The sequence below is a fragment of the Oryza brachyantha genome, chromosome 2 (genome assembly GCF_000231095.2).
Source record: "Oryza brachyantha chromosome 2, ObraRS2, whole genome shotgun sequence".
In the NCBI taxonomy this organism is placed as follows: Eukaryota; Viridiplantae; Streptophyta; class Magnoliopsida; order Poales; family Poaceae; genus Oryza; species Oryza brachyantha.
In genome coordinates this window covers 20,771,998-20,830,626 of record NC_023164.2, presented here as the reverse complement: position 1 = coordinate 20,830,626, position 58,629 = coordinate 20,771,998, and the positions used below count along the sequence as shown (strand labels likewise).

At 41.1% G+C, this 58,629-nt stretch overlaps 6 protein-coding genes across 9 annotated transcripts; 2 read left to right on the top strand and 4 right to left on the bottom strand.

Annotated features, from left to right (window-relative positions):
• Positions 1-304: 304 nt before the first annotated feature.
• Positions 305-2,681, bottom strand: LOC102712227 (protein HOTHEAD-like). Its single transcript, XM_040520503.1, has 4 exons — positions 2,573-2,681; positions 1,793-2,440; positions 656-1,631; positions 305-569 (listed from the first exon to the last, which is right to left on the bottom strand). The coding sequence occupies exons 1-4, from the start codon at positions 2,631-2,633 to the stop codon at positions 506-508; spliced, it is 1,749 nt and encodes a 582-aa protein (XP_040376437.1). The 5' UTR covers positions 2,634-2,681; the 3' UTR covers positions 305-505.
• Positions 2,682-3,656: 975 nt separating this feature from the next.
• On the bottom strand, positions 3,657-9,386 carry LOC102711946 (SPX domain-containing membrane protein OsI_08463). Its single transcript, XM_006647619.2, has 11 exons — positions 9,236-9,386; positions 8,998-9,100; positions 7,621-7,695; positions 6,526-6,646; positions 6,118-6,429; positions 5,896-6,000; positions 5,346-5,800; positions 4,880-5,184; positions 4,424-4,793; positions 4,205-4,338; positions 3,657-4,092 (listed from the first exon to the last, which is right to left on the bottom strand). The coding sequence occupies exons 3-11, from the start codon at positions 7,671-7,673 to the stop codon at positions 3,854-3,856; spliced, it is 2,094 nt and encodes a 697-aa protein (XP_006647682.1). The 5' UTR covers positions 7,674-7,695; positions 8,998-9,100; positions 9,236-9,386; the 3' UTR covers positions 3,657-3,853.
• Positions 9,387-20,512: 11,126 nt separating this feature from the next.
• LOC102711672 (zinc finger CCCH domain-containing protein 17) lies at positions 20,513-26,083 on the bottom strand. The gene is made up of 9 exons (XM_006647618.3): positions 25,346-26,083; positions 25,171-25,266; positions 24,991-25,080; positions 24,793-24,894; positions 24,545-24,691; positions 23,369-23,488; positions 23,113-23,172; positions 20,899-20,996; positions 20,513-20,817 (listed from the first exon to the last, which is right to left on the bottom strand). Exons 1-9 carry the CDS (start codon positions 25,790-25,792, stop codon positions 20,676-20,678), a joined length of 1,302 nt encoding a protein of 433 aa, XP_006647681.1. The 5' UTR covers positions 25,793-26,083; the 3' UTR covers positions 20,513-20,675.
• Positions 26,084-26,779: 696 nt separating this feature from the next.
• On the top strand, positions 26,780-31,149 carry LOC102711502. 4 transcript variants are annotated; one of them, XM_040520713.1, is made up of 6 exons: positions 26,780-27,185; positions 27,246-27,680; positions 27,772-27,810; positions 27,893-28,083; positions 28,725-28,810; positions 29,635-31,149. In XM_040520713.1, the coding sequence occupies exons 2-6, from the start codon at positions 27,478-27,480 to the stop codon at positions 29,686-29,688; spliced, it is 573 nt and encodes a 190-aa protein (XP_040376647.1). In that variant the 5' UTR covers positions 26,780-27,185; positions 27,246-27,477; the 3' UTR covers positions 29,689-31,149. The 4 variants fall into 4 exon arrangements, 2 of the variants coding, with proteins under 2 accessions (XP_040376647.1, XP_015688948.1); XM_015833462.2 differs by having other exon boundaries at positions 26,780-27,680; XR_005811102.1 differs by having other exon boundaries at positions 26,780-27,810; positions 27,993-28,810.
• Positions 31,150-31,174: 25 nt separating this feature from the next.
• LOC102711226 lies at positions 31,175-32,511 on the top strand. The gene is made up of 2 exons (XM_015833438.2): positions 31,175-31,874; positions 31,988-32,511. Exons 1-2 carry the CDS (start codon positions 31,365-31,367, stop codon positions 32,261-32,263), a joined length of 786 nt encoding a protein of 261 aa, XP_015688924.2. The 5' UTR covers positions 31,175-31,364; the 3' UTR covers positions 32,264-32,511.
• A 6,008-nt stretch (positions 32,512-38,519) lies between these two features.
• Positions 38,520-39,689, bottom strand: LOC102717043 (dehydration-responsive element-binding protein 1G). Its single transcript, XM_040521193.1, has one exon. It carries the CDS (start codon positions 39,644-39,646, stop codon positions 38,972-38,974), a length of 675 nt encoding a protein of 224 aa, XP_040377127.1. The 5' UTR covers positions 39,647-39,689; the 3' UTR covers positions 38,520-38,971.
• Positions 39,690-58,629: the final 18,940 nt, after the last annotated feature.

The window sequence follows — 58,629 nt, the reverse complement described above, 5'->3', positions numbered from 1 at the left end:
AAATCTAAAGTTGATATTGAAATTTTTTTTATTACGGTTTATTTTCTAGCTTTGACTTTTAGATCGTCATGAACACATATATAAAAATTATTTTTTATTTTTAAATATGTCGTTTAACATTTTCTACTAATAAGGCAAAAGATGAGCCCCAAGCTTACTTGGTGTCATATCTCGCATATTAAGAAGCACTCGGTGTGCATTTCGGTATGCATGCATGATGGCAAATCTGGTCGTAATTAAGGATGGGATGCACTCGTTAGTCTAAGACATAGAATTACCGGTTTTAAACACCTTAGTGGAACTACAGTAGATTTAGTGATAAACACCACATCTATAGATACCATAGCATCCACAATTGTGCAAATTGTGGTACTTGATAATGGAATTTCAACTATTACAGTCAGCATTTCCGATCTATAGCTATTAACTAGGATGATCACTAAAAGAATCCTGAGAGAAAATAGCAAATGAGCGGGCATTCGGGTATCATGTAGAGAAAGGGCAACTACTGTTCTCTTCCTGATCCTTCAGCTATCATCCTCTCCTTTTGGATTTTGACTCCCATGTACCTGTCAGATTGCAGACACGCAGACTGAATCGTGAAATGAACATTCCTTGCGCGAAATCAACCAGTAACAGCGAGAGAACACACTACCTGCCGAGCATCATGACGGTGGCCTGCGGGTTAGTCCCCGGCGAGGCGTTGAAAGTGGAGCCGTCGATGACACGCAGCGCCTCAATGCCGAGCACACGGTAGTCGCGGTCGACGACCCTGCCGACCTGGCAGCCGCCGTGGTAGTGCCAGATGGTCATGACGGTGTCCCGGCAAAACTGCTCCAGCGCCCTGGGGTCGCTGCCGCCGCGCACGCGCAGCAGGTTCGCCGGGAACTCGGCCGTGACGTTGATCGTCGCCGGGAAGGCGAAGTTCGGGTAGGCGAACCGCGAGAAGGCCCTGGAACGGATGACGCGCTCGATGGCCCCGATGCCCGCGACGCAGCGCCGGAGGTCGTCGGGGTGGCTGAAGTAGTTGAAGCTGACGGCGGGGTTGTCGTCGGGGTCCAGGTTGCGGAGCGCGAGGCGGCCCGTGGACTGCGGGCCGAGCACCTTCTCGAGGATGAAGCCGCCGCGGAGCGCCGCGTCGGGGACCTGGCTCATGGCCTCCACGGCGCGCGCGATGGCCTCGGGCGTGCGCTGCTTCGGTGGCACCGTCGCGAGCTGGCCCGTCTGCGGGGAGAACATGCCGAAGCTCCGCACCTGCGCGTCGTCGGCGCCCGAGGGGGAGCGGCTGTTCCAGTTGGACCCGCTCGCGCCCTCGATGTAGCTGCCGAACCTGGTGATGCCGACCACCTGGATGAGCGACAGCTCCACCAGCGACGGCGACGGCACGTAGATGGCGTTCATGGGGTTGTCCGACATGCCCTGCCCGACGCCGGGGTGGTCGAGGACGAGGTTGATGCCGAACTGGTTGAGGTGGTCGGCGGGGCCGACGCCGCTGAGCATCAGCAGCTGCGGGCTGCCCAGCGCCCCAGCCGACAGGATGATCTCGTTTCTCGCGCCCATGTTGAGGAGCGCCATGTGAGTTCCACCCCGCGAGTCGTGGTACACCACGCCACGCGCCACGGGCTTGGTCCCTGTAAAATTTCGCGCGTTTTCAGTGCGCGCCAATAGCGCGACGGCACCAAGCGCGTGTCAGTGCCACGACAACTAACTAACTTGACGTTGATAACAAACTTGACACTATCTTTCGAACAAGAAATGCGGTTTTGCTAAATTAAGCGTGACACAGTCTCACCTTTGCGAGAGAACAAGATCCTGGCTACTGTAGCCCGGAGAAACACGTCGATGCCGTCGGGGCGCGAGTACCGCAGCAAGTCCGCCGCCGTGTGCCGCCGGCCCTGCGCGTCGAAGATGGAGCCGCCGACCTTGGTCCCGAGGATGTGGTCGTACGTGAAGGCGTTGTCCGGCACGACGCCGATCTCGAGCAAGCCCCTCCGCAGCGCCGCCTGCCACGGGCCCAGCTCCGGCTGGAACGCCACCACGTCCTCCACCCACCTGTACGCGCTCACCACCTCCCTGGGGTCCCACCCGAGGGCCCTCACGTAGCCGGCGCCGGCGCGCGTGAAGAAGCCGGCGTTGATGCAGCTGCCGCCGCCCAGCACCCGCGGCCGCGCGTTGATCACGCCGTCCTCCGACACGAACCGCTGCGACGGGGACGCCGCCGACGTGTCCGCGAGCACGTCCGCGAAGTGCGCCATGTTGAGGACGCGCGCGTCGTCGTACGGCGACCCCCCGCGCTCGAGGAGGAGCACGCGGTACCGCTCCGACAGCGTCGCCGCCAGCGGGCACCCGGCCGTGCCCCCGCCGATGATGATGTAGTCATAGTACGCCACCGCCGGCGCCTCCACCGCCTCTCTCATGAACGTGTAGTTCGCACCTCGCGCTGTCACACACACACACACCATTACAAGAATCATTAACATCTCGCAATGTGATAGCGTGCGGTGCGTGGATGAAACTGCAACCTGAATGGAGACAGACCAAGAAATTGAAAAACAACAAGCAGACTGATCACCTTGTCGAGACAAGCATAGCAGTAGCTGTACAAACAGGGTCGTGACGACGAGAAATGCCATTGTCTGCGTCTGTGCTGACGAGATCAGGAAGCTATTGGACGTCGTGTGTTTGATGTGGACAGACTACAGAATCAGGTGTGTTTATATACTAGCGAGAGATCAATGTTTGCTAAAGAAACCGTTGTTGCATCTTGCATGGGTTGGTAATCTGGTACTCTGGTTTGGTACGGTTTGGCCCAAGTGGAACCGGCCTCCGGCATTCATGCTCCGCAGCCTTTGTGTCAGCTCAAGTGTTCGACAGATTCGGATATGATAATCACATCTGCTCCGTGCGTGTCTGCTATTTTGTAGGCAAACGGGAGGAGATGCAGGAAACGTATAGCCAAATTACGCCACACTCCTGTGTATGGCGTAAATTTGTAGAGCGTATTTGCAGTCAGAGTGCATTCCTGGAGATCATATAGGTTAAAAAAAGAGTAATTTTAATGTTCTTGAGTAGGCAAGGAGAGATATCAAAATTTTACTGCAAAATTTGGGAGATTTTCTCTGGTCCAATAAAAAATACCTCGAGGTACTGGTATCTGACGACACCAAATTGTTTCTGATAGTTGTATCTAACAATGCACATCCTGCTCAGCTAGATTTAATGGTAGGAAACGATTTAGTACCCTAGGATACCGGTTCTTCGAGATACTTTTTATTGGACCAGAGCAAATCTCAAAATTTGGTATCTCTTGATACCTAGGCATGTCGGAGTAAAATTGCTCTAAAAAACTGCTGACAAACACACTATAACATACTATAGGCACGTCAGAGTAAAACTGCTGACATACACCGCATTTTACGTGCATTAGGCTTCCATTTTAGTCAGATTTGTGAAGCCTGAGCACAAGCCATGAGTGCGAGGAAAGAAGTGACTAACCAAAACGGCAAAACCACCGACGATGAACTGATTACTTGACTTCACACTGATCCACACTAATTAATCTTTGGCTGGCCACAGCCTACACCCTTTTATGCTCTTGCCGTTGGTCTGTAACTTGCTGCTCAGGTGCATGCTGCAAGCAGGATCTTCGAGGAGGCTTTGGAGCATTTGATCAGTAGAGTTTATTGGACATACTCGTACAGTCTGTTAACTTTGTAACTACTACACTACATAACCTAACCTTCCACAATGACAACTAATAGCAACTAGCTGCACCGGCGCCCAGGCCTCCACTTCTCCAGTGGCCAGGAACCGTGTCAACTGCTTGTACATACAGACGGAGAGAAACAGTTCCTCAGTACAACGAGTTGTAGGTGCAGAATGTCGCGAAGATGGAAGCTACACAGATCACGAAGGACGGAAGCAGGGTTGCGTTCAGGAGGCTGTTCTGGCCAAGGTAGCCCGCTGCAGTGATCGTCATGTCCGCCGCGACGCGGGCCAACGTCCCGGCTTCCGTCGAGAGGAGCCCGCCGTTGTAGGTTCCGCGTGAGAGCCTCGACGACATCACCCGGGAAAGGAGGGACAGGTTGACTCCTGCATCGTATTTTCAGATGGTCACGGCTCGTGAGCGAGCTGGTGGTTTCGGAAATTCAGAGACACTTCAGTCTGTGTGTTGGTGTCAGCTGGGAGGACTACTGTCACTTACCTTCGAGCACCTCGGCGAAGACGAACGTGATGAGAGCCGACGAGACGTACTGTGGGACTGAGTAGTGAGAGGTGAAACGGAAGCTCATGGCTATGCCGATCAGGACCATGATTTCTGATGCCACCAAAATTTGCCTGAAAAAACTTAGTAAAATTATGTGAGAATTACTACAGTGGAGAATAAAAGAACAATGTGCTAGTGCTAGGATTTATGTCTTGCCTGTCTTGAAATAGGTTGGTAACATAGCTCCCAACGATGACATTTACAGGTAGAACTGTCAACCCAAGAACTGCTAGAAACATGGCCACGGTGCTTGTAGACCAGTTGAAGTAGAATGTAGTGACCACACTCGACTCGGACAATAGAATTTCCATGGCAAACTTGAGCATAAAGTAGATCAATAGCTGAACCTTCACAGATGGTGTTAACAATCTGTATGCTGCAGCAAGTGATGTTGCCGGTTTATGCGAGTCTTCAGGGTCTTCTTCATTGTCGTCATTATCATCTCCATTTTCATCCAGTCTCTCTTTGGCATCTATGAGAAAAGGCTGTGATAAACCATCTTCCAAATTACCGTTTCGTTGGTGACCTGTCATGAAAATCAATTAAATTAATTACTGTTCTCCGAGCATATCCCTTCAATCTGTTTTAAACTATGCAACTTAGAAATTTTACATGAATCAGACGACGGTGTGTCAACTGAATTCTCCCTAACAATGTGGTCCGGCTCTTGAAATGAAATCCACAACCAAAACAAGTAAATAATCCAAGCCAAACACATGATCCACCCGGGCAACGTGTTCTGGTCAAATGTAAGACCGTAGATCTTAAATTTTGTCTGCAGCAAACCGGCAAGAGCAGGACCACAGGCCATTCCAAGAGCACTAGCACTAACAAATCCTGCAGATGCCTGCAGCCTGGTTTTGAGAGGAACACAGTCGCTGATGTACCTACGGTTCACTGCTCTCGCAGAACCCAACCTGCACAGTGCACACCATCTATCAGTTTGATCACCAGAGCAGCTTTGTATTTCAGTTATTAAATGGGACACTACAAACAATACAAAGTTTCAGAAAACTAACAAAAGAAGCATAAGTGCAATAACACAGTACTAGATCAAAGTAAACAAAATATTTCATACCCGCAGAGAAGCCGGCCAACTATTAGAACAGCTAGGGAATTCACATCATATGCCAAAGCATACAACAGGTTCCCCAAGAACAGCATAATGCTGCTGAACACGAGGGGTCTGAAATAAGACCTATTTGACCAGGCACTGAAGTAAACTGAAGAGAACACTTGCGCAACTGCCATCGATCCGATGATCACGCCGCAGACGGTAGCTGCTGCTCCGAGGCTAACTGAATAGTCATCTGCGGTTGGCACGATGATGTATGTGTTCACCATGTAAAGAAATGTGTTAGCTAGGTTCAGAAGCAGTGACATGAAATGGTAACTTTGGTCATCAACAAGATCTTCTGAGCCACTTTGCATATCTTCTGGAATGATAAGTGCATGTTGTCCTATGAATTGCAGCAAGTTTGTCGCATGTGTGAGTTTCTGTACCGAATGATTTATTTGTTCTATAATAGGGTCCTGCGGCATCAGAATGAAAGGTTAGTTCATTCCCTTTTACAGCATAGAGAAAATGTCTGATCTTATTTCAACAAGAAAATGCTAAGATAGGAGACCTTTAAGGTAATTGATGGATGATCATAGATGGATGGAAAGCTTCCTTGATGATCTTGGAGAAATGCAAGGTTGCGCGACAAAGCGCCAACTACAGCTACAATACCCTGCACCCACAAACTGCATCATAAGTACACGAGGTGTTAAACACATTTATAAAGAAGAAGAAGAGACCTCACATGCCACATCATGTTTTGTAAGGCAATGGCAATAAATCTAATTACCACTTGCTTGAAGATCTGCTGAAGCTGGGAACAGGGATGGTTTGCACGAGTGGAGACGTAATAGTCTGTGAACTTATAGCCAAAACGCTTATCGAATTTTTTGAGTATCTTCCGAATTCCGGTAGCATTCATATCAACAAATCTAAGGAGTTTCATAAGATCAAGTCCAACCTCCCTATAGGCCTCTCGTAGACCAGAAATTTGGAATGAATCTGATTGTTCCATAAGCACTGCACGCTCTTCTCCCAATTTCTCGATCCTGCTAGCAAGATGGCCTTGTTGTTGAAGAAGAAAGAGCACAATCTTTTCAATCTACATTAAAGAAGCTTGATGTTAAGTTTTGATTCAAGGGATACATCAACAACTCGTGCCTCCTCTTGTTTTGAGTCAAACTGAGGTCGGTTTTACCTGATCGTCAAGCATCCTTGAGAACTCTTTAAGAACCTGTTCACGATCTCTTCCACCATTCTGGGTTTGCTGAACATACTGCTTTACCTTTTTCTTCATCATTTTGTAATTAATGTAGTACCTACAATGGCAAAAAGAAAGAATTATCATAAAAATCTAAAAACCTCAGAAGTAACTGGTTCTTATATAGGATATCGTCCACCACTCAAACTGTGATATACTGAAACAATTTATTTAGATATTTATATCTTCAAAGAAAAGCACTAATTGAGCGATCAAACAATACCTAACTTATCTCCCCCCCCCCAAAGACACATATATAATTTGGGTGTTTTTATATTTGTTGAGATGATAACTAGAGCTACCATATTTTCTAGTGCAAAATTTTATATCTTTTGATTACATGTATCTTAGGGTATCAAAACTTTTTAGTATAAATTAGGATTTTTTTAAGGTATTCTCGAATGACTATGAGTCGTTCATTGCTTTGGATCCAATGTATCTGATTTTATTATACTACATCGCTAGTATATGTAGTAGAAATTGTATAAAGATAAAATTGGAACTAAAATATATAACTCTGCGATAAAATTGTGTGTCCTATGTCATTTTAAAATAAATAAATGGATAAATATATCTTACAAAAGTTTAGAACAACATAATTAATATACTTATAAAAAATACATAGTTAGATAACTACCACGGGTATTGTAACATTGCCCAAAAAATAAGTACCTAACTGGTACTTTCTCAATAAGCGTAAACTTTGTTGTAAAGAAAAATACCATAAATTTCTCATCTAATTTATTCATATCGGACCAATGCAGCCACATGGGAAAATGTTAGCTACTACCTCCGTCCCAGATTACAAGAGATTCTCACTATTCACTTATAATTTTTGATCATTCGTCTTATTTAAAAATTTAGTGAAAATCTAAAAATTCATAAGTAATACTTTTAATAATAAAAAATAAATAATACTTTTAATTATTTTGAATAAGACAAATAGTCAAACGTTACAAATAGAAAGTTAAAATTTCTTATAATTTAGGACAGAGGGAGGGAGTAACATTTAAGAGTTCTAAATCAACGTACTCTTTCCACTCCTCCAATTGGTCCGCCATCAGGCTCTTCCCGAAATTAACCATCTTGGCGTTTTACTGAGGGAACCTGAAAAAGCATGGAATCATTAACATGACGCTAGAGACTATATATAATCGATCAACTCGAGTAGTACAACATTTTTAAGGTTCAGTTCAGAACAAATAGATCCACTGCTGTTCAGAGTTCAGGAAGCTCAATTTCCTATTGAAGCAAAACGTGGCGAAAGCGACATAAAGTGACCACCTATAGATTTCAGCAATAGACCTAAATGCTTAAAGAAAGAAATTTAAAATAGTATATAACATGGTTAGTGCCAAGTGCAGATCAAGGCTAAACATGAATAAAGGAATAAAATCTCATAGTCCAACATGTCAGTGACTGTGGGTCCATGGAAAAAGACAGAACTTTAACCCGAGAACCAAAGATAATGTTAACATGTCAGCAAAAGCTTAAAAAATTCGAGACAGATCCAGACGAGAGGGCACGTAGCAAGTGAGACAGAATCATCTTGTCACACTTTCTGATAAATCTCTGACCTCCTTTTAGCGAGGCTCAACTTAGGATGAAGAACAACATAGATGGCTCAAGGGTCTTCCAAGAGCCAAGTAAGAATCTTAATGGTACTATGTGGCTTATTGCATTCCTTGAGCACAAGCTTCCCTAGCAACGAAATAAACACAAAAGTGTGCCAACTGCCAAGTGCAGCTGCAGCTAGCACTGTACTATGAAACTTCTTCTTCTTCTTCTTTTTGGGAAAGAAGACAGTACTAGGAAACTGAAGGTCTCTACTTTTGCCTCCTGATTTTTTGGACCCTGCAGTCACTAGTAAATTGGCAAGTACACTCGGAGAGTGAACCATCAGCTGAAACTTTATTAGTAGGGTGTTTCCCTTGTGAACAATCAATGTAAGTATGCTCATCAACCACTTAAGACATGATTGCATGTCCATGCAAGAACAAAGAAAAGAAAGAAGACAACCAGTACATGACTGCATGCTAGCGTTAGCCTTTAGGTGCACCACCACCTGAGGTCACAGACGATGGCATATCACCATTATTGGAATGCGCTCCCAAATGCAACCAACTCGTGTTTGTCATTTCCTCCCGGTTAACTCACCATCGCTAGTATGGAGAGACAGGGAAGGGCCGAAAAAGGCAGCGTAGGTTGGCATTGCCAATCAGAATGGAAGAAAATGGTAAAAACAAATGAAAGAAAAGGAAGCACAAAACTGAAACAACCTTAAAAGGCACACAATGATCGCGATCACAAGAGATCGAAGCAAAACGACTAAACGAGCCCCTAATCAAATCGTACTTTCGTCCTACACAAGCAGAGGCGGAGCAGAACAGATTGGCTACATATTTTTACCGCGGGTTCTTCGGCGACGACTTGGTTTCGTCCTCGCGGCGAGCCGATATATCTCCTCCGAGGTTAGATGACCATCAACAAATCAACCGAATTACTGATCCAGCTGCGGCGCCAGGGAATCATCATGCATGCAACCAAGAACACGAATCAGAGACCGGAAAAAAGAAGAGCCGGATACGCGGAAAATCATATGCGGATACGCCTGCATGCAGGCGAGGCGCGCGCGGAGATCGCTTACCAAGGGGATCCCCGTCGAGTGCAGAAGCTCGCAAACCCGGGGGAACGCAGCGACGCGTGACGGTGTGCGCGATTCGATCGGCAGGCACGGCGGCAACAACGGCTAATGGTATTGCGAGTTTGCGCGCGCCTGTGCGTGCGTGTGTGTGTGTGTGTTGGGCTCAGGGGGTTGGGTGATGATGAGGAGAGGAGGGGGAACTGGGGGAAGTATTTATAGCGGCGACGGGGTGCGGCGCTTTGTGTGAGGGAGAGAGGACGTGGAGGAGGGGGCCTCGTCGCCGGGGCTGTGGCCAGGAAGGCCATGGCTGCGTGTGTGTGGAGGTGGAGCCTGGGCCGCTGCTCTCGGTCGTTCGTGTCGCGGACGGCGACGTGGAGGGAGGGATTCGACGGGGACCGTGGCGGGGCTCCGTTGTGGCGTTGCGTGGCCAAAAACACGCCTCGCCAGCCACTCCCCTAGTTCTTGGCTGGCCTCTTCTTGTGTACTTCCTATGTCAAAAAAAAAAAACGAATTCTTCGTTTCTGTGTCCAACGTTCGACCATCCGTCTTATTTAAAAAAATTTTCAAAAAATTAAAAAAAATAGTCACATATAAAGTACTATTTATGATTTATCATCTAATAAAAACAAAAATATCAATCGCAAAAATAATTTGAATAAAACGAAGAATTAAAAATTAAAAATAAAAATTAAAAAATTAATTTATTTTAGGACGGAGGAAGCAGTCGACTCGTGTACTTGCATGCGTTGCTACCCCACATCCGGTGTTCGCCTTGGCTTTTGGGGTGGTTCGGTCGTGCCGATCGGGCTCGAGGGTTCAGAGTCTTGAAACAAAATCTCTGAAATTTTGGATCTGTTGTTGGATCCCGCTATGACGTGCCTCTGGCTAATTATTTGATTTTTCTTAAAATTATTTAAATTCAAAAAGAATAATAAAATATTTTCAACCTGCAAGATTTTTCACCCCGGCTCCATGGTTCCTATATATAAAGAGATTTGCTTCAGTCCAACAAAAGGTACCTCAAGGTATCAAATTATTTTTGATCATTGGATCTAAAGGTACACATTCTACTCAGTTAGATCCAATAGTGGGAAACTGGGAAACAATTTAGTACCTCGAGATACTGGTACTTCGAGATACTTTTTGTTGGGGGCTTTTTTATTATCCTTGAAAAGTATCTCAATATACCAAGAATTTTAGTATAAATTTTTAGCATCTTAAGGTTCAATGTATCTTGAGATAGAAGATGGTACCTGAGGTAATTTTTCAAGGAGCGTAAAAAAGCTCTTTTGTTGGACCGCAGTAAATCTCATATATAAAACACCAATTTTGCTACTAATTAGTCAATAGAGAATTATCCAAATCCCAATTGACTTATTGAAGCTATTCAATATTAATTCTAGGGCTTGTATGTTGGTTGCTTTCTCTTTTTTTTAAATAGATTATTACTCGACTTTTGCGTGTGCTTCATAAACCTCTCAACTCTGTTTTTTTTTAAAAAAAACTTCATGTATAGAAGTTTATCATCTCATCTTTATAGAATAGATTTTTTAATTTATAGTAATTAAATTTATCATTTATATAAAAGTCAGATTATATTTTATCTTTCATCGAAAGAACACATATGTTGTCCTCAACCATAGCTTACCAGGAAGCGCATGATTGGGAGAGAGAGAAATGTCGATTTATCGGAGCTACGCCAAAGATCATTAGGTTGGATTTTTAAGGTTGACTTGTTGGGGGAGGGGGAGGGTAGAGTATGGAGAAGATGGCTTTAGAGGCGATGAGCTGATTAAGGTAGTGGACTAGTGGCGATGCCACTGGAACCATAGCGATGGATGCATGAGGCCGGTGGGTACAGTCAGTGTATGAGGCAAGGGATGTTATGTGGTTACAAGACAGAACGGTAATAGTGAATCTGGCAGCTCAAGCCGCCGATGACAAGAGAGGAGAGGTGGGGCATGGAAATCCAACAGACTTGATGAAGAGAGGTGATGGTTGGCAAACCGGCAATGATGGCATGGGAAAAGGAAGATGGAACAAAGGAGCGGTATTCCGCAGACCTTGCCTCGATGTCAACGAGACCAAGGGAGGCTGTGTCGAGGGCAACATGAAGCGAGGCAAGGTGTGGATTTAAGAGCGATAGACAACAATAAGTTACTTAGTCTGTTTTTTATTTGACACTATTGATTTTTGGAGATACTTTTTAACTGTTCGTCTTATTCAAAATTTTTATCTAAATATGTAAGATTGCAGGTCATATTTAGAATTTTTATAATAATAAATCAAATTATAAGAAAATAAGTAATAATTATATAAATTTTTGAATAAGACGAATGATCAAATATAAAAATCAACGGTATCAAATAAAAAAATAAAAAATATAGAGAGTAGCATGTTAGATTTTTGTATGGGCAGAGTTCGATTCAGCCGGTTAGGCTAAACTTCACCTCGTTTTCCATTAGCACGCTTTCTAAACTACTAAATAATGTATTTCGTGCAAAAATTTTCTATATAGAAATTGTTCTAAAAAATTAAATAACTTCATTTTTCAAATTTTTAATAAGTAATACTTAATTAATCATGTGTTAATTACGTTTATCGTTTTTCGTGCTGCTAACCAACTTTTGCAATCGGCAGAATCGAAAGCAGCCAAGATAGGGCGCTGTTTTTTGTTGGCCTAAAATGCGGTATTCTCTACCTTCAAATTGAATGGAATTAAAAAAAGAATACCGATCGAATTCTCGAAAGAGCGGCAGGTTCACTAGAAATGATGACACTCGTATTCATTGACGTCATTTTATAAAACGGAGTATTCGTCGATAGTCAAATGCGTAATTTTTCAGAATTTGTTTGATCACTCTTTCTACTAGTATCAACCTCATCAATCCTGTAATAAAAAAAGCGGCCAAGGAGCGCTGGCAGTACACTTTCATGCACGAACTGTGTTCAGCCTGCTTCCAATTTCCATCGATCGTTTGTTCGTTTTCGACCAGTGATGATGTACCTTTCGGATAGAAATGCAAGGTAAAGTTTAGGTGTCAGACTGTCACTCGGTCAGTTCATACGGAATAAACCAGAGAATATTCAAGATACCAACTCAAAAAGTCTCGTCGGCTTTCGGTAATGGAGAATCCAAACGATCACATAGCGACCGCGACCTCTCCCATTTCTAATCGAGGTCACTGCTGGTCTTCACGCAAAAAGGTGTAGGTAGAGATTTGTCCGAAGAATCTCCAAAGGTGTGGTTAACGTGCTACGGTATGGTATTGGTTGATACAGCCAACCATTCTAAAATATCCTACAAAGGGTTTGCGCATTGCGGTTGATTGATTGCTGGAGTATATAAAAATCCACTGTGTTATAGACTATGTTTGGGGAGTTTAAGGCCCTGTTTCTTTCGGTTCGGGATTATTATAATCCAGATTATAGGGAGTAAGCTGAAAGAAACAGACAACTTATTGAAGTAGCTTATTATAATCTGGAGTCCAACTTATTATAATCTGATAAGCTCATTTAGGTGAGCTTTTTTCAGATTATTGGGTGAAAAATCAACCACCATGTCATGTCACTCCCTCTTTAGACTTGCAACCCAATAATCCAGACTTTAATAATCTAGAAAAGAAACAACTCATAGCTTATTCTACTACAGATTATAACAATCTAATTTATAGTAATCTGACTTAATAATCTAGATTATAATAATTTTAAGCTAAAAGAAACAGGGCCTAAGATTCTAAGAAGCAACTGACGAGAAACCAGCTTTTTAGAATCTGGAAAAGTGGGTTTCCCAGCTTCTGTTTCTAGTTTATTTTGCAAATTCTACGACTCCAAATTCTCAGAAGCTGAATATGGTTTAGAAATGCTTCACTTCTCTGTGAGAAGCTTCAATTGCCATAAGCTCTCCTAAACAGTCCAATTATCATGCATGCAGAGCGGCTCAAGGGTAAACTTATTATTGTCTCGCTTACAAAATAACACGTGATTTCACTTTGTGCTGCCAAAATAAATGGTCTGCACACGCTAGTTGGTACATGGAATACTTTTGCATTTCTTTTTTTATATAATATATAATAAGCAAGGACTTTTGCATATATATTTTTAAGATAATAAAGACTTCTGCATATGCTATGTCCATGTTAAATTGTTGATGGTTCAAAATCACCACGTGAATATCAACCCACTCTCTGCAGGGAGATAAATTAGAACAATGAAACAAAGTGGATTAGGTAGACAAGTTATAACAGTTTGTTCATAATTTATTTTTATAGTATGCTACATATGAGCATATGATTTTGTTTATCTTCAGTTTTAACTTTTAACTGCTCAATAACATAAATATAAAAATTTTATCCATAAATATTTTTTCAACAGTTTCGTCCAATTTCCTACTGCGTATAAGTGCACTCCGAGAAAGAATGGAAGGGCACCGGACCAGAGCACAGAAAATTATGTTCTTGAAATAACGGGGCCACTGCAACCAAGAAAGCCAATAAAGATAAACAAAATAACCACAATAATTACTTTTATACTTGAGTCCCGATATGGTGCTCTCTACTAGTAGTAAAAATAAATATGAATCATTAATCTATTTTTATCGAATAGTTCAGATCTATTTTTACTACCAGATCACTTGACGTAGTAGAAAACATAAAGGTGCATAATTATCCAATAAAATATGGGCTTGGAGGGTAAAATCATATATTTACATGTGTGCGAAAGAATACTCCATCGAGTACATACTAAATAGTAATATGATCTTACGATGGATAAAACATCTTATAATGAATTGATAAAATCATAAATACAAATATTACCCCAAATCATTAAGTTAGTAAAGTATATTAAAATAGCTCTGAGCCGATGGTCTAGATCAATTATACTGTTAGTATGTACTACCGGTAGAAAGTAGAGAAACCGTTTTTAGCACACGAGTATATGTACACCCATGTGCTTGCATGCTATCTAAATACTCATAAAAAAATATGAAAAAAATTAATAAGATATATTAATATGAGATATATCACTTCCACAAACATGTAAATTTAAATTTAACTTCTACTACTTGTAGAAAAAAAAACAAACAAAGAACTAAGTATATGCATATTCATATTCATAATTGTTATTGTTATTTTTGCTATAACTTATAGAAGTTGAATTTAAACTTGCATGTTAGTGGAATGATATAACTCATATCAAACTATATTGTCAAATTTTTTTTATATTTTTAATGACTAATTAGATGACATGCAATCAACGGATGTATATACATCTGTGTGCTAAAAAACTGCTTCCATAGAAAGCACCATAGTGTTTCTCTTTATACTTTTATTATTAGCAGCCCAAAACCCAAGGTTAAAAGTTACAAAAGAAAAGGCTACAGTTAATTATAAATTTTAAACTTTGGTCGTGATTTATAAATCAACGAGCAAAATTATGTTAATCGTTCGCTCTGACTTCGTCTTCTGTTCCTCGTCGGAAATATATCATTTGTTACTCATCTTATAATCCCAAAAGGCTATAAACGGCAAAGGCATCACAATTCAGAGACTCACAGTTCACACTACTTTTCTTCGGCTAGGTGTTGTTGATATAGATGAGGATGACACATTGACAGGGTCCACAAAGCAATTCACCCACTGCCACTAAAATATTTTTCAGTACTTGTCTGCACCTTCTGTCTTTGAAAATAGAAGACTTTCTTTTTGTTCTCACTTATTTTCTGGATGCGGCGAATCGACCTTGTTCTCTATCATCCAGCAATTTTTCGTATATGTGCCATATCATTAAAGAATATTAAATGGGTTTCATTACCATTCTTTGTATCTTGAGATAGCATATTTTGTATTATAAAAATTAGATACCTTCGTAAACTAGATACCTGGGTATCAAGATTTTGTAATTTTCATATCTCGAGATATTTTATTGAGAACCATAAAATTTCTCATGTTAAATTGCTAGAAAAGTTTCTCTCTCTATTTTAAAATATAATAGCTTCAACTATTTGAAATGTATCCAGAATATAACGTCTTCTCCAAAATTTGAAATTAACCCATTCATCTCAACCAATTATAAACACATCTCGTTTAATTCTCTAAATACTTTCTCATCATAACAAATGAGAATCCTCCTTAATTTAATTTCATCTCTATCCTTTATCCCTAAGAGAACTTTAGAAGTGCTCATTTTTGGACCACAGGAAAAACGTTATATCAAACGGATGGTTATGAAGAACTCATATAATATATTTAATCACAAATTAAGCACGCTATATCAAACTGATGGATATGAAGAACTCATATAATATTTTTAATCGACAAAGCTTATCCGCCAGATCGATATACCATTGTGTCGTGTTCGATGAGTAACACCATTGCTGATCTAGATAGGATTGATCTAAAATATTTTCATGTTAACTAACAACTAGCAGCTAAGTTGATATACACATGAACACAGGCTATCTAAGCTTTTCGACTGGGGTTATGCAGCTTCAAACCTAATATCCCTTTCATTTACTATAACCACACTTTGCTTCTCGGTTTATCTAGTTCAAATATGTTACCTGCTGCCTTTCCTACAATGTTGTGCGGCATGAATCATAATCAAGGATCCACATTAGGATTATATTATAAGATAAAGTTCATTTTTGTTCCTTGAATTATCTCGAGGTTCATTTTTCAGCCTGAACTACAAAACCATGTATTCTTCACCTTCAACTTTCAAAGCCAGACAAATAACACATAATGACATCTATTTTAGTGATCTTGTTTGAAATAGATATGTTTTTCTTAATTCCATACTCTTATTGTGTGTGTTTTGTTGGCATATATGTCACTTAGGTTTACAAACACATTTACTTGAATGATGCTTATGTCGTCGGAAAACAACTATCATATGGAGCAAAACCATTGTATAAGGTTTAGGGTGTTATTTTACTGATTTTAAAAGTTAAGGGTGAAGCACAATTGGTTTTATAGTTTATGATGAAAAATAGACTTTGAGAAAAGCTCAGGGAACAAATGGACCTTACCTTTTCATAAGACTAGTGCTTACTCTATAGTTTTATGACAAAGTACTCATATATTTTGTTTATAATTTTTAACGGTATATGTAGTTTTGTGAATTTTACTCTTTACATTTAGATTATTAAACTAACACCGGTAGAAAAGGAAATGTGATACATAACTACCCTAGATCCACTTAAAATTTTTCAAAACATAAGTTGTAATCTAGGTCCACTTAAAATTGTACAAAACATAAGTTGTAACCTGTAATCCTTACTCATAGGTTACAAAGCACTGTTAGTCTTAGGCTTCTTTAAAATACATTATTTTTAAAACACAGTTTCAAAGCTACCATTTGATTGGCACAAAGGGTATATGAAAAACTCAAGACATAGAAAGACTTCTTCCAAAATTCGTCCAAAATAACCTATTTTATAGAGGTATTAAAAGATCTAGTAAATATCAACCATTTATTTCAAAGGGCTATATAATACCATAGGATATTAATCCTCTAGAATTGTTGTGTTGTTCCTTTGTTTCGAAGGATCATAAGGCCATGATGCTTGGTGAAGTGGAGTAGTCCTAAATCGGCAGAAGAGAAAGGGTTAGGTAACTGAGCTGGGGCTTGTTGACTCAATGTAATGTCAACAGGATCAACACAATCGGATATCGTGAAGAGAGAAGATGACCCGTTTCTTAGTGGTGACAACGCTTAGAAAGAGAGATGATGTCTGTGAGATTTGTGAAGATATGATTATGTCGATAGAAACTAAATTTCGGACATGTCTACACATCAATGACATATTGATGCCAATGCCACAATTCGTGCAAAAATGTAGGAAACGTGTTAACTAGATAAATAAACGGATCGAATGAGCTAATACCCGCTAATAGATATGCAGGGGGAGATCCTGCAATCAAACATTGGGGATTGGTTACTTTTTTTCTTCCTCTAGCTCCCTTGTTCTTCTTCTTTCCCTCTTCTTCTCACTTCCCTCTGTCCTTATTCTCTATGGGGATCTATCATGTAGGAGGGTTGAAGACCCCATATACACTACGTTGGATCCACCTAGTAGATATGTACGGTGAACCAATACTAAAGCAGTTCTTAGAATTTTTATTGGAGCTACTATTTCACTAACAAGGTCTTAATTCTTTTTGGCTTTTGGATTATAGACTACCACGTACATTATTTCTAAGCTACTAAATATTATCTTCTTTGTTACTAACATTTTTCTCAGAAAACATTTTCAAATAAAATATTATTGTTTAATTTATTCAATTATACACCGATATAACATCTTACTTTTCTTCGTCATCCCTCAACACTAGAGATGGCAATGAAGAATTTCCTATCCGGTTTTACATCCCCATACCCTCGCCGCAAGCTAGAATTTATCCTAAATTGCAACAGGAAAGAATTTCTTCATACCCGTTCCCGGAATAGGGTATTAATCCACATGGATTCTCCGTCCCCGCTTAAACAACATAGTATTCATATCAAATCATATATGTAATTCATATTTTATATAAATAAATCGATATATATTTATTAATTCCCATGATAAAAGTACATGATTACTATTTGTTGAATAGAACCATGAATATAATTACATGGCACGAAAAAATAAACTTAAAACTTATATATTAATTGAGTCTCTAAATGAAATTGGGACGAGGATGGAGACCGGGACGGAGGATCATAGCCGTCCCCGTGAGACCCGACAAGAAAGTGTTTCTCCTATTTAATTTCCTGTAAAAACCAATTAAAAACATCTCAATTTCTTAATGGGAGAATTTCCCAAGAAAAAAAGGTAACGGCCCCGTTAACACCTCTACTCAACACACGCCAACCGTTCTAACGAAGTAACGAGTCCCTTTCACGCCAAGTGCTCCCAAGCTCGTGAGCGGATTGCCACGTACAAGTCTTCTCGTGGTATCGGACGCACTGTGCACATGGGCGCAACAGTAAAAACTCCAAAATGGGCGGTTACCTAGCTTTGGCTGCTGGCCTGCTTTTTTTTAACACAGTACCACGCAGACGCTTATAACGCACGTATACTCTTCTCTGAAAACACAAACCCTACTTCTAGGAGCACCTCCCACACACTCCCCCTGAGAACGTAAACCCTGCTCCTATAAGCACCTCCGAAGACCACCGGAGAATAACCTAAGAACGCACGCACGCAAACCCTACCCCTATGAGCACCTCCGAAGACCGCCGGCACATCGTCTCCCACTGAAAGCACAAAGCCGTTAGAATCCTGGAAAATTCCTCCAAAGAGAAGTCGAACCCAGAACCTCAAATGCTACTAAGACGTTATGTAACTACTGTACTACATGTCCTTTCGCGCTGCTGGCCTGCTGCTGCAGTGTAACAAGGCATGTACCAACGGATATTCTCTCGCCTTTCTGCACATCTCGCTGTCCTGGATCTGGAAGTGCTCGAAAGAATCATCGCAAAAGTTTTTAACGCGAGGAGCATTCGGCAGCTCAGGCCACATCCTGCTCCTATTGACACTAGGCCCAGAATCCCAGAAGTACGGTCCGTATCACGGATTCACGGTCACAGTTACGTGTGTGTGCTCGCTGAGACTCCTCCTCCTATTGCAATTGGGGGAATCAAAGGCGAGCATATCACACGTTACTCGATAAGATTGGCGATTCCTATCACGATCCACGCTTGTTTTTCTCGCGTCGACGAATTGGCACGGCCGCTAGCTTCTTTCTCCTCCGATGTGACGCACGCGCACGATATAATAAGGATATTAGGACAAACATAAAGTTGCATTGATTAGAAGGGAGTAAAGCATCCATCGTCAAAATATTGATCATTGCACACAGTGATCCGCCTTTTCTTTTTCCTGCTACGTTGTTGTGCCGTTCCTTTCCAAACTAGTTTCACCTCGCAAGATCTGTGAGCAGGGCTGAAGCAGATTCTAATGGGTGATGAAATCCTGGGCTTTTTTAGAATCAGCTGCATCTACTCCATGATTCAATGATAAGTTTATGGTGCCATAACCTGCAAATCACGGACGTTGATGCCATTATGTCAGCATCGCCTTGGCTCCTAGCGACGTGACCACCTCGCACGTGTGTATAGCACGGAGGGGTGATTGTTTACTTTTTGATGGAAAAAAAGTCAAATAACATATTTGTAAATAAAAATAGTTTATGAATAAAACTTTTATATATGTATTCTTATCGATCCAAAAGTCAATGCTAGAAAATAAATTTATGTAAAACACCTTAAATTAAAGACAAGTTTAATGCCAAAATTTTAAATTTTAATTTCTAAACTTAAAAAGAAGCAAAACGACGAGGGTGAAGACCGCACCGGAGGAATCGTTGGGTCACTTGGGTGCCTGGTTGTGGCACAGGCACAAAGCTGAGCTGGGCTGGGTAGCCAAGTTGCGGGTTGCCGTGTTGCTGACATGGTTCTCGGTTTAGTAAGAAATGGGCCGTCACAAGAGAACTCTATATTTAGTAGAGTAGCAGGAAATATATTTTTGTAAATCTTAAAAAAAGAAAATAAAAGACAAGCAAGATTAAGCCTGCTGATGAGGGCCTTCAAGGATGTTTGGAGGACAATGGATATCTTTCTTTTGGTTTATTCGATATCGCATTCTCTGCGGTAACATATGCCTTGAGTTGCAGCCCATGGTAGAGACTGCTACGTTTCTCGAGTTTATTGTAACCGGGGTTTTAAGTTTTTGAAGTTTTGGATTTAGGGGATTCTATAAGCATTCCTTCCTATTGTCGTCTTCCTTCATTCTCAACAAATTTCGTCCAAGCTCCAGCCCACAATATCGGAACTCAACCATCTATCTTACACCTGTGAAGATAGGTTTCAAAAGACATACAGCTTGGTTCAAAATTTGACCAAAGGCGTCCCTCATCCAAAACTTTGGTGTCAAATTTCTTCAAAAGAACTATGTCAGGTACATCCTAGTCATCAAAACACCACTGAAAAAAATTATTATGTTCTCCATAAAACACTCGGGGAAAATAATGCCGTGCATAGTCCTTAAGAGTGTGACAAACAATTGTATTGCTGTGAGGAAAAATCGAGTCTCTTAATACAAATGCAGCCGAACAAAACCTTTATATTGATACATCCCTCTGAACTACCAGCACACCGGAGCAGTGGATCAGATATGCTTGTTGGTTCCAGACTTCCAGTGCTTTACATATTACAAGAAATTATTCCCCTCACGTGAAACTCATTCCAGGACAGAAACTCTCGTCCATGGTGAGACTTAGCTTATACTCTAACTGCAAGGCGATCCAATTGAAACTCATTACCCTCGGAGAATAAATGTAGGACATACAAGAACAGAACTGGCCACCAACCACACCTCAAATCGTTATGGATGTGTTTTTTTTTCTTAAATCCCTCACCAAATAATGGGGGGAAACTAATCTAGAGTACACTATATTCATTTGGTTTGGGCTCCCTCAATAACCCATTGCCACACCTTCAGTTCACCAGTTCCATCCCCAGTAAAAAATAAACCACCAGGACCAACTTGTATTGCCCTTATTTCCTGTTTGGAGTATATTCTGCCCCTATCACTGAACCTACAAACCCAAATGAGTGCCCCTTCAGATAAACAATGGAAGTAAAATAATAAAACAATCTTAGCATGGTAACTTTCTTACGATGGCAGGTCAAATAGTCGGACAGTGTTGTCATTTAATGAACATAGTAGCACAGGTTTTGATTGTGCATCAGGCATGCCACTGAGGGCAAGTGCTCCCTACAGATAAAATATAACCATTAGAGCATTGGAATGAAGAAATTTGACAGAAATACATGGCATGTCTATTTTCAAAATTTGAGCAATGCAGATGTCACGCTAAATTAATAATTAGAAAGATTGATATTTCAGAGGCAAAAATATTTGCTACCAAGAAAAGAGGCATTCTAATGGAACTAGTACCGACAGAACAGAAGTGATTATTCTGAATTCAAAATGTGAGCACACCAGTATGGCATTAGTTTAGTCTATAGTACATGACTCATGTAACATGTCATTTTACCCATGTACAGATTCCCTAGTGCTTGTTAACTTCCATCTATAGCAATAAATATATTTCAGTATATCACCAGATTTACATGTATTACAAGGAAATCTACATAAGAAGCATACAGATTTACTAATGGACGATGCTTGCAAACACGTTGAGTTCCATATAACACTTAAAACAGGTGGTTTCAAAACATCCGATTATTGAGCTTACCACTATCTTGACCTCGATCAGGCACTTCAATGCAATTAGTTTGACTAGATAGCTACTCAATCCGATTAGTTGGTAATTAGTTGAGATTAATCGTTGTGGAAAACTTGCTGGAAGAATTAGGAAATGTGAGTTCTGCTTCAGGCCTTTATTCTTAACCCTAACTCCTGGATGAGAGAGAGAGAGAGAGAGAGAACAACACAGCACACCAATCTGCGGGAGAGGATGGTTTGCACTCGGCAGCGCAATTCCGCCACTGCTCACTGCTCCTGGCTCCTGCCCAGCCACCACTGCATGCCTGCGGCCAACCCGCAGGACCCCGGCCAACCCGCAAGCGAGCAGTCCCACACTCCCACTACCCGCATAAAACCCCACTTAATGGCTTCATAGTTTGTTCCCTACTTGCTAGTATAAAATTCAGACCACAAAATTAATTAGAATTGTGATAAGTGGGGAAAAAACCCGATAGCCCACCCAGTGGCATCCCTACCTAGCCACCTCCTGGGACTGATGGAAGCCAGTGTGCTCCTCTCCCTGCTCTCCGCCGGCAAGGCGACAAATCCTCTTTCCCTTCCTCAAACTGCTGCTGTTGCCGACTGCCGAGGGGGAGAAGCTGAGTTACTCCAGCTCCTCCAATGGTTAGCCTATCCCCTCCTCAAGCTCTTCTTGCTATGCTTCCCACTCTATTCTTCTTACCCTTCTCCTCAAGGTGCTGTGCCCCTCTCAGTAGCTGATCTGCTCTGTAAATTATCCTGGGTACCGCTGGACGATTATAGTGGTCGACTAGCAACTAGTCACCGAATCATGATTTATCATATAGTCAGTGCCCTTACAACTAGGCTCGAGTATACGATTTGAAAACATTGCCAAAGATGATTTATTTAGGCATCTAAATTGATGTATCCTGCACATCACCACCTGAATACAACTATGCGAGTCACTACAGAAATATTGGCTCTGTAGCAGGAAAGCGCGGCACAAAAGGCCATTAGAAGAACTCGCTCCATCACTACGAAAAAAGAAAAAGAAATTTAAAGAGGAATGTCATGTCACGCTTCAAGAGCCTCGTTGATGTCATGCCATGCTCTAGGCAGGATAGGTGCTCATTGCAACTCCGTGGTCTGACTAGTTCATCAACCTTGGTGGCTTGTGGCAGGCACTAGTTTAAAAGCTAAATAAAGTGCATAAGCAACTTGAAAATATCAAATTACTCTGATTGCTGTTGTTTAATGCTGGGAAAACAAGTGAACTGGTCCAGTTCACTCGACAGGTCCAGCTCTAATGAGTAATATCTACCTAATTGGCTGACTCGTGAGGATATTACATGTGCATAAGCCAAATTTGATGCTAACTTGCTAAGTGTCTCAAAAACAGTTTGCATGGGGAAGTGCAAAGAAAATTCTAATGGTAAATTCAAATGAGTATTAACGCTATATTTTATACTCCATAATAACTTGGACGGGAGATGACACCCACTAACTAAAACCATACAATGGTACTGATTAAAAGTTAGATGGAAAGAAAACATGTTCTTGCGAACAGGAACAAATTATCTATAAGGATTTAATAGATCATGGTGTAAAAGTTCAACATAAACAGCATGTTATCACATATTAAGAGTACCGAGTCACATACATGCTCTTCTTTGTGTGTATATGTTACTTCCAAGCTTCCGCTTTCTGTAGCTGCCCAGACCTAAATAATAACATAATATAGAAGTATGAATGAATCAAAAGGATAAAATATGAGTACAATAACAAGTGTAACAATAACAAAATGAACAAGTGCAAAATGCATTGAAAAGGATGAGGATAAGCCGTTAAGGTATGAAATGTGAATAGATGTATCTGCTGCATTATTCAATAATAGAAAGTCAAGGACAGAGACTAACTTTTATTGTTTGGTCCAAGGAACAAGATAATAGGAATTGCTCCCAGCAGAGTACAGACATAACAACCCCTGTATGCTCGGAAAGAGTCTGTATGCACTGCAGAGTTGCCAAATCCCACACCTGCAATAATTTCCTTCTGTTATTGCTATTTGTAGAGTGGAAAATAAGTAAAAGCGAGAAGAATGTCATTCTAATCTTATGGAACAATGTAGGTGCAATCTAATGGAAGAACATGTATGAAGGAAAAGTGATGACAAACAAAGGGGAGTAATTTTACCACCCTTGGGAGGTCCGGAGAGGTGCTATCTAGTAGTAGAAATGAGGAAGTATATACCTCATGATTAACACTACAAATATCAATATTTCACAAATACCTCTCAAGGACTGGAAACATACTTCTTAAAGTGATTCCATATGACAAGACATGCACATCAAAATAGAATAGATACATCAAGTTTTCCTATGATCGAAGGAACCAATAATTACTAGGAAAACTACAATCATAGTACTGTGAAAATTAACAAATTTCAATTTCAAGTATAACTGAGATTGAAATGTATGGGACCAGGGAGCATCTGTATGTATTCTAATAGGAGTAGATCTTGGTACTGGTGCTTTTATCATGCTGCAGATCAGAATATCTCCAAATACTAGCTGCAAATGTTCTTTGTACCAGCTGATACAGCACAAAAAATGTGCACGTCAAACGACAGTAGAATAAAGCTTCTGCCCTAAGTAACATATAAAAGAGCCTAAAGCAGGTGCAGATTTGCATCACCATTACATCTCAAACTTGATTGCATTTATCATGGGAGCATCTGCCCTTGATTGTATTTGTTATGAAAAGAAAACACTGTTTTTAAGTCTGATTGCTGACCCCAGATATATCAATTAGCAATATGTACCACATAAATTTATTACAGAAAACTAGAAGTGAACAAAAAATGCACAGTACAAAGGATCTATTGATAATGCAAAATTATGCACTGTAAACTTCCACCATTGGAAACACAACGGATGGACGCAATTGAGTGGGAAGTTAATAAGATCCATGAAGCATTACACGCTAACAAGAAATATGAGCTGACGCATGCAACAGGGCTTCCAACATCAAAGTGTACCTATCTAACAATAAACATAAACAGGTGCGAATAAAAATTCACAAGTTATCCTTACTCTAATGGTTTTATCCATTGAACCAGAGTAAAGCCTCATGGCTCCTACTACTAATGACACAACAGCAAGCTGGTGCCCAACAAGAGAAGCAGCTGGCTCAAAACCGTTTGTTGCCGCGCTAAATCTCCAGGCCAAAATCCGTCCATCCTGTACCATGGGCAACACAAGGGAATGGATCCACATAGTAAATTACATTTGCACATAAAAATGTTAAGACCAAACATAAGCAAAAAGGACGTGAAGTCTACTTGTGTTCCAGCAAAGAGTAGCTCATTGCCAACAGCGAGTGCATAGACTTGCCCCGTTGGCCCAGTAAGGTTCATTTCCGCTTGTGTTTGCATATTCCAAACCTGTATGGATAGGTCAGACAGTCAGATACACACATAAACAGAATAATACCAATAGCGCTAAAGCAAAGTCACAAATCTCAGGTCCAATATACCTACCTTCACAGCATCAGGAATTCCAACAAATAACCATGGCCCCTCACTGATCATGCACCCGATCTCACGTCCCATATTGATGACACCAGCACACTAACACACCACCATATAGCAGATAATAAAGTAATGTCACACAGAACAGAAGAGCCTCTGTAGGGTACATTTCAATGATGCCTCAGCTACCTGCCCAGTTTGGCAATCCCACATGCGCACAGTTCCGTCCTTACTCCCAGAATACAGCTTGTCTGACCCAGCCGGCAGTGCAATCCCCGTCACAACCTGATCGAATACACAACAGTTTGGAGTTAGAATGCCATGTTTTTTTTACCAGAAAGGCGTATTGATCTGGGATGAGAACCTTCTCATGGCCCTGGAGCGGAGTGAGCAGAGTGATGCTATCGCTCATGCAGTAGGTGTGAGGGAACCGGCACTTCTCTCCGTAGCTGCAGTCGCCGGCGAGGAAATACCTGCAGGGGCGGTCGGGCACCTTGTGCCTCGGGCCGCCGTCTCCACCTCCTGGGCCCCTCCCCCATTTGTTCAGGCCACCGCCGCCGCGGCCCCCTCCACCTCCTGAGCTGGGGTTCCTCCAGACGTTCCCGCCGGCGCCGGCGCCGTGGTTCGTGCGCTTGGTGGTCGCCTCGGGGAGCTCGCTGTGGAGGTAGGGGCAGGGGAAGCGATTGCAACGCCCTGCACGCCAGTGGATGCAGACCTTCCCGGATGTCGACGAGGAGGCGGCGCCGTTGGCCGGGCCGAGGCGGTTGTGCACGCGCTTGTTGCCGAAGCGACCGTCGGTCTCTATGTCCATGGGCGGCTCGCCTAGGGTTTGGCGGGCCTCCGGTCAGAGGTGCACGAGGAGGAGGAGGAGGCAACCGGATATAACCTGTGGGATAGGCGGGCGCCGGCGGCTAAGGGAAGCGCCGATATACGGGGGAGCCTGGTCGCGTGGAGGCGACGCGGCGAGGGCTCGCCGGAGTGGGTAGGGAGATCCGGATCGGAGAGAGAGAAAATGGAAGGGGAGAGGAGAGGAGAAGGCACTGATGGGTGGCCCTTTTTTCCCCCTTGGGTCGTGGGACGGCGGCCGGGGAGCTGATCTGGGCTTTACGTGGCCCGTACCCCGTAAGGCCGAGGCCCTATATAGGCGCCGGGGCCGCGGCCCGTTTAGGAGGAGGCCTTTCAGTCGGTGGGCCTAAAGTCCTGAGCACGACCGGTCCAGGTCAATTTCGCCCAGTAGTATGGAGAGGCCCCACTTTTGTGTATGCAACTATGCAAGTACGTGGCTTTGAAGACTCGCAGTGTTGGACCTTTCAATTTGAAAAGCCCAGTGTTTGACCTTAGCCGAATTCAAAACAGACCAATCCATGAAATTTCAACTCTGTTTGTGCTAAGCCATGAAATTTCAACTCTGTTCGAGTCAATAGATATTTCTCTAGTTGGAAAAAAGGAGTTTCGTATCAAACAAAATTAATGTGTAACCAGCCAACTTCAGGAACCGACCCTAGAGCATCTCAGCAGCTCATCTAAATTTAATTATTCATATATATATTTATTTGGATAATTATCTAAAACAGATTTATCATTTACCCTATATACCCTACAGTGCACCAACTGAGTTTACTCATTGGACAGATCCAACGGGTCAGATCCTTCTACCGCCTACAGTCTCCTCAGCCGACATCCGCACCCGACATCTGCGTCATCTACCCTAATCTGCTCCAGCCTCCTCCTCCGCCTCCGTCACCGCGTACGCCGCCTACATCGCCGCCTCCTCTCCCGGCCGTTGCCTACGCCGCCGCCTCGGCCGCCGCCCGTCTTCCCCGCCTCCGTCGGCCGCCTCCTCTCCCGGACGCCGCCACCTCGGCCGCCGCCCATCTTCCCCGCCTCCGTCAGCCACCTCCTCTCCCCGACACCGCCTACGCCACCCTGCCTCGGACGCCTCCTCTCCCGGACGCCGCCTCGGTCCCCAGACTCCCCACCTCCGTCGCCTCCTCGGTCGCCCACACCGGATGCCACCTCGGCCGCCTCCGTCGCCCACGCCGAACGCCGCCTGAGCCGACGCCTCGGCCCCCGACAGCCGTCCCCGCGTCGGCTGCCGCTTCCATCGCCCACGCTGGACTCCGTCTCGGCCGTCGGCAGCCGTCCCCGCCTCGGCCGCTGCCTCCGTCACCCACGCCGGAAGCCACCTACGCCGCCGGCCACAGGTCAGAATCTACGGTTGAGATCATCTGTGTCAGCCCGGCCTCACCCTAGCACCTCCACAGATTGCCCTCGCCTCCACCCCACCAACGCCCCTCCACCACGCCTTCAACCCTAGCATCTCCACCGCGCCGTCGTCACCTCACCGCACCCCGCGACTGACGCCGTCGAGCTCCTCCCCTGCGCTGCCCACGCCCTGCACGTTCACTGCTGCGCGCCCTGCACGTCCACTACGGCCGCCCCTCCACCACGCCGCCCGCGCACGTCCACCGTGTCGCCTCCGCCTCTCCGCGACCGATGCCGCCTCCACTTCGGAGACATCCTCCAACTCAGTTGCCTTCGCTCTTGGCGTCGCCGGGAGCCACCGCAGAGAGAAGATGCACCCCCGCCTCCGCTCGCTCCCCGGGGCGCCGCCGCAACCGACGTCCAATGCTACAGTTCGCCCCCGCCTCCAACGACGTCGCCGTTGCTCCCAAAATCCCCCTCTGTAAATCATTGAGGTGAGGCTCTGGAACTTTTGGAATTTTGAACGATTCAAGATGTTAGCACATCCTAGCAGCCACTGCAGAATTGCACTGATTGTTTCTTCAGACTTCATAGCAATCTCCAGGAGTTTTTGAGCCAGACATGGTACGTATGCAAGACCATTGCTCACTGCATATTTCAGAGTTCAGAATTCAGATTGTGGATTGTGTATGTCTTGCAATTTCAGCATGAATTCAGCGGTCAGCTTTTCACTGTTTCAGAATTCAGAATTGTCTTGTTCTACTGAATTGGTTGTGAATTCAGCGATCAGCTACTCATTGTTTCAGAATTCAGAATTGGATTTGATGGAATACATATGCATGCAAATAGCTGAATTCACACTTGGAGATTGCTATGAAGTCTCAAGAAACAATCAGCGTAATTCAAGCTTCCCATCTCATCTTTCAACCTATGTAGCCACTCCAATATAATGTGATTATGAGTAGCAGTATTTAAAAGTTTAGGATGAAAAAAAATGGTTAACTTGGTGTGTTCTTGAACCAGTATGATGTAAATTATATGAAATTATATCTTTCAGGAAGTGTGTTCCTGAAGTAGCAACAGGTAAACAAAAAGTCATACCCTAGCATATCATATCTGAATGTTTGGATCATCAAGGATCTCTCTAGATGAGTAATATCTGAATGTTCCTTCTGCTGAAACCGAATGAGAAATATCTGAATGTTCCTTTATTTATGTGTATTATTTTTATTGAAACTCAATGTGAATCAATTATTTTGAACATTTGATAGCATGCCAGTCTCATCTTAGAAAGCTTATAATCAATCTGTGTGGTGACTATAATCAAGTATGCGAGTCAGATTCACTGCTTGTAGCTTGATGCATTATTGGTTGCTGCAACGAAAAGTTTAGATTTTTATAGCGCTGTCGGATTTTTAGGTTTAAAAGTTTATCGCTGGGGATTTTTGTTCTCATTGTGCTCAAAAGTATCATTGTTATCCCATTACATCTAAGTTTCACAAGGACCATAAATACATCAGACAAATACACCATTACAGGACCAAATTGCAGGAGAGGCGCGCTGCCATCGCCTGTGCAGATAATGATCATTGCGTCCTCCAGCGATCCGAGGAGTGAACTCCAGGTACCAACACTCTCTTGTGCAATATCATTCCAATAACACGTGTGATACTCTCAATCTCGCACCTCACTGATATGAAAAATTTTAGTGTAGAAATAAATATCTCCCCTACTTCCAATATATATTCCCCTGTCATTGTCAATAGATGAGATTATCTCTTCCTCATCCACTCAGATTCACACAAGGAGTATAAAAAGATCAAGACCTTTTCATTCAAGTGTACAACAAAGACACAAACACAGATCCCTTCACCTTAACAGACCACTTATGTTAATTTGGTGATAATTTTCCATCACTCTCAAAAATGATTTCTTCTCTTTTTGTTGAATTATGGAATCGGTCGTCTATGTTTGCTGCAAATCAAATCTTGGGTGGATTTCTAAAATACCATTATGATTATATTTTCTATTGTTAATTTTGAAAGAAATATCTCCCAATCTTGCTATTTTATTCTTCTTTACATGGTTGCAAATTTTTTTATCTCTGTCATAATTCATGTAGCATCTCTAGGTACTCATTTGACAAACCTCAAGGAATTAATTGCCCTTTAGCATTTACGGTACAGGAAGCTATCTAGCATGATTTGCATAGGACAGAAGGCTTATGTTAAATCCATAGTCACTTATGCTTCCTTTACAAAGCTACAAACAAAAATTTTACTATGAAGGATGACAATATTTTCAGAAGCACCAATAAAAAAAATAAAAATTGTAGCAATGGTTCTACGGTCTGGATAAGATATTTCCATTATGTCATGGTTTTATTGTGATTTTTGATTGCTGAGAAGGCAAGGTGCGGTCATCTTGACTTGAACTATTTTCTTTCAGGAAAAAAGGAATTGCTACTGCTGTTCCCATCATCGGGCAAGTTTGCAAGTTTAGAATATCCTTGTTAGTATTTAGGTACTGCACTTCCAAAAGATATTGAGAACTATTCCTTTATTTATTGCTAGAGATATATGAGAAATGTACCAATGAGCTTGATAGAATTCCATAGAAAAGAAATTTGTTTATTATTTTTTGCATAATTTCTTTTATGTAGAGGAGAAAGCAACAAATTTTTGGAAATATAAGCACTATCATTCAAAATGAACTCTTCTGGTCATGGTTTCTATTTTCTATTTAACTATGTAACTATATCCTTTATTTTCCACCTTAGCCAAAATAAAAAATGTACTGTTCTCATAAGGATAAAAAATTGCATAAAAATGCTTAGTGCATTTCCTGACTACTTATGCCATAAATTACTAAATTACTATGTAATTATGCTAAATGATGCATTTAAGATAGATTGGAACTGTTTGTTTGCTTGCTGTTCAGACTTCTTACTGTTGGGGGAGATGGAATTGCAATCAAAACAAATGCCCTATCTTCACAAAATGCTATAGAAATTATGGTTACAAGTTACTTCCGAATTCTAATATTACTTTAATGTTGATCCATGCTTGTTCTTTTTGATTGTTATGTTTTTTTATCTTGTCTCCTGGTAGTGTTGCCATGTAGCAATCAACAATATTGGAGCAAATTGTCACTACTATTGAGAAATGCTTGTTGTTGCATAGTTCTGATCTCCCCTTCCGCATTTCCTTGTTTCCTCTATTGATAAAAAATATGTTCTATGCTAAAATGGCAAAACATCTAGATGGAAAACTCACAGGTCATTCTAAAAATATTAAAGGATCATAAATAGCTTCCTGCATGGCTGATGTTTTGGTATCTTTATTACTTCTATCTCTCTATTTTTCTCTTAAAATGCATGATCCAGTGTTACTAATTTTCATGTTATTTTGGACCTACATTACTATAGTTGACATATGTATAACGTATGGTGCTGACTACCTATAAACAGCTAGCCACTTTTCTTATATGTACCTGAGGTCCTCAGTAGATTGTTAGCATATTTTGTGCTCTCCCCTGCGTTCAACCTTCGTTACTTGATCTGGAGCGTGAAACAAGGCCGCATAGGTGGGAAGGCGAAGGAGAGACATCACCTCCAACAGTGAAATTCCTATCAACATTAAGCTCAAATTTCCTACACAAGCTATGTTTTGCTATGTTGCAATGAGTCGTAGCGGTTAGTGTAATGTATCATTCCTTGCTGTCGAATTATTTATCCTCGGAATGTGTAGTGAAATTCTTGATGTTGTGTTGTGTATATTCTCACATATGATTTATCCATGATGTATTATTTGAGTTTCGAGATATTTCAATGTTTATCTTACTGATAGCGATATTTTCCTGTATATATTATTTGGTTTGTATTGTTAAATATTGCTATAGCGTTAGCACGGGTATATAACTAGTTCATATTTGTTTGTACTCTAGCAGATCATTCATATATGATATCCTCTATATATTTGGAAAAATAGAGGGAGAATATCCAAATATAGTTAATTGAACAATATCCGGCGGATAAGCCTATCACAGCCCATCGCACACAAGCACAGCCACACAAATAACAGATTCAGTTTCACACCGGCAGGCGGCAGCCGGAGCCGGCTACTGACTCGCTTCAACGCCGCCGTGCCGTGGCCTGGGGGCGTGCGGCGTGCCTCGGAATGGCAACGGCCGGCACCGGCAGCATCAGCGCCACCTCGTCGAACCTTCCAGCTCAGCAAAAGACCCCAAATCCCAAGAAATCATGTGCTTTCGGGGCACCACTGAAACACCGGCAGCATCATCGCACGTGCAAGAAGAAGGCCGCCGTCCCGGTGGCATGCACGGGGCAAGGCGAACAGCGATCCACCCCCGCCGTCGCGGCGCCGCAGGAGGCTCGGACTGGCGCCACGTTTAGCGTCGAGTTCAGGACGAGGGACGGCTGCCGGCTGGGCATCTCCAGGTACCCGGATTTCGTGTACAATGCCCAGGGCGGCCGCGGCATCGGCGCCGGCGCCGGCAGCGGTGCGGATAGTGGCACGATTCTGGTCGAGTTCGACGTGTCGAGCCTGTACATCCCGGCGATGTCCGGCGCGACGACCAGGTTCCTCGGGCTGCCGCTGCCGCCGTTCCTCAAGATCGACATCTTGCCCGAGGCTCTCCGCGGAAACATCGATCCCGCAAGTGGTCAGGTAATTACATCCATCATCAAATCGTCTCGTCATAACCATGGCTAAACAATCTCTGGAGATATTGCTGCAAGAATAACGTGATCTTGGTTCTTGAATGACCATGTTCGTTTCAGGTTGATCTGAAGTTCAGGTCGAGGTTCTGTTTCTCCGTTGGGAGCGTCTACCAAGCACCGCCGCTGTTCGTCGACACAACACTGACCTCCGAGGAGTCCAGTGGAGCCATAAGACGAGGAACTGGAGAGAGGATGGACGGCGAAGGGAGATGCAAGCTAGTAGGGGTGGCCGTCGTCGACCCCATTGATGACGTCTTCATGAACACCTTCCTCAGCCTGCCGACCGAGTGCATCGCCTACTTGAACGCCACCATCTCCATCACTGAACCAAACTGATCCTTGCCTGTTTCAGTTGGTTGTATAAATCTTATATGCGTGGTAAAACTGAAACGCATGAATGTTGCAGCACGAGACTTAGCACTTTAAAGAACGAATGTATTATTATTCGCACAGATATTATAAAGCGGAATTTATTTTTGTCATGAAAACCAGAGTTGGGCCATGCGTCCCTAGGAGGTGCTTAGTTGGTAAAATAAAAAAAAATTCTAGTCACATCGAACATTTGATCAAATGTTGGAATAGATTTTCGGACACGAATAAAAAAACAATTTCATAGCTCGCTTGAAAACCGCGAGACGAATCTTTTGAGCCCGATTAATTTATCATTAGCACATATGAGTTACTATGACACTTATGGCTAATTATTGACTAATTAGGCTAAAAAATTCGTCTCACAATTTCTTCAATAACCGCGCAATTAAATTTTTATTTTATCTATGTTTAATACTTCATTTAGAGGTTTAAAGATTCGATGTGAATATGTGATGTTTTTAGGAACTACCTCGGTAGATTTCAAATTTCCTGCACTTTTGAGTCAGCTCTCATTGTATACAGTTGAACAAATTATTTATTCAGATTTTCACCCTAATAGTTTGGAGCGTAGTTTAAATGTCAACAGATTATCAACCGGAGTATTTGTTCTATCTTTTTTTATACCGTTTTTTCTGTTTTATCTCTTTGTAGCGACAAACACATACATTACAACGTGTTATATGGTATATATATGGGGGCATTTAACTTTTTGCCACTTTTAGAAACAGCACATAACATATTTGCCACCCGCTGTTTATGACACGTGGGCCCTCATGTGTCTATGACATGTGGGCCCAATGGTAAATATGTTAGTGCAATTTATAAGAGTATCAAAAAGTTAATTATTCCATATATATTGGGTTCAATGTATCTATGCACCTATGAGGATAAGCTACACGAGCCCATAGATGAAATGAACATTTTTTTTTGAAAAATTTCAAGACTACTATTATAATTTTGTTAAATCAGATATACGACATCCTTATCCAATTGTCATAGACTTATGTGTGCACCCCATGTTAGTGAGATAATAACAGATCTTTAATTTTATAAAATTATAATAACACTGTTTACATTTACCTTTTTTAATTTGGGCTTATACGAGTAAATGAGTATTTTTTAACCAACAGCTTTGTTTTCTTTCTGGTTTTCTCACCAGAGGGCATGTGGGGCATGCTATGGACGATTTGGAGGAGGGGTGAGCGGAGAAATTTTTTATTTTTTAAACCTTTTTAAGAAATAATTTTACTACTAAATTTTTAGGGAAAATATTTGCACTGCATGAACCTTTTGGCAACGCTACTAACATTGGCGTGGCCAAACGGCTTGCCACGCCATTGTCGGTGGCGTTGCAGCGTCACTGACAGTGGCGATGCCATGGAACGCCGATTAGGCTGCGTGACAGCGTTGTCTTGCCATGTCAATGTTGTGGCGTGGCCAAAAGGTTCAGATTTGAAAATATTTTCCCTGAAGGTTTAGTAATAAAATTATTTCTTAAAAAGATTTAAAAAATAAAAAAATTTCGTGAACGGACTGATGATTGTGCTTTTGAAGTAGCAGAGGCATACCCTTGTTTTTTTTTGTCTTAACTCCTATACACATTATCTTGCTTGGATGTTAGGTCCCAACTTTTCGTTTATGCTTACGATAATAAGTTAGAATTTGAATTTTGAAACTTACATTTTCGAGTTGATTTTGAAGTGTTTTCATCATTATTTATTTTTTCCTAACTTTCTTTTTAGATCATATATAAAAATTTTATCCATACAATATTTCTTAATTGCTTATAAGTTAGCATTCCCGAAATTACTATAGTCCCCTTTACACATAGAAGCTAGCCTAAAAACACAGTTCTCAAGAAAAAACACAATTCCAAATCTAAAAATCAAAGGGGATGGAATTCGTTGACCACAAATTTGAAAACCAATATCCAAATGTTCAAATGAATTTACTTACATTTGATGAAATTTTAGACAGTAATTTTACCTTTATGTCTCACCATGTAAAACTCCTCGAATTTGGTTGAAGTCGGTCAAAAAATATTCTTCTAGTGGCAGGGAGTGCGGTTGTGCACATATGAGTGAGTGTGTGTTATAAGAGCTTCAGTTTTTTTACTGTGTGTTAAAAAATGAATGTCCAAGGAAAAATAGAAGTGTTGATTTTACAATTGCCCCTTTGGTTTGTCAAACAAATTTGTCCCCTTCAGATTTTTAGAGGGACAAGGTTGATGTCCTTCTCAGATCAACCACAGAGAAAGGGCTTGGCGTCTCAGCTGCAGTGAGGCCCACGATTCAGCGCGTTCTTTCGGAGGTTAGAATTAGCCGATTAGGCGTACACAAAACGTGAAATATGATTAGTACTTGATTTATTAATAATTCAATATTAAAAAGTTGGAAATAGATTTATTTGATTTTTTAAATAAACTTTTGTATAGAATTTTTTTCACAAAACAAACTAGTTAACAATTTGAAAAACGTGCTGACATATATCAAAGAAGTAATTAATCTAATTAGGTATTTTATAACTGAGACAAAGGCTTAAACCTATCTTTATAAATATTGAAATGATATAGACAGTTTGTTCAGAAATGAAAAGAAAATTATCTTTTGTTTTGTGGGTCCAACTCTAACGTATCAGAGCAGAGGAATCGTTAGATCATGCCGGTGTCCCAGTGACATCGACACGTTCGGACATCGAAAGAGTTATTCATATCCAGCAGTAATACCAATGCTTATAACACATTAAAATGTCACCATTTGTACAGGATTATGGGCATATCAACTGAAGTGATCTATCTGTTTTTTTATTTAACATCATTAACTTTTATATCTATAATTGATCATTTATCTTATTAAAAATTATATGATTATATAATTGTTTTGCTATAATTTAATTTATTATATAAAACCTTAAGCAGTACTTATAATTTTATATATTTATACCAGAATTGTAAATAACATGATCAAAAATCTAAAAATTAACGATATTAAATAAAAAACTGAGGGTATGACGGATGCTTACACGTAGGAATCCACCTAAATTCCATGGCGGCTCTAGAATCATCGCGCATCATGTTTCTCCTCTCCGCGGACCGAGTTGCTAGCTAGCTAGATCCACTCGTGACGAGCTGATGATGATGGCGACGTCGAAGCTAGCTGCTCTTCTGATTCTTCGGCAGCCGCGCGCCCGCGGGAAACGCACGGACGGAGACGGACCCGGTAAAAAGGTGGAAAGGCAGCCGCGAGCGCGCGCGCGCGCGAGCTGGCAAAACCGCGAAAGCCGTTGGTAGAGTAGCGACTCGCGAGCGAGTGGTGGCTGGTGGCTGACTCGATCCACCAACGCAAACGCGCGCGAGGTGACCTGACCTGAGAGCTGAGAGAGACAGACCTCACTCGATCTGGCTAGCCTAGCCTGGCCGCCTTTTCCCGCGGCTTGCCAGCTCTTAGGCTCAACAAAGGGCGTCATTTGACGCCGTCAAAGAATGTTCCATTAGATTTTCTTAACCAGCTTTGGCTCAAAGGTAGTATAAAGTTGTCCTTTTTTGTGAGGATAATAAAAGCCTATGGGTCGTATTATATTCCGAGGCATATGGATTGCAAAACACTGTTTTTGTGACGTAGAAATTTCGGAATTCCATTTTTAGACAACGAATAGTTCGGCAATAAAAAGACAAAAAAAAAACAAAAGTGGCGTTCGCGGTAACGTGCTACTCGCTATCCTAGATTTTGTTACTACTTCGACGTGTTTTTTTGCCAGATTATTCTATGCACGCCTTACAAAGTGTTAAACATATATTTTTTAAAAAAACTTATGTATAGAAATTCACCATCTTATTTTTATATAATAGATTTTAATTTTATGTTAGTTAATTTCATTGTTATATTAAATAGCTATTAAAAACTAAATAATCTTTCATCAGAAAAAACACAACCTTTGTTACCAAATTAAGGTGAGATGGATTAGCACGTGCGAGTTGAGTGATCGCATAGGGTCCCCAAAAAATTAGGGTGTCAAAATTTGTGTGTTTCAATTCAAGCGAGTTGCGCTCGAATATGGTTTCTAGAGCCTCCAGTTCCATTTTCTTTTTAAAAGTTACCTCTTATTGCTTTACTAATTTGGCTAGAACATGTTTGTTTTCACTGCCTTTATAAGGTGTTCGGTGATAATCATGACAATATTGCAGGATTGTAGTCTATAATTACAATACGAACAATAAGGCAGTTGAAGTTCCATTTTTTTCGTGTAGTCAAGGTTCTACTATTTTGTTTGAATAACTGTATCAGGGCAATTTTTTCCTACCTAGGTAGAGCTCCATCATCATTAATACAATTTACTCAATAGTTTTTCTATTTTCAGAATGTAGAGCCTTATTCTGTGTCTCCCTCTGGGGTCTCAAATTATTTGGTACAGCCCTACTACCTATATACATTGGGCAACTGGTTTTTATAGCAATCAATAGAACGATATACTAATATGCACAAGGACTGGCCATAGGAAATTAAAAAAAAAATCACACTATATTTCCCTCTCATCTAGCCCACATGTAGAGTCCATCTAGGCCACAGCGTTATAGCAATAGAAATAACTAGTGCTAGATTTTTAACAATCGAAAGCCAACCCAACAAAACTGCTTCATCTATACACATTGATTGGGTTCGTTATACTAGATTATCGAATGTTTTTTTTCTTGAATTTGCACACTTCTAAACCGTTAAACAATGTGTTTTTTAAATTCAATACAAAAGTTCATTATATCACAATTGTAAAGTAGATTTTTAGTTTGTAGTAGTTAATTTTATTATTTATAGTATTAAATAGCTATTAAAAAATTTGATATTTTTGGTTATTCATCTTTCATCTATAAGAGAATGTAGCCATTGTCTCTACCCTAAGAGAAATGCTACGCATACATGGGCCAACTCGCGTGGGTGCCGCACAATGTCAAATATTTGATTGCCAGCCGAATATTGAGCGAATATTATTCTGCAGAATGTTGCACTGCCTACCGTCCATATAAAGTCATAAATTGATGGCAATAAAACCAAGCCCATTTCTCAAGAGATAGAGAACTCATTTGGCAATAAAACAGACTGTTGGTAGGCAGGTTACTTATTGCCACTCTCCCTCCCAAAACTAGAATAGTTTAATTTATTTTGGTACAAGGGTAATAAAAGAAAATGATAATTACTCCATTCGAATTTTAATAAATGATGATGTTGATTTTTTTGCGCATTTTTTATCATTCATCTTATTAAAAATATTATGCAAATATACGAAAATATATGTTATAATTAAAATATATTAAGTAATGAATCCATTTATAACAATATAAATAATAAGTATGTAATTTTCTGAATAAAATGAATAGTCAAACATATGATAAAAAACAATGATGAGATCTATTAAAATAATGGATTGCGTAGCTTGTAGCAATAGAGACTAAAGGCATTCCCAAAGGCATTCCCAACCCAATGACTAGGATGGTGTCCATAACATTAAATAAGTTGCCATCTAGGATAAAAGATAATGTGACAAGTGAATAAATGAGGAAAGAGAATGAAACTATGTCTTGGTTTCTACACAACATTTAAAATATCATGTGAAATAAGTAGCATTAAATTGAAGTATGGAATAGTAGTGTTTGCATTGGAAGAGTAGTGTCTAGTACTAGTTTCTTGATGATGTGGAGTTTTATGAAAACTACGTCTAGTGTTATGGGTTGGGAATGCCCTAAGAGACAGGGTTTAGAGTACCGTTTGACCGGTGAAAATTGAGGCGTAGCAAGATTTTGATTTATTCACTGATTTTGAACAAAATTTGAGCAAACTATTCAAAGTGCACCTCTGGACCTCATTTTGGGCTGGCTCAAGACGTTAAAATTTTGGTGAGATTCGGCGAAATTGTGAAACCATACACGAATTCGTCACAAAAGCAGTAGTGAAGTAATATAGGTCCATAGCTCCATAACATAAACATATGCCTCTTTCAATTTTATACAGTTATACCATTTCTCTGTAAACCTGTCAAATTCTCAGTATTCAATCGTGCATTCTTTGAGAGAGCAATTTTACCATCCTTGAGAAGATATCAAGAGGTACCACTATTTTATATGTAAAATTTGGTACCTTCTAGTAAAGGTACCAAATTTTATATAGAAAAAAGTGTTATCTCATGGTACCTCCTCAACGACCGGAAAAAAGTTCTCTTTGAAATATATTGCACCGATGCCACTCCCAAGAGCCATAGATCAAACAAGCAACATGATCCGCTGCTTATTACACAACTGGTTCATTGTAAACATTGGGCAAGATCACTCTCATTCCGTCATTCGTAATAAGGGTGATCCTAATTTAGAGTGCCAATCTTTCTGAATATATATATATATATATATATATATATGTATCCTCACAACACTCGACAAGCACGCACAACCCATTAGCTCGATCTGGCCTTCCGCTTCTTCCGATCACATTTCATCAGAAGAGCAGGGATACATTAACATTACCCTGCAGATAAGTTAAAAAAGAACAAAAGGGAAAGGGGCAACGAGTGGAGTACACCTGATGTACTTGTACTCGATCCCCTTAAGCTGTACAAGTGATAGCTCTGTGCGCGCCAAACCAAGTTGAGTTCAAACCCGCAGGATCAGTAGCTGAGTTCAAACCCGCAGGATCAGTAGCTCCATAGCTTGACCTCGCCGCCGTCGTTGTCTTCGCCGCCACTTACGGTAAGATCATTAGCCATTGGGGGCGGGTCAATGAGCATCCCTTGCGCCATGTCGAGGTATCCCTGCATCCCGAAGTCCAGTCCATCATCTTCATGGTAGTACGGGTGCGAGGCGAACTGAGCGGTGTTGGAAGGGGCGGCCGATGCGGCGGCGGCCTCCTCCCGGGTGGCTGCATTGCCCTCGTCCGGTGGTGGTCGGAACGCCTCGGCCGCCTCAGCCGCCGCCCTCCGTATGTCGTCGTGGCTTGCGCCGAAAGGCGGGACGCGGAGGCGCCTCGGCGAGTCGGCGAAGTTGAGGCAGGCGGCGCGGCCGCGCAGCGCGAGCGCGGCGACGTCGTGCGCGCGCGCCGCCATCTCGGCCGTCTCGAACGTCCCGAGCCATATCCGCTGCTTGCCGTGCGGCTCCCGCACCTCGCACACCCACCTCCCGGGGTTCCTCCGGCGCACGCCCTTGTACACGGGGTGCCGTGTCTCCTTGAACTTGGTCCGCCCCGCCCGCCGCTTGGGCGGCGCCGACAGCACCGTCATGTACGAGGAGGAGCCCTCGTCGGCGGCGTCGGCCGCCACCGGCGACGGCGTCCCCGACGAGTAGTCGCTGCTGAGCGCAGCAGAAACGTCCATGCCGTCGATCGCTAGCTGCGCTGCGCTGAGGCCGAGCGTGGGATCGAGGCCGATCCGGTTTGAATTCTGGAGGGAAAGGTGGTGGCTATATAGTTTAGCGCGTGGAGAGGGACGTGGCCGCGTAGCACTGTTGTTCAACGCGGTGTTGGCACGAGAGGCGCCAGCCAGGTAGCAGCCGCGCGCTCGCTCGAGACCTGCCGGGTCGGGAGCCTAGCTTTGGGCTGGATACGGGTACGGGGGCCGGCGGGCGCTACGTTTTAATTGGGTCGGAACCAGCTGGAGCTCGCCGGGTGGGGATAGGGACCCGCGCGACGCGCAGGCATGGGATGGAAGTGGGCCGCCTGGGCCTCGCTCGTCTTTGCTCTCTCCGGTGGCCGGTGGGGCTCCCATCTCGCCTCCTCTCCTCTTGTCTCGTGGGACGGCGACCCTGCGTTGAAAAGGGATGCAAGCCGCCTCGCCTGCTCTCGGATGTGTGCGTCACCGACTCACTGCGTGTGAGTGCGACTGCGACGGCCGGAGAAGGCGATGTCGCGTAGCATCTCTCTCAAGTGGGTAGTTTGATGCGCACTCGCCCGCCTTGCAACTGCATCGTCTGGGACGGATTGGATCCTCTATGAGAGCCCGTGTATGAGTTGTACCGTTTTTAGATCAGGTTGTTGGTTCATGGTTCACTGATCCAACGTTAAAATATACTTTCTATTTCATATTACTAGTTTAATAACCGTTCTTTAAAGAAATATAAATTATACGCATACAAGTATTATTTGGACATGTGTCTTAGGCTACGTTCGTTATGAAGGTGGATAAGGTAACTTATCCGGTGCAAAAAAATAATAATAAATTAGTACATAATTAATTAATTATTAATTATTAAAAAAATATGAAATAGACTAATATGATTTTTTAAAACAACTTTCCTATAGAAAATTTTTGCAAAAAATACACCATTTAGCAGTTTGGGAAACGTGCTCGCGTAAAACGAGGGAGATAAGATAACTTATCTTACCTGCCGAACGGGGCCTTAGTATTATTTGAAACAAATCAATAATTAGGTGTTAGAACAATTTGACGCAGTACATATGAAACAATTTGACACTTAGAGATGGAATAACATAAAACACATATATAGGACTATTTTGTAATATTAAGGTATATTAAAGTATTTAGTAAAGAAAGTATAGCATACAATTTGTGGGTAACAGATTCACTGTCATCACCATTACTTTCTTTTAGAATAATATAGGTATATATATATATATATATATATATATATATATATATATATATATGACTATTTTAAAACAATACAGTTGTTGTATGACAAATTCACTGTCACTAACATTGCCTTCTTTTGGACCATTTTTGGTAGTTTGTATAAATTTAATCATCTATATTGCTATTTAGATGATCATTTAAAATAGATTTTCTCTTCATATTATATTATGTATCATTCCAACGTAACCCTAAATCCCCATGAAAACTCACATGTTCTATTATACACCTAAATTCCAATATTTGTATTTAATAGAGGAGGGGATAACACTGAACACAATCAAAACCACCCGGTTCTCATGGAATGCCCGGTTCACGTCCCCAAAAAACCAGCCGTTTGTCCAATATTTAGCTGTTCGATTGCATTGGCAATCTTTTAAGTCAACCGGATTGCTATAGTATGATCCTATTCCTGCCATATTGCAGCTCAAACATGAGTTGCTTGCTTAGCTTATGTATGCTGGATTATGCCACAAAGGATCCCACTCCACGGTTATAGGGATTAGGGCAGTTATATTGGACTTGGTCTTGGGGTGCCAATTGTGATGGACAGGGACTTGTATATATTTCTGCTGTCTGTCTCCACTCTTCTTGAGCTGGATCTGGTTTTGGGTTCTTTGCAACTGGATAAATGGCGACCGTTGGTTTGGCAGTTAGGTGGCAAGTTTATTGAATGATACTATACGGTATGGATTCGCTACAGCTAACATTGAACGCTTGAATTCTTTTTAATCTTGATGAAGACACCTCCACAAGTCCACTCTTCGCAATCTTCTGGATTACGTCCTTAAATACCATCATACCAATGACTTTAATTTTCGGCAGGTAGTCTCTCACCCGATCATTTCTATACAATTTTGGCACCACATGTGAAAATGATCATGCTGCCCTTATCATGTGAGGAGAAAATGTTCTGCCCAAAAATGTTATACTACACCGCCAGTATATGTAGTAGAAAATTATAAGAGTAAAAATGGAACTAAAATGTATCTCTACGATAAAATTGTGTATCATATATCATTTTAAAATAGATAAACTGATAAATATATCTTACTAAAATTTGAAATAAAATATTTAATATATTTATAAAAATATATAGTTAGATATACATTTTACTACACTACCATCACTACATTTAAAAACTACCGTAATATTGCCTTTTTTTAAGTAGAGAAAGAAATGATATTACATATACAATAGAGATAGTGATGTAAAAGTGAACATTAATATTGGATAACAGTATGAAAATTCTCGGTGAGATGCATAGCGCCAGATCCAAAGAAAAACATGACAAAGAGAAAGCGGGCACAAACCATCAAACCATGGCACGCCCTCTGTCCGGCCCATCTCAGCATGGGCATGCAGTAGCCCAACCGAACGAGAGCCAGCCGAGCCGTGTCCGCTTGCTTGGTGTAGGAATGCACACTATGGACTCTGTTCACGTAGACTCACTCGACCACACAACAGCCGCTGACTCGATTGGGCTCACAACGCATAAAGATAGAAACACCCTGTATTTTTTATAAATAGTAAAAATGTGGTAATGAATTGTTCTGTTTTATATGCAAAGGATATAAGCTTTCGACCCCTATATTCAACCTTAAGCAGTAGTATTTGAGAGTATGCCATCAAAAATGATGGCAAATAGTTAAGTCCCACGGACGTTTCTGAGCAGCCCAGCTTAAAGCTACTGCTACGTATTCTCATTCATGTTAACATATGGCTATATGAGATCTGTGGTAGCGTACGGTTAACCGGGAAAACAGTACTCTCTTCGATTTTTGTATGTGACGTGGTTGACTTTTTATCTATAATCGTTTATTTTATTTAATTTTTTTAATCTAAACATATAAAATTATAAATTATGCTTAAAGTTCATACAATAATAAATCAAATAATAACAAACTAAATAATAGTTACATGAAATTTTTAAATAAAACAAAAGAGTTCAACGCAGACTTTAAAGTTAATGGTGTTAAATAGAAAAAAATGTTATAGATGGGGTACCAGCATACGGTTCATAAATTGTGACGAGGGTGTGCACTTTTGGAAATATATAGTAGAGCCTTAGAGGCCAAGATTTTCAGCCTGGTTTTCGAAAAAATTGAATAGCAGAGGGACTGTATTGGACTGGAGGAGTATTTCTTGAGGGCAGGCTGCGTTAAAGCGTGGCACGATTAAGCCTATTTTGATAAATCCAGGCCAGCCCAGTCACATAGTACTATGATACTGGCCTATGATTTCTGGCCCAATCTTGTTCTTTTTTAGGACCCACGGAGCCAAAAGGGGAAATTTAACTATTTGCCACTATTAGATTTGCATCCTCTTCAAATGTTACTTTTGTATTTGCTCTTACATATATGCTATTGGAGAGAAGTTAAAATTTAATTTTATGCCATTTTTGCTGAACTGGCACTTCATGTCAGCATACCAGTATGGAGATAGCACATGAAATTACCATTTTACCCATGTGAACAAATGAATAACTCAGCTTTTGGCCCAACAAGACAAATATTTATACAGATTCATAACAATTAAACATAAAAATAAAATAACATAGACAAGCACACTGGGTTAAAACACATGTTGATACTATTTCATCATCAACTCCACACACATGCACAAAGAAATTAAACATAATTGATTAATTGGACATCCAACGGCTTCATTGCTGAAAAATCTCCGTAAATAACTTACCAAAACAGGAACATCAACCAATTCCCAAAGCTACAAAGAGAAAAAAAAGTAAGCTACTAAAAATAAAAATGAGAATGGGAGAAGAAGAAGAAGAGATAAAGGAGATGGATTGCTTACAGTGAGGGAGGCAGGGTGGCAGGCCGGTGGACGTAGAGGCTGGCCGGGTCTCCGCCGGCGCGCGGATGGGCGGCCGAACAGCAGGCGGCGACGCGCGGCTTCGGTGCTGCTTCGTGGGCGGCCGGGCGTAGGCAGCTTCGGCGGCGATGCACGGCAACACACGACTTCCGGCTTCAGCGGCGATGCGCGTCCTCGTCGCTCTCTCGCGCCAGCGGCGACCAGACTGAGAGGGATGAGATCGATTTTAGGCAGGGTTTAGCTGCTCTCACAGTGATAAATTGGTCTTTTCGCGTGTGCTATCCACGCTGACGCGCTGAGGTGGTACGTCAGTTCAGCAAAAGTGTCATAAAATTAAGAGTTAATTTCTCTCCAGTAGCATATCTGTAAGTGCAAACGTAAAAGTGACAATTGAAAAGTATGCAAATATAACAGTGACAAATAGTTAAATTTCCCGTGAATTACTCATGGTATTCTGGATTTTTGAGGGGGAAAACAATCTTCTTTGAGATATGTTCTCCGACTTCATCTTCGGTAACCTCAGCCTCAGGTGATCTTTTATGAGCCCTGAGCTCGAGCCGACAAGCTATGGACTAGATTTTGTAAGTTTGGGAATGAGATATTTAGAACGGTTGTGGGACGAGAATGTGTAAGGTGTTCCTTTGCTTAGGGATGGCTGGGCAACGACGGTCTAGCGGTGAGCCAGTGGATGTGATGGGACATTGAGGTGGCAACACTTGCATGGCCTGAGTTGCATCACTCGTATATTTTCACTGACCAACAGATGCTCTTTTATTTATACAATGCATCATATTACATGCTAGTTAAGTAGTAATTACAGTCTCAAAACTTATTTTCAAATCTATACCGGTTGACATGTCATCTCACGTGAGCTTGGCAAAACAACACTATCACACCATAATCGATTTGAAGCGGTGGTGTTTTTTACCACACCGGATAAGATGACGTTGTATGACAGTCGAACTAATTTTGTGCATTTTGAAAATAATTTATGGGCGCTTTCTAAAAAAACATTAAAATGTGCTAGAACAAAAAAGTTCGAGTCCGCGAGAACAACCACGACGAACAACTAGTAGGCCTAAATGTGTTGTTGCTTGTGCAATTGTTGATGGGCTGGAAAGCTACGAAGGACCGCAAAAGGCCCAAATGCACCACACGTGGATCATAGCATATCTGACTTATCCAATGGAGGCGTCAGGCGTGAGCTTGGTAATCCCACAGAATTCCACTGCATATACTGCCTGAAACGTTGAAAGAGACTCACGCTTAGAATTTGCCAACTACTAATACTAACAGGCGACAGCACACGAAATTAGACCGCTTGATTTACCGAGTGGACAGCTAACGACAGCCAACTTTTGAGTGTTGTCCCTGAGCTATGATAGCTAAGCACCGGCGATTTCCATGATAAATCTATGTGATTAATCCAACGAAACTTCCCTGTCATAGTCAAGTTATATCATGGCGATGGCGTCACAGTCAGTAGTTCTCTTGCTATCAGCCAAACTGCAGAATCCTTTTCACGTACCGGATATTTTGCATAGCCCAAAACAATTATAGTAGTAGCAAAATTCTACAGTGCTGGAAAAATCAGATGGGGTTACCGTCCTAAAATTTCTCAAAATAAATAAATAAATAAATAAATCTGAAACGGATGTCCAAATATATATCCAAATCATCCTATATTTATCTTTCTATATGAACAAGAAAAAAAAAGAGAGCATGCTTTATAGACGAAGAAAAGTTAATTCTCTGGACCCAAGCGTCCAACGTTTGTGCTATTTCGCGCGGCATTTCCATTCACAAACAAAAAAAGCAAGTAATTAATATGAGACAAGGAGCCCACACACTTGCTAAAACTCTCCACTGTTTTCTGTCTCTCCATGATTGGTCAAAGCAGCACCACTGTTCATGCGTTGCGACGTACCGCAATTTGCATATAACCACGGATCGCCCATTTGTTCAGCTGATCGTGTCATGTGGACCATTAGTCGACAAAGTTAACTTTGGCACGCACGCACGTATCATAAATCGCTTTCTGCCTTTCTGGACAACAACAACAACAACAAAAATGTAGCGCCCGATCGATTGGACGCCTCACCACAAACTCAGAAACTGGTCACGTTGCATTCGACCGTAGTTTCCCGGCACATCCATCCTCACAAAATGTATTTTCCACGCTGAATAATTAACTAGTAGTACTCTGCAGTCTTAAAATATAAATATATTACTCAAGACATTTTTGTACTGCTAAAATAATTATATTTTAAAACAAAGAGAGTAAGCCTCGTTCTTTTGAGGAGGATAAGTTGACTTATCCTACCACGAAAAAAATAGTAATAGATTAGTACATGATTAATTAATTCATAATTATTAAAAATATAAAATAGATTAATATGATTTTTCAAAACAACTTTTCTATAGAAAATTTTTATAAAATATATACCGTTTAGCAGTTTGAGAAACGTGCGCGTGAAAAAATAAAGGAAGATTGCTTAACTTAACAGGCCAGCTGAACGCGGCCCAGAGCACCGGCGGAGCCAGGGGGTGGTCCGGGTGGTCCCGGACCATCCAAAAAAAATGCTAATCAGCCCTTAATACCCAAAAATGATAATTTTTATCAATTGGTATTCTCGCAAATGACGTAACATGATTATTTTTATTGAGTGAGATGTTTTTTAAAATAGATGCAGAAGATATAATGAATACTTTTATAGCCATTAGAATTTAGAAATGTAGTACGGTAATATTCATTAATTTTTTCTAGGCATTTAAGCTTCTATTTTATTGCGGGGAAGCCATATATGTTTTTTAATCAAAATTTTACTTAACTACTAATTTTATATGTTTTAAGATACTTTATTCATATATTTGAATAAATTCTAGTGTACTTGTAGTCTATTCTATTATCTATACTTGCATATATATATATATATAATCTATACTTATAGTCTATTCCATTTTTTTTTCATGAAAAAAAATCGGTCGGACCACCCCCATGTTCTAAATCCTAGCTCCGCCCCTCGCCTAGAGAGTTGAAATTAAACACTGTAATCGCCTAACAATCATTTTCAAAACGGGCCTAGTCATCTAATGATCCAATCATGCATCCACCCATGCCCGGACGAATGGTCCGATGAATGAAGAACCTCTTGCGCTAGCTATTAGTAGTAGCCTTTTCTTTTAAGAGTTTTTTCTACCATTTTTTAAAAAATACCTCGAGCTACTAAGTGTAAAAATTTAATAAAGATATCATAATTTTGCACTAAAATTTTTTTAGTATCCTAATGTAGGACAGTAAAAAAAACTCTTTTTTTAAATGCTGCTATTAGTAGTTATTACATCCTCTCTCGAGATAACCGGGTGATTTTCCATACTATAACTATTTCCAACGTAGCAAAATAATTTAAACTAGAATAATATATTTTTGAGGCCGAGGCAATAAAAACTTGGGTTTAATTTGGCCCTAGTTGTACAGATGATGCTTTCCTGTAGGCCGCTGGTGCACACAGCCTCATACGTTCCATCACATTGAAACGTTTTCGCCTTCTCCAGGCATGCGTGGGGGGCAATTTACGTACGTGCTCGCGTTTCTTTCGGCGGCGCCAGAGAGTGGGCTCGGTGTGTGACCGATTCGACCGGCCGAACCGATTTTTATACTTATAAGCTAATATTTAAATTTTTAATTTAAATTGATATGAGATTTTTTAACTAAAATTTATTTTTTAGACTCGGCTTTTAGATTGCTAAAAACACGTGTATATAATTTTTATTCATAAATTATTTATCGCTCGTAAATATGCCCTTTGACCTTTTTTTTTACGAAACACCCAAGCAATCATTCCTAGGCCCTTTTAACTTATTTATTATTTTGAATGAACATATATTCCTTTTATATTTCCATGACTTCACATGTTAGTGAGATACTTCAGATAACATATACCGATCTATCGATTGTACCGGCATGTACCTAGGTAGTCTTGCTAATGGACTGGATGAGAATGGATAAAATAAGTTGGTTTCTAAGTTGGATTATTTTTTGTTGGGTGCCAATAAGTTGGCCTGGATCATATTGACAAATGGATTGGTATTGGATTTGGTTATGTGATTTTAGGATCTACATGTATTTGGCCCATGGAGAGCAAATGAGCCCCTTTAATTGAGTAATCAATGGATAAGAGAAGAGGCATTCGTGAGACTGACACGTATAAATTGATCAAATTTTGCATAAAATTGCTCTTATATAAAGTAAAACATCCCACCAAATTTCAGTTAAATTTAATAAACTTTTATAGCGTGAACGTAGTTTAAAAATCTTAGGTCCGGATTTATACATATTAATGAAGCCGAGACAACGCATAGCTACATCCATTCTATAAAGTGAATTAGACCTATTTTAGTCAAATTGTTTGGTATGGATTGGACTAAAATTAAAATTAGATTAGTTTTGATTGGATCCTAGCAAAGAATAATTGGTATGTGTTGGTTTCGTGGGCTGCAGTGTGAAGAGAGAATCACGTAAGAAGAGATGGATTGGAGTGGATTTTGAGTTAGATTGAAGCTCGTTAGCAGTCTGTACCGTAGTGTAGTACCACGTTGTTCGGAGAAACCAAGGCTCCCATTATTTCACTTTTAGAGAAATAAGAAAAACGCGTTTTTACAAATAAAGAATAATTTACAGGTAAAACTTTTATATACGTGTTCACAGTGACTCAAAAGCAAAATAGTTACAACCATAATGAAAAAACCACAAAATTAAATCTAAAATTTAAATTTTAACTTATAAGCAGTTGTAACTACGGAAAGATGGAAGCCCCAAAATGTCTCACGCGACCATCGGAGGGGACTGGGATCGATCCACGCCCACGCACACGAACCAAATCCACAGAATTTCTGTCATATATACGACGACCGTCGACAAGGCGCCGCGCGCGCCTTGGTTTCGCCGTTGCGGCCGCCGACTAGCTTACTAAGATCGGCGTAACCGCGTATTTATGCGCTCAGGCGTGTGCCGTCACGGCCGGGGTTGAGCACGACGATTAATTATTTGGCATCGCAAAACCAGATATATATACTCCTACTTTCAATCCAAGCGGTTCCAAAGCCGAACCTTTCTGTGAAAGCGCCCCCCCCCCCTCCCCCCGTTGTCAGTTTTGCAGGCACAGAGATGGCACGCTGTGATCGCTTTTTACAATTGTTACGACGTAGCTTTCAAAAAATCTTGAATGGTTTGTATTAATTGTCGGTTTAATTAGACGCGTCGAGCAGATATTGATAGGGTGGTAGTTTAATGCCGATTACGATAATAGTACTTGCTTTCCGGTTTGCCATGAAACTAACAAGATATGCACACACGAGAAGTTAGGTTAATAGTGGATTATTAAAGTGAAATAGAGAAAATTAATATAATAATATTTATAATCCTTTTAACAAATCTTTATATACCGTTATGTATATTGACTGCATATATTACAAGTATATTCTACTATGAAATTTCTTTAAAGTAAGTATTAAGTATAGTTGTAATTGCAATGCTAGTTAGTTCACTTTGAGATGCCTCGGTCGAGGATATATTGGCAATCAACAAAGGCCTTTAAAAGACGTACAGCTCCAAAAGTTCGTCTAACTTGTTTTTGGTTTAAGTAAAAGATAAAATAGGCTAAACTCATTTATGTTTTTGGATGGAATGAGATGGCCCTAGCTATACGTTTGCTTACGCGCGTATCGCCAAGAGAAAAAGAGACGGCTATATTGATCTGCCAATCCACAAAGTAAACACCTTGGAAATGTTAACCATTAGAGTAGGAGATTAGTAGCGGAGACACCTCCCGAGTAGGTTGGACGACTGCCCAGGTTCCGTCTTCAACGATTTCACTATATTATGTCATAATGTATATAAAAGTTTTATATATCGTTAGAACACACATCTACTTTTTAGGTTACTGAAAGTTACTGGTGGAGCCAGTGGAGATTATCGGCTACACTGAGAAGATTGCAGCCACGAGGACGAAATAGGACAGTTAAGAGGGGTTCTGAGTTCCGACAACTTAGCCAGAGGCAAGGCTTTGAGGCATCCAAAAGACAGTTTCATCTACAGTAATATATACATCCACATTGGATAAGACTAGAGAAGTAGGTCCAAAGCTTTATTATGGCTTCTCCAGACAATTGCCAACAACCTGCAATAATCACTCCGTTGAAAGATCTCGTCTCACCAATGTGAAGATAGCACGCGTGCCCATCAGACCACCTTCATATGATTAATTTGTTGCTCAAATGAAACATCAGGAATTGACAACAAAAGGTTGTCTCCGTTAGTGCTATGGTATTTTAGCTAAGTTCGTACTTTGTAAATTTCAACTAACATTAGATTGAGGGTTATAAATAAACAATTAACTTGAGGTCAACGCAGAAAATATCTACCACCCTCATCTTTTCGCTTTTGGTTATATTTATAAACCAAATTTGAAATTTTTGCCTTAAAATTAAAATTATATTTTTTGGTTTTTTAATTAAAAATTATTTTTCATCCTTAACTTTTTAACACTAAAAATATGTTTGTAAAAGTATTATTGATAAATTATTTTTTGTTTGTAAATATGCCTTTGACTTTTGACTTTTTTCATGTAAAACCAAACAAGCATCCTCTATTTCAATGTACTTTTATACTATCATGATTCTCTTATTAGTACTATCATATACATAGTATTTCAAGAGACATATGTGTAACAATATTTAATTAAAAAAATTGTACGTGTTAGATGAAACCAGATAAAATGGTTAGAGTGCTTCGTAAGTGGGATATATAAGGATCGATACTTTTAGAAGTGTCATAATCTACGTATTTATAACATGTAGATTTTGAACCCGTATGTAATAGACATATAAAGCATCAATTTTTTAAATAAGCTACCACATAAAGTTAGTGATAAATAAATAATTAAATGTCTTACCGGTTGATTTTGGCCTGATCGTAGATTCAGAATTATCTAGAACGGAAATAGAGACGTGGACTAGTACTGCAACATAGCAAGTTAGTTTTCCTACTATAAAAAAGCAGAGCACGTTGGTTTTGAACCTTATCATGCAAAATGGACAAAAACGATACTGTAATAACGGACGAGTTGGTGTACGTTGAACCATGGAGCTGATAGTCATTGGACGCTTATTATTTACTACTCATACATTCTAAAATAATTGTATTTATCATCTATCGTATACGTAACAATAGAAAATTAAAAAAGACGATAATATCATCCATTTATCAACTCTTAGTCTAATTACTTTCTAATTTATAAATTCTGATATGTTTATTTTCTATTTCCATAAATTCTAATATAACGCTCGCTTAGATGAATTTATTTAAATAAATAAAACAAGTAAAAGATTGTATGAGTTGTGCGAAGTTAACGACCCGATTAATGGGATAGATTTATATTGAAGCACTATTTTTTTGCATAAGTTACTGTTATGTAATAGACGTAGCCCGTAGATAACGGTTACGGCTTACGCTATATTATATACCCCATAAATCCATATGTTAGCCATTGGCCCATCGTTACGCATATGCAGTAACTGCTTATAATCTACAGTCCCCTGGTGACATGAGATCTCATCTCCCGCACGAGACGCGGCAAGGGAGGAAAAAAAAGGAGTAAAAACTCCGACCCGACATGTTGGAGTACGTATCGGTACTATCCCCAAAACAAAAAAGCCCCAATGCCCGATCGATGAACGTGAGCTCAGGAAAATGCGGAAGAGGCGGGCAAAGGGAGTGGGACCCACGCTATTCGTGGCGGTGGGCCCGGGGTATCTAACCTAAGATCGTGCTAACGACTTCATGTCTGGTGCCTGTCTCTGGACATCCGCACGTGTGACGGTTCCACTGTTCGTGTGTTTTTAATTTCGTCGTCGTCGTCGTCTCCATCAGATTCAGACCCACCCCACGTACGTACGCAGGTCGCGGGAGGACTTGTGCACAGGGCATGCCCCTCGCTCGCTCTACGTAAGCGAACTATACGTGTCGCTGCACTAATTAATCCCCCTGAGAGTTAGTTAATGGCACATCTCCATCAGCACGTTGAGATTGAGCCGTCCTGCACAAGGTCGCAAAGCTGTGATCTTGGTCGGCCGGCCGAGATCCGGAGAGAAATAAAACGGGAAAGCAACCGACCAATACGATGCCCCCTCCCCGCCGCGCCGGAATTTTCCCCTTTCGTTCACACGCCCACGCGCTAGAATACGTACACAAAGACCTCTCTCTCTCTCTCTCTCTCACTAATTTAATTAAAAGAGGAACCCAGAATACACACAAGACAACTCTCTACCGACTTCTGTACGTACTAGTACATCGCATCGGCGGACTGTCTGCGCGCATTCGTTCGTCGTTGCACATGTACAATTAACGTCAAAGTGTTTGACTACTAGCTAACGAGAAATTAAAGTAGGTTACGGTCTTACGGACAATCACCTGCTATGCATGCGTGCGCCGAATCATGATGATATCGGTCTATCAGAACATTGCTACCACCAAGGCCTGCACTGCACATATGGAACAGTGCGACGTGCACGTGTTACTGCTTAATTGACTCCTTTTTCACGGGAGCAGCCGGGCCTCCCCATGATGCACGCGGTACCAGCACCCAGTGACTTTTGCTGGGCCGTCGATCGTCGAATCGGCGGCTCAGGCGGAGGCAGGCAGGCCCAGTCGTGCCCGTGGAAAGCACCGAGCCACCGATCCCAGTTTTTGACTCCTCTACAAAACCCCGGGAAGAAGGCTGCTGGGAACTGTTCCCTCGTCATTGCCCTGAGCCTAAAGCCTTACCAGGGAATGTGCACAAGAGGACGTACGCTTCTTTCTTCATTCCGCTGCTGCTAGCCCTGCTACCACTAGGCTATCTGTATCAAACAGTCTAAAAATTGCATGCAGATTGACCTCGGTGTACAGTTTGATCCCTTTTTTAAGTGACACATGGTCTACGGAAAAAATAAAATATAATTTACAAACGGAACTTCTATACCTATATTCTTAATATTTAAAAACTAATACTAACAAATAAAATATAATAAATCCCCTCAAGATCAACTCTAAATTGAACTTCCAAAATTCATATCGTTGTTGCGGATGATAAGACAATAAGCAAAGCATGAGAGTGCCCATGTGGCCAAGCTAATACGAAGTATATTGTCGGCATCATCTTTTCGTTTGTGTTTATATTTATAAGACAGAATTTAAACTTATAATCTTAAATTTTGTGTTTTTTATGTGGTTTATTTTCCAGCCAACACGTTTAGATCATTAAAAACACATACATGAATTATTCATAAATTATTTTTTGTTTGCATATATACCATTTGGTAGAAAAAGACCAAATGACGAGGCCTCTGAGCTTGTGACAAGGAAGTGTGAAGTGGGGAAAGACACACCGTACCATAGGTGCTGGGCTACCATAGAGGAGCATGTTGTCATTAGGGGCAGTAACATTGTTTTGAAAAATAGATGCAAAGAGAGACAATTTCTTTTATAGAAAACCTTATGGAAAAAACCACATGCATCTATCAATAATGACCACTGTTAATGAGTTAGTTATAAGCTTAGTGGAATAACAATAGAATATCACCGTTTTATATGACTTACGAGAGATCTATACAACGTAGATGATAAAAGACTAAAAGTCTTACTAGTAAATTAATATGAATATATTGTGTACTGAAATTCGGATTACATGATTATCAAATCTCATTTTATTTTTTAGATAGATGTTCACCATGGAGCACACATGCAGCCCTAGCCACTAGGCATGCATACCGTACATGCATGTGACGGTGCTCCCTAGATCATGCATGCCAGTCATATGCCATGTTGATTCAAACGGTTCCTACGGTTTGTAGCCTTGCATATAGACGCCTGGGCTCACTGAGTTCATGCATGTTGTTTATAGTTGATTATTTATTTTCTCCCAGCCATGGCCCAATTTGAAATATGCCTGATTCACTCGATCTCCTTTTTGTCTCTTGGAGCGACCTGATGCACAGTAAACACTTGGAGTAAACTAAAACAGGACGAAAAAGAATGGCGACAACTCTAGAGTTAGCACTGAACACTGTCAAATGTAGCTCTAGTACCAGCTAGAGCTAGCAGGCGTTTTTCCCGGGCCGCCATTAATCCCCGTACAAGCAGAACGACTAGACTGGTAGCTACAGGACATGCACGCTAATTATTCGCAAGCAACGCCCATGTGTCGATAATCTAGCTAGCTTGGTCATGTCACGTAGTAGTAGCCGGCCCGAAAAGTTTTTAGAGATGGCCGGCCGATCAGCCTAGCCATGCCCGGGGCTACCTTATCTGGTGGTCCCGTGTCCTCCTGGCGCGCGCGCGAGCGAGCTAGCGTACGTACGGTGGCCCGGCGGGCCGGCCGGCAGCGGCATGCATGCCATTGCTTGCGCTTTGTCCGTTGCCGCGTCCCACTAGCTAGCCCCTTCACCGCGCGGTAAGATTTGGATCCAATCTTAATTTACCCTAATCCATCCCATCACAATTATTTTTCATTAGAGTCCAATTCAAATCAATCCAACTTCAATTTTAGTCTAACCCGTACCAAACCATTTAGTTAAATGGATCCAAGTCACTCTAGTAGAATGAATGCCCCCATTTGGTATGTATAAACTCGGACCTAAAATTTTAAAACTCGTGTTCACACTATAAAAAATTATCAAATTTGATTGAAATTTGGTGGGATGATTTAATATGTGTAAGAGCAACTTTGTGCAAATTTTGATCAATTTCTACATGTGGGTCCCACGTATGTCTGTTTTCTTATCCATTAGCTACCCAATTAAAGGATCCATTTGCCCTCCACGGGTTAAATCCATTTAAAATCTAAAATCATCTAACCAAACCCAGTCCATACCAATCCATCTGTCTCTATAACCCAACCCAATCCAATCCATTTGAAGTAACAATCTATTTGCACCCAACCAAAGACAATTCAAATTAAAATTCAACTCATTTAATCCATTTTCATCCAATCTATTGGCAGGCCTACTGCGCGGTAGCGGACGAGCGGTCACGCGCCGCGGGCACAGGCGCACGGCGCGCGTGGTGCGCAAACGTCCGTGACAACGTCGCGGTGGGGGGGGGGGTGCGGCTGGCGCTACTAGTCGCATGATTCATCCGGCCGGCCGCCGGCAGGCCCACCACCGCGCGCGCGACGCCGCCCTGCCTGAGCTAGCTTCCGCCGTACAGGGGGCCGCGGGTGGCGGGCATGACCCCGACGCGACGGCCGTGCCGTACCCCTGGCGGTGGGGCCTGTCGCGGAGTGGATCCGTCGTCTTTTGCCCACTCGCATGCACGCATGTCGACCGATCGATCGATCGATGGATCCGTCCATGGGCTAGCGGTCGGCCGGGCGGGCGTACGTACGTGCGCGCGGCTCGTCCCATGGACGTACCGCGTACGTACGCACGATGCGGCGATGCCCGGACGAGGCCGGCCGTGTAGCCGCGCGCGCCGTGGCCGTGGCCGCCCGGGCGCGCACCGGCGCCCGTGCGATGCTGTAGCCGTACGTATGTTTGTGCAGTACTGCCGGCAAAGCCCATGCGCCTCGACGGCAGCACAAGATGACTGCAAAGAAAAAAAAAAGGTCGACTGGTCGGTACGGTACTTGTCCCTGGTAGCGTCACCTTGCTAGCACTTATGTAGTCACGTCCGGTTTCTCTCTCGTGTTGGGGCGGGCAAGTACCAAAGGCCGGCCGGGGGATGCGTTTTGGTGATGAGGAACTGCACTGTGCGCGCATGTGCTGATGTATTTGACCATGGTAATGTTGTCTTTTATCATTTTGATCTAGGTGTTCGGAGATCTTGCGCACGCAACTACAACAAATTATATGTGGTGAAGCTAGCTAGTGACTCTTCGGTGATGCGTAAGCAATGGTCTATATATACCAAGAAGCTCTACAATTACCAGAATAACCGGTACCTCATAAGCCATCAGAATGTTATGGTTTAAGGATGGTAAAAAAAGCTTTTAAGGATAAGATAATTTTTATATGAGCCGTAACCAGGTTCAATGTAGCTATGAAAAGATATTAAAAACGCCAACCGATTGAAGTAAGCTAGTATCTCCATCCCAAAAGAATTTATTTTTAACCTACCTCAAATATATCTATATATACAAAGTTACAAAGACTAAAATGTCCTTTATTTTTCTATACCCTAATAGATTTGTCTCTTTTTTTTTTCAAGACCACATGCATTTGTTTCCTACTTGACCAGACTCTAATACATTAATTACTAAAAATAAAGTCTTTATGGGACAAACAAAATGGACTAAAAAATGAAGTATTTTTAGAATGGAGATAGTACAAAATATAATACTCAGTTTGCTTAGTTATTTTAATTCACGTGGAACTCGCAATATACTTTACGTATGGTCGCCTTTTTTTTTCACCATCCAAGTTAATCTCTAGTTTATCATAATGATTTTAGTTACATGCACGCATAGTGATGGGTACTTCTCTCGTTTTCTTAATTATAATATACACAAGATTCATGCCAATTTGTTTCTAAAAAAATGTTCATTCTAATCTGGGAAAATGTATCTTTTCTTTTATTTTTTACGGTCCGTATGATGGTATAGCAATCATGGAGGACCCCTGCTCCACGGCAAATAATACTCATCCCTTGTATAGACCTATAGGTCGATCACTTACCAGACTAAGGAGTTTTTCTCTCATATTTAGAGAGGTAGGAGGTACCAAAACTAATATCAATAGCGGGAGACTTATTGAAAATTAATATGTGTATATATTTTGCAAGCACTCTTCGATTTTTTGAACTTGGGGGGGATAGATATTTATTACTAGTTACGTGCGTACCGCCGAACTACCGTTATGAGTTATATATACCTTCTAAGGACCATAAAATCATGAAATCATCAATTATATATAATTTTTGTTCCAATTATTTCAACCTGTTTAAATATTTTAGCTGACAACCAACGTGGGAGGTATAGAGCACTCTTAGGATGGAGATAAAAAAAAACCTGATGACCAGGACTAATATATATGAAAGGTCGATAGCTAGATTACCCTCAAATGAGAGCTAACCCATGCAGAAGTTTGATCTATAGGATTTATGTCCAAATCTTGCTAGTTGCTTCTACAACTAGAACGCCGCCTTGTCCTCAAACTGAACTCAAAATAACATTTAAAGGGTGTAAAAGTGTGATATCTAGTAGCACCTTCTTAAGAATAAACACCCATCTAATGGATGGTGCCGGTATAGACATTTAGGTTGTCAATGAGAATGGAAATAATCATACACGATAAAATATAAAAATCTCTAGGGACTTCATTCATACATTATGACAAACCTTTATATATAGGGTAAATATGTATAGTGGGAACCTTGCACATAATGTACGCTATAACATTTACAAAAAGTGAAGGAAAAAAAAGGACAAAAGCTAGAAATGGTGCCTTTCCATATCTATTTGTTAATTTTATATCTCACGAATAAAGTAGAATTCTATATAGCCACCGCAAACACGCCCACTTTATTTTGGGATGATTTTGAGATTCATTTTTCACTTCCATTGTGCAGCCTTCCTTTCAGGATTTGAAAGAATACAAGCAAAATATCCTATCATCTTTAGATAAAAGTAAAATAACTACTAAAGTTCAACTTAAAAACCACATTTCTAAAAATCAATAAGGTTTGACTCGATCTCAAGAAGACAAAAAACTGACCCTGTAAATCAGTTTCAGAGCACAGCCAAATCATGACGAATTTTCAACAACAAAACCGACCAGCTAGCACTGACGCTTTAGCAGAGGACCCAACCTGACTGTTTTCGCCAAGTTGCAGTTGCTGTATATGGTTAATTGATAGCCTATGAACACAAAACCGTGGATATAACCTGCCTTTTTTTTTTTACCTTAATCTGCTTAGACATGCATGGCATGTACATGCCCATCTTAAAGGAGCTATTGACTTAGTGGTATTCAAAAGTTAGATTGTGAACACTATTTACATGCAGTATTATTTTGGATTGCTTTCCATTTTTTACTGTTGTATATATGTTCATTAATTTTTAGAGCTTAACTACGAATGCTCTCTACTGCTAGTATTCTACTATCAATATTATCATCGATATAAGAATATTCACTGTTGATTTAAAGTTCTACTACCAGTAGAAAAAACCTATTCAACTATCAATAGTTGTTGTGATAGTATAAATAGATATGATCCATTATATTCTTAAAAAATAAGCGGTCTAGATTAATTCTACTGCCAGTAAAGAACATTGTAGAACACATATAATTTTTAACCTTAACTCCCTGTCTATGTACACATGTGACCAATTAAGTCCTGTCAATCATGTCTCAGAAAATTGTCATGCATGCAATATTTACGAATCTTTGAAATGCATCATTACGCTGAAATTAAATTTGATCTCAAGACCCAAACTCAATTAAGTAGTGACCCGGCCGACATATGTTCGTGACATCTTATACACGTAGGAGGTGTATACTTAAATAATAGTATTATTTTTACAAAATTAATTAAAACCTAATGTTGATTGAAGAAAAAAAATATTTTCCCATGTTATATATTTTTTTTCACTTTTTTTTATGATATGAGGCCATCATTTGAAGATCATGGTACAAACTTATTTGACAACTCACCGCCAGGTCCAAGGATTTTAATGAACAGTCTTGCGTGGTCATCCCAGTGATCCAAAATTTATAAACAGCTTAAACATAAGTGCTTGCCTAGTCTATGTAATCTAACTAGTCAAATTTAGACTTTCGGCCAAAGGGTTAGCTAGGCTGGGAACTCTCTCCTAAATTTGGTAGCTTCAGGGGAATCATCCATG

Coding starts and splice junctions, on each gene's coding strand:
- LOC102711502 (XM_040520713.1), top strand. CDS start 27,478: ATGCCGCCTCCACTTCGGAGACATCCTCCAACTCAGTTGCCTTCGCTC. Junction 27,681..27,771: donor CCCCTCTGTAAATCATTGAG/GTGAGGCTCTGG, acceptor TTGTTTCTTCAG/ACTTCATAGCAATCTCCAGG. Junction 28,084..28,724: donor AGTCTCAAGAAACAATCAGC/GTAATTCAAGCT, acceptor ACACCATTACAG/GACCAAATTGCAGGAGAGGC.
- LOC102711672 (XM_006647618.3), bottom strand. CDS start 25,792: ATGGACATAGAGACCGACGGTCGCTTCGGCAACAAGCGCGTGCACAAC. Junction 23,173..23,368: donor CCTTGGACCAAACAATAAAA/GTTAGTCTCTGT, acceptor GTTATTATTTAG/GTCTGGGCAGCTACAGAAAG. Junction 20,818..20,898: donor CGACTATTTGACCTGCCATC/GTAAGAAAGTTA, acceptor TTGGGTTTGTAG/GTTCAGTGATAGGGGCAGAA.
- LOC102717043 (XM_040521193.1), bottom strand. CDS start 39,646: ATGGACGTTTCTGCTGCGCTCAGCAGCGACTACTCGTCGGGGACGCCG.
- LOC102711226 (XM_015833438.2), top strand. CDS start 31,365: ATGGCAACGGCCGGCACCGGCAGCATCAGCGCCACCTCGTCGAACCTT. Junction 31,875..31,987: donor TCGATCCCGCAAGTGGTCAG/GTAATTACATCC, acceptor TGTTCGTTTCAG/GTTGATCTGAAGTTCAGGTC.
- LOC102711946 (XM_006647619.2), bottom strand. CDS start 7,673: ATGGTTAATTTCGGGAAGAGCCTGATGGCGGACCAATTGGAGGAGTGG. Junction 6,001..6,117: donor AGCAGATCTTCAAGCAAGTG/GTAATTAGATTT, acceptor TTGTGGGTGCAG/GGTATTGTAGCTGTAGTTGG. Junction 5,185..5,345: donor GTTGGCCGGCTTCTCTGCGG/GTATGAAATATT, acceptor TGCACTGTGCAG/GTTGGGTTCTGCGAGAGCAG.
- LOC102712227 (XM_040520503.1), bottom strand. CDS start 2,633: ATGGCATTTCTCGTCGTCACGACCCTGTTTGTACAGCTACTGCTATGC. Junction 2,441..2,572: donor GCTATGCTTGTCTCGACAAG/GTGATCAGTCTG, acceptor TGTGTGTGACAG/CGCGAGGTGCGAACTACACG. Junction 570..655: donor ACCGTCATGATGCTCGGCAG/GTAGTGTGTTCT, acceptor GCAATCTGACAG/GTACATGGGAGTCAAAATCC.